The 72,089-nt window shown below is 38.0% G+C and overlaps 1 protein-coding gene across 12 annotated transcripts; it reads left to right on the forward strand.

Annotated features, from left to right (window-relative positions):
- Positions 1-7,520: 7,520 nt before the first annotated feature.
- LOC143681252 (uncharacterized) lies at positions 7,521-53,505 on the forward strand. 12 transcript variants are annotated; one of them, XM_077158106.1, is made up of 8 exons: positions 7,735-7,847; positions 11,167-11,258; positions 48,307-48,342; positions 48,960-49,099; positions 49,791-49,914; positions 50,727-50,843; positions 51,366-51,448; positions 51,874-53,505. In XM_077158106.1, the coding sequence occupies exons 4-8, from the start codon at positions 49,088-49,090 to the stop codon at positions 52,996-52,998; spliced, it is 1,461 nt and encodes a 486-aa protein (XP_077014221.1). In that variant the 5' UTR covers positions 7,735-7,847; positions 11,167-11,258; positions 48,307-48,342; positions 48,960-49,087; the 3' UTR covers positions 52,999-53,505. The 12 variants fall into 12 exon arrangements, with proteins under 12 accessions (XP_077014218.1, XP_077014219.1, XP_077014220.1 ...); XM_077158107.1 differs by lacking the exon at positions 48,307-48,342; XM_077158108.1 differs by lacking the exon at positions 11,167-11,258 and having other exon boundaries at positions 7,739-7,847.
- Positions 53,506-72,089: the final 18,584 nt, after the last annotated feature.

Genomic DNA, 72,089 nt, shown 5'->3' on the forward strand with positions numbered 1-72,089 from the left:
CAGAAGTATTGCATGCAGGGAAGGCAAACCCATATCCAGAGTATGTGTCTATTCCAGTTAGAACAAATTACTGCCCCTTCCATGATGGAAGTGGTCCAATGTAATCAACCTGCCAACCGGTAGCAGGTTGATCACCTTGGGGAATGGTTCTGTATTGGGTAATGAGTGTGAGTCTCTGCTGCTGGCAGATTGGGCACTCAGTAGTCCATGTTGCTGACACCATGTATAACTCCATCCCTATCACCACCCCCACTTTGCTCATGAGCCCATTGGGCAATGGCAGGAGTGGCTGAGAAAAAAAAGGATGACTTGTATCCACAGGACAGGCCATCTTATCCATTTGATTATTAAAACCTTCCTCTGCTGAAGTCATGATCTGGTGACTTCAAGTTCGTTGCCCATTCAAAAAGGTCTATCCACATACCTCTTCCCCAGACCTCCTTGTCACTAATTTTCCAACCATGCTCCTTCCAAGTTCCTTGACCATCCTGGCAAACCATTAGCAACAGCCCATGAGTCAGCATACAGATGCATTCTGGCCAGTTCTCCTTCCAAGCGAAGTGAAGAACCAGGTGCACTGCTCAAAGTTCTGCCCACTGGGAGGATTTCCCCTCACCATTGTCCTTTAAAGACATCCCAGAATGGGGTTGTAGTGCTGCAGCTGAGGTCTCTACATATTGTGCAGAACCATCTGTAAACCAGGCCTGAGTTTTCTCTTCCTCCATCAAATGACTGTAAGGAACTCCCTTAGAGGCCATAGCACTGGTCTGGGAAAGTGAAGGTAATGTAGCAGGAGTGGGGCCATGAGCATTTGGGCCACTTCCTCATGCAACTTACCTGTGCCTTCAGGACCTTCTCAAGCCCTATCTCTAATATACCATTTCCATTTTATGATGGAGTGCTGCTGTGCATGCAACCTTATGGCTTGGTGGGTCAGACAACACGAGCTTGTGGTAGGCAGCTCACATCTCATGGTAAATTGGTGGCGCATGGTTAAGTGTTTGGCCTCTACTAAGGCCCAGTAGCAGCCTCAAACTGTTTCTCAAAAGGAGAGTCATTATCTGCAGAAGACGGTAAAACTTCACTCCAAAATCCTAAGTTTCTGCATTGTGTTTCTCCTATAGGGGCCTGACAAAGGCCAGACCGAATCCCTATTTGACACTGATACTTCCAGTACCATTGGATCCACTGGATCATATGGCCCAAGTGGCAGTGCAGCTTGCACAGCAGCCTGGAAATGTCACAGAGCCTATTCTTGTTCAGGCCAAAACAAGCAGCTTTTCTGGTAACTTGGTAAATGGACTGGAGTAGCAAACCCAAATGAGGAATATGTTGTCTCCAAAATCCGAAGAGGGCAACTAGACATTCTGCCTCTTTTTTTTGGTCTTAGGAGGGTCCATATGCGACAGCTTGTCCTTCACCTTTGAAGGGATATCTCGACATGGCCCACACCATTGGATACCTAGAAATTTCACTGAGGCAGAAGGCTCCTGAATTTTTGTTGGATTTATCTCCCATTCTCTGATATGCAAATGCCTTACCAATAAGTCTAGAATAGTTACTACTTCTTGCCCACTAGGTCCAATCAGCATGATATCATCAATATAATGTAACAGTGTGATGTCTTTGTGGTGGGGGGAATCGATCAAGGTCTCTATGGACAGGATGTGACATAGGGCTGGAGAGCTGATATACCCCTGAAGAGAACAGTGAAGGTATACTGCTGGCCTTGCCAGCTGAATGAAACTATTTCGTGCTGGTCCTTACTAACACCTATTGAGAAGAAAGCATTTCCCAGATCAATAGCTGCAGAACAGGTAACAGATGGTGTGCTGGTTTGCTCAAGCAATGATACCACATCAGGGACAGCAGCTGCAATTGCAGTTGCCACCTGGTTAAGTTTATGATAATCCATTGTTATCCCTTAAGACCCATCTGTTTCCTGCACAGGCCAAATAGGAGAGTTGAATGGGGATATGGTGGGAATCATCAACCCGGCACCCTTCAAGTCCTTAACAGTGGCACTTATGTCTGTAATCCCTCCAGGAATATAATATTGCTTCTGATTCCTATTTTGCTAGGTAGGGGTAGTTCTAGTGGCTTCTGCTTGCCTTTCCTACCATAATAGCCCACTCTAAGAGTTCAATGTGGGTATTCTTCCCTTTGCTGAGAATGTAAATTCCAATTGTGCATTCTGAAACTGGGGAAATGACTACGGAATTGGTCCAGGGACCCACTGGACCCACTGTGAGATGGACCTGAGCTAAAACTCCATCGCTCACCTGACCTCCATAAGCCCCTGCTCTGACTGGTGACGGACGTAATGTTTTTGGTCGCATGGATTATTAGAGCCAGCGTCTAATAATCCCTGAAATATATGATTATTTCCTTTTCTCCAGTGCACAGTCACCCTGGTAAAAGGCTGTAGGTCTCTGGGAAGACTGGGAGGAAGATTAACAGTTCAAATTTTGGACAATGTATAAAGGTTCTTCCCCAAAGATATCTGGCCCTCACTTCATTCAAGGGGCTCTGGGTCTGTAAACTGTCTCAAGTCTGGGAATTAATTAAGGGGCTGTAATTCTCTGTTTTTGTAATTCAATATAGACTTCTGTTCACTTGAGAATTCTTCTGCTTATACAGCTCAAACAAGAATTTAATAGACTCCCCATCTGTTTTACTTCTAGGTACCCCATGATCTACTAGCCAATGCTACAAGTCTCTGTGAGTCAGAATATCTTGACTGCTGCTCTGAGTCTCCTGTCCATTATGGTGGCCACACCCACCTTGTCTATGGTGATTAACTGTCACCACATGGCTTCTGCCAACTTGGGATCTGATCTTCCCCACTGTGTTTAAGAATTCCAGCTCAATGACAGCATTTCCCATAATAATAACTGACCCACAGAGAAGGGTGACTATGGAGCTCTTCAGGGATTATGGAGCTAGTCTCATGAATTTCTTTCTCAAGGTTCTGGTTAAAGATGTGTCCTCTGGACATTCCTGGGACATTCCTGGGTTGTGTGAGCTGGTCTTCCATTTTAAGTCCACTCTAACGTCCCCATCTCTTTAAGCCTCTGGATCCTGTCATCTACATTATACTAGAGCAGTTATGGCATTTTGACCTTGGGTAATGTTAGCCACCTTTTGATCCATGTTTCAGGCAACCATCCAAACAAACAGCTAATGCTCTTTCTAACTCTTTGAGCTACAATATTGAATGCAAAATCTCTGCTTAGTGGGCCCATATCAATAAATTCAGCTTGATCTAACTTCATATTCCTCCCCCCATCATCCCACACCCTTAATATCCATTCCCACACATTCTCCCCTATATAGATGTTTCCTATATAGATCAAGAAGGTTTTCTTAGTCCCTTGATGCTGGGTGCTGGCTCATCCAGGATTTCTTCCCATGTTGCCAGGGATATTTACACCCTTGGGAGTCATGTCCCATGCAGGTTGAGGGGAAGGGCAGTGAGTTCACTTGCTGTGTCGGTTTAGAGAGAAAGGCCACATCTGAGCAACAAAAGAGGTTCTCTGGGGGTGACTCTTAGGCCTAATTTTAAGTAGGTTTAGCCTATCCCTTGTAGGATAAGTTTCATAGCAATGAACTCCAAGATCAAGGGCTTGGGCTATTGATCTGTTGTCCACACTGCTTGCGAGAATAACAGAAATTCTTCAAATAGGGAAGTTGAATATTTTCCCCTTTCTCCCCATTCCCCCAAGGGGACTTTGCTGATACTTCTTTATTTACTGCCCAGATCATTCTGGGATTTATTGGGCATCACATAACCTGGACAAACCAACAAAATCTCATGCCTATTCAAGATTCCATGTACTTACAGTTTTCAACTAAACTATTTTAGTTTGCTAGCTGCTGGAATGTAATATAGCAGAAATAGAATGGCTTTTAAAAAGGGGAATTTAGGGTGGGCCACGGTGGCTCAGTAGGCAGAGTTCTCACCTGCCATGCTGGAGACACGGGTTCAATTCCCAGTGCCTGCCCATGTTAAAAAAAAAAGGGGGGGTGGTGGTGGAATTTAATAAGTTGCTAATTTACAGGTCTCAGGCAGAGAAAATGTCCTAATTAAAGCAAGTTTATAAAAATGTCCAAATTAAGGCACCAATAAGAGGTTACTTTCAGTCAAGAAATGCCAGTGAAGTTCAGGGTCTGTCTCTTAACTGGAAAGTTACATGGTGAACATGGTGATGTTTTCTAAGCTTCTCCTCCAGGCCTCTTGCTTCATGAAGCTCTCCCAGGGGCATGCTCCTTCGTCTCCAAAGGTCGCTTGCTGGTGGACTCTGTAGTTCTTGTATCTCTGCTGCTCTCATCATTCTTAAGCTTTCTCCAAAATGTTTCCTCTTTTAAAGGATTCCAGTAAAGTAATCAAGACCCATGTGGAATGAGTGGAGTCACATCTCCCTCTGTTCAAAAGTTAATACCCACAATTAGGTAAGTCACATCTTCATGGAAATAACCTAATCAAGTTTCCAACCTATAGTATTGAACAGAGATGCTCCCACAAGATTGGATCTGGATTGAAACATGCTTTTCTAGATTACATATATCCCTTCAAAACGGCACACTGACCATACAAGTGAAATTAGGAAATGCACCACCCAAAATATAAATTTTGCACCAAATAAACATCTCTCCCTTTAGTTTCACACGGTTGAAGGTTTAAGATATGGACGATATCATCCTTTACCCAGTCTTCTGATATACCTTAATCCAATCCAGATCAGCTTCATTCATATCTCTATTCGATGTCTGATCACTTTTTCAAACAGTTCTGGTATGGGGTACTACTGACTTTCATAGCTTCAGAGCTCCAACTCTGTGTTATCGGGTGTCATCTATACACCTGAAGTTTCTAGCCTTGATCTTTGATAATGATTGTATAACTATACATCTTTTTATCTTGTGACTGTGTGATTGTAAAAACCTTGTGACTAATACCCCCTTTATCAAGTGTATGGGTCGAACAGTAATAAAATAAAGACATGCATGAAAAAAGAATAGGTTGGTAATATGGGGAAAAATACCCCTACATTAACTATTGAAAATACTTAATAGTATTACCTCGATAATCTTTCATTAATTGTAACAAATATAACTACTGCGATAAAAAATTATAGAATTACAAAAGAGTGCTATCATCAACTGTAACAAATTTTCCACACCAATGCAAGTGTTAGTGTTGGGGTGGTATACGGGGACCCTGTATTTTATGCATGATTGTTCTGGAAACCCACAATTTGTCTAATAAAAATATTTCCAATTAAAAAAATACATACTATATTGATATTTCAGCTATGAAATCTGAAGAATGGCTAAATTAACCCCATTTAACCGAGTCAAAGAATCCAGACTGAGATATTTAGATTGCTGTTTCAAGTCACTTTCTGGTTTGGGTTTATACCCTGGGATCATATATAGCATCCTTTGATTTATTTGCAGCCTAGATTTATTGGCATAAGCAAGTCACCCCACACTTCATTGTCATTACAAGAATCAATCAAATCATTGGGTTACTTATGGGAAAGATGCTATGAGGTATGAGATGTCCTGATCAAATCCTAGGACTAATAACACAAAGCATAGGAGTCAGTTATTAAATAAATTACATGTTCAAATTAATATAAAAGTTTCACAACAATGCACAGGCAGATCTGGACTCTGTATTATCCCTAAAGCAATAATTGTTCAATATTTGTACTGGCATGAAGATATGTTTCATATTTCTGAAAGAATATGTCATTTAGATAGCAGCCGATTTATCAGTGAATAAAATCTCTCCCTGTATATAGATCTTGAAGACACTACCTGTTTCAGGTTGCTATCAAAGTCATTCCTATTTGAGACTAATAATCTGAGAAACAAAGCCTAAAGGAATCCATTAATCCATTGTTAAGAGACTCGTCTTACAAGAATTACTAAAGGAAATCCTTCACTTCAAAGGAAATGACAGGAGACAGTAATTTAAATCCAGTGGCAGCCAGCATTATCCTGACAACAAAGCCAGGAAAAGGCATCACAAGAAAAATTATTACAAACCAGTAACTCTCACGAACACAAAGAAGTCTTTCCAAATTCAAAAACATATAAAAAGGGTAACAAAACACGACTAACAGATTTATCCCAGGAATACAAGGTTGATTTAATTTTGGAAAATAAATTAAGGTAATACACCATGTTAATAAAGCACGGGAGAAAAACCATATAATCATCTCAATAGATGCAGAAAAGACATTTGACAAATTCAACATTCTCTCGTGACAATAAACAACAATGATGACACAGCAGCCAATATTTACTGAATCCCATGCCACTCTGCAAGACCTTTTTATTTAGGTAAATTGCCCGAAAATCTCACGAGTAAAAAAATGGCAATTATGACATGAACCTAGATCTGTCTGATACCACAGCCCATGATTTTAATTACTACATTCTGCTGAAACAGAATTCAGTGCTGCTGCAGTCAGATAAAATTTGTTAAGACTTTATCCATAGTTTCCAGGTCATTAGGTACCACCATTTTAAGAGTGTTGATAGGTACAGGGATGGGAAAGTAGGAATATACTGAAATAGTTCTAACAAAAAGGCTACATGGAAAATAATTCTCAAGAACTGGGCAGCCTTAGCATACATCCTTGATCAATATTACAGAATTCTGAAGTATTTAAATTACAATTAAATCATTTCTAATTCGGTAGTAACTGTGTCTACAGTACTTTTTACAGCCCCTGAACGACGTAAGGCTGTGTTAGAAATGACAATGGTCACTTTAATCTGAATCCATTCGTTAACTGGCTTTTCTTTCTCTAGTGAGGAGGCAGATTCCATAAACCTGGCACTTTTTGTCCTACTCACTTTCATCCTGGCTGACTCAATCCCCTTTTTAAGCTCTCATTTTAAGTTACCTCCAGAAATTACCCCTGTGAATTTATGTAGCCCTTGTAGTGTTTTCTCATAGCATTCATTTCATTGTACTGTAACTGCTAGGAATTGTTACCATCTCTCACTACGCCTCGTTCAGCTTTATATTTTCAGCATACATTCCACTGCCAAGCACAGAGCAGGTAGTATACAGTGAATGTAGGAATAAATAAATGCATTTGAGACTATAGTTTCATACTCTTTAAAAAAATCCCTACAAGAGTTTAATGACCCATATAATAGCCCTGGTATTTTCAATCTTTATTAAGCAAAACAATTCCATTATTCATAAGAAAACCGAAGCAAACGTCCAATATGTAAGAGATTGAAGTGAAGCTGCTCTGGGAGGAGAGACTAGCGGGGGAGGGGCACTGGAGGGGTACAGCTGGGATCCACGAAGAGCATCTTAAAATCGATGAAATGTGGCAGTTCTTTCGTCAGCTTTCTCGTGATAGTTTAGAGAGACGGGCTCCTGCAGCTGGGCAGGTTCCTTCGGCTCGGAAAGCGTTCGACCATACTTCTCCCGTACTCACTGAGGCGGGTAAACTGACGACACCGGAAGTGTGTTCCTTCCTCCGTCCACGTCGCCGGAAGGAAGGCCTATTATCGCGAGAGTTCCATACTCAGGAGCGCTTCTGCCAGCGTCTAGATTGCGTTTAGATCTTAAAGGGAACAGCGGTGGATGCGATATGCCCGTGGCGACCGCGGATCTCATGAGTCCTCGGTTCCTGTGAAACTCTCGTCAGCTGGCGGGAACAAGTCGCTGGTCCGGCCTGTGGCGCGGAGCGTTCCCCAGAGCCTCGGCGGCCGCCATCCGAACCCACGTCGGCCCCACTTGTCCTTTGGTTGCGAGCGACGGGGCCGGAGGCAGGAGGATTACGCTGTCAGCACACGCCGGCAGATACCAGGTAAAAGTTTTCAATTGTTATTTTATTTTGTCAGTAAAACCGAATTGTAGAATTGTTGCCGTTCTGATAAAAACGCCTTAAGATTTCAAAGAGATGGTGTGTATTAAGAAAGTTGTGAGCAATCTCATTCTGGGTGATTAAAGGTACTTGCGTTGGTCTGTTGGATTGCTAGTTCATTTCTTCCTTATAGTTCTTATCGATTTACGTACATTTTTCTAATTTGCTAAAAATTGCCCATACGGGAGTTAACCTTTAGTTTGAAAGCATGGGAGAGTTGTCATGTCATAATTAATCTTACTAAACTTAATGTACATCAGACAAAACTCTTTGTACTTAGAATATACTCACTCATCATTTCTCACAAAATATTACCGAGGAGGTAGTCGTTACTGTCGTTCACACTGATGAGAGATCTTAGACACAAAGAGGATAAGCAACATGGCAAATTCTGACAAGAAAAGTTGCCACTCGGAGTCATCGTCAGGGAGTCTCAAAGGATCACTGGTTATAAGCTTAAGTAATAGTAGGTCCTCGTATTGTTACTGCTTCACGAAGTGGAAAATGAGAGCCTAGAAAGGCTAAGTCATGCCACAACTCTCACCTGTGCTTTCACCTCTCAGCTTTTCAGATTTTCCTGCTTCAAATTTTGCAATGAAACTTTTAGAAAGTGAGTACACAAACCCTGTTTTCTTTTACTGTTTGAGACTGGCGTTTCATTTATCTCAGCTAATTTCCGTTTTGAACTGTACTGACATACAGTCTAGAGATATGGTCCTCTTCGTTTCTTTAAGATCAGGTACGATGTTGCCTGGGATTGGGAATTTCCCTTTACTGAGAATAGAAATAACTATGTAATTAAGAATAGACATGTGGATACTTTTTCTAGATACTGGTCATTTGGTAACCTTTTCTAATTTGTATGGGCCATAGATTTCACTCATAATTAAAATGAAAATATAAGTTATATTACTATTCACCTCATCCCCACTGTCTTTTTAAAAACAGTTCTATTCACACAATCCATCCTAAGCGTGCAATCAATGGCCCTTGGAATAATCACATACTTAGGCTTTCATCACCACAATCCATATTAGGACAGTCTCATTTTTTTTCCAAAAAATAATCCTGTACCCTTATATCCCCCTGTTACTAACATTTTCTTTGGTATAGTACCATTGTTAAAGTTAGTACAAGAATATTACAATTGGGCCGGCCACGGTGGCTCAGCAGGTAAGAATGCTTGCCTGCCATGCCTGAGGACCCGGGTTCGATTCCCCGTGCTTGCCCATGTTAAAAGAAAAAAAAAAGAATGTTACAGTTTTACTGTTAACTATAGACCTTAGTTTGCGTTAACTGTATTTTTCCCAATTACCACCCAATTAATGCTTTGTAATAGTGACATACATTTGTTGTGGTTCATGAAAGAACTTTCTTAGATTTATACAGTTAACCACTATCATCGTCCACTCTAGGTTTTTCTAAGTTTTACAGTCCCAGGTTTTCTCCTCTAGATTTCCCCCAGTAACTTACATGACCCTAGTCTTCCTCTTTCGACCATACTCATACTCTAAAGTATTTTCTATTCTAGGGGCTCTGGATAGAGGGTATCATGCTCCCAATTCCCTTTTTACCTTGATTCTGTCATACTACTAATAATATTATATAAAATCCTGTTAAATTGAGGCTAAAGCTGGAGACAGAATTGGTTTTTAAGAAACAACGCAGAACTTTCCTTTATTATGTGAAAGAAACCATTTAGTGCTGCTTTAGTTCAAAACTTAGACTAGTCTTAGCATAGGAGTTTGGGGTACTTCATTAGCTAGGTTTGCATCATTTGCCTAAGACAAGAACTCTGATTTTTGCTTACTAGGTGAATAATGTTTGTGATGTTCTAAATCCCAGGCTGCTTGATTCCTTTACCTGTAACAACGGGTACAGTAACAAATGATGGAGTAATGGTGTTCCCTGACTACTTTAATGTACTTGACCCTCTAGGTACTGTTCTGGAACCGTGTTCTGGCCTTGTCAGTAAGAGATCCAAAGATCTGTTTGAGATCTGGGTACAGTAAAAGCCAGACTTGGCAGGCAGTCCTTTTTCTATACTGCAATTGAACTTTTCTTTATAATAGTCCTAATCAGTTACTGTGTCCAGCTTCCAGTGCTTCATGGATTACTTGTTGGGCCCGCACTGTTGAAGGTTTGTTTGTTTTTTATATGTCACACAGAGCAAACACTAGTTTTTCATATCATTTCTTGCCCATGAAAGTGATATTGATTTCACTCCAGGCTTTTTTTGAAAACTTCATAAGGGAAAAAAATTCAGTGTACTGGTTCATATAGATAAAAGGATATTAAACTTTTTTGAAGTAAAGAAAATGGTTACCACAGTTAGACTATGGTCTTGAAGTGTCTGTGAAACTAGTGTCACAATATTTTTATGTCCTTGCACAGCCCAGGACCAGAAATTGTTTTTTCTGGGACATGGAGGAAATAAAGATTTTGTTATAAGAAAACATTCTTTCTCACCCCCCATGAGCCTCATACCTTTAAAAACATACATAGTTCACTCTGGAAAGGAAGGCTGTAAACTGCCTTTTTTACTTCTCTTCACTATGAACATTTTTATACATTGCCTTGAAACCTGTGTGAAATTTTGCTGTTTTATGTTTATCTTGTCCACGTAGGGTGCTGACCTTTCCATAGAGAGATCTGGGAGCCAAAATTATCAGAAGTTGTAATTAATATTTGTTTTCTCTGTGTCAGCAGACCAAAAATAAAATCCTCAAGAAATTGTTTGGATCTCAGAGCTTTTTTAAGCGATTCATAAATTGGGTACCATCCAATCCATAACATGGCAATGAGGTCTGAAGAGCAAGAACAAGACTTATGCAGGCAGAACAAGGAAATCTTAAAGAAAATAATCTTTATTGGCTGGCACAGGAAGGTTTCCTTGGCTTAACCTTGATTTAGAGGAAGAAAATGGGAGTTGGTGATTATGATTGGGTGTTCGCAGATTTCAGTTCCTGGAAGAACAGTCACTTAAAAAGAAATAGAAACTTAGTTAAGCTTCAGTTTGCTGATGTGGAACTTAGCTTTGGGGTCTCCATTAGGTTTACTTACTAAATTTAAACGGTTTTCCCCATTGTGATCTGACTGTCAGCCGTTGGCAGCTGTGATAAAAATTTTTGGTGTAGAGCATAACTTTCAATTACTGCCTAAGATCTTGGAGTAGTAGGTTCATTGCAGCATCTTTAATGTTGAGCTTGTAGGTAGTGATACCAATTTTTCCTTGTTCATCTCTTTTTTTTTGTCATTCCAGGCATAAAGAAAGCACTTGCTGGCTAAAAAGCAGCTGGGTACTACCATTTAATACACTGAAGAGAAAACGGTGTACCAGGGAGACTATAATTGGTATTATGAGTAATAAAATGCCCACATGCCAACAATTCAACCTAAGTAAAAAATCAGTGGTTCTTGACATAATAATCACAAAGTCATGCTTTCACCACTGCTATCCAAAAGAGGATATTTCCATTTCTCCCACAAAGAATCCCATAACTCTACCATATTCACTGCTTATTGACATTTAATTTTGGCATATTGCCTTTGTTACATCCAAAGGGAGCATATTACAGTATAAACATAAATTGTAGGCCCTAGTATGCATAGAGTGTATTTTTTCCTGGGTACCACCCCATTTTCAACACCTTCCAGTATTGACATTCATTTGGTCTCCCTCATGCAAAAACATTCTTATATTTGTACATTTAGCCACCATTTTTGTTCACTCTGGGTATCACTAAGTTACACCATCCCAGTCGTAATCTATTTTTCCTTCTGATATCATATATAACCCCAGCCCTACTCCCTCAACCATACTCACCCTCAGCTTTGTTCAGTGTACTTACAGTATTGTGCTACCATCAATATTGTGCTGTCCATTTCTGGATCTTTACAATCATTCCCATTGAGCATTCTGTACTCCTTCAGCATCAAATGCCAGATATCTACTCTCTCTATCTTGTTATAATCTATTTTCTCAGCTGTAACTCATTAATGTTAATGTTCACTCATTAATGTTAGTTCATATTAGTGAGACTGTATAGTATTTGCCCTTTTGTTTCTGGCTCATTTTCACTCAGCATTGTGTTCTCAAGGTTCATCCAAATTGCTACATGCTTCTTTACATTGTTCTCTCTTGTAGCTGTGTAATATTCCATCATATGTATACACCACAGTTTGTTTACCCACGCATCTGTTGATGGACATTTGGGCTGTTTCCATCCCTGAGTAGTGCTGAATAATGCTATAAACACTGGTGTGCACAAGTCTGTTTGTGTCCTTGTCTTCAGTTCCTTGGAATATATGCCTAGTAGTGGCACTGCTGAACCATATGGCAATTCTATACTTAGCTTCCTGAGCAACCACCAAATTGCTTTCCAGAGTGCTTGCACATTGTACATTCCCACCAGCAGTGGATAAGTGTGACTCTTTGTCCACATCCTCTCCATCTGCAGCACTTGATATATTTTTTTTGATAATGGCCATTCTCGCATGTGTGAGATGATATTTCATTGTGGTTTTGATTTGTATTTCACTAATATGTGGTGACACTGAGCAACTTTTCATATGTTGTTGAGCCATTTGTATTTCATCTTTGGAAAAGTGTGTGTGGTTTTGCCCATTTTTTAATTAGGCTGTTTGTCCTTTTGTTCTTGAGTTGTTGAATTCTTTATATATTCTGGATATTAAAACCTCATCTGATATGTGCTTTCCAAATACTGTCATCCATTGTGTAGGCTGCTTTTTTATTTTCCTGACAAAGTTCTTTGATGTACAAGAATGTTCAATTTTGAAGAAATCCCCTTTACCTAGTTCTCATGTTTTGGATGTGACATCAAGGAAATCACTTTCATATGATCCTCCATCTTCTTCTAAATGTTTTATTGTCTTAGCTCTAATAGGTCTTTGATCCATTTTGGGTTAATTTTATATAAGGTGTGTGATAGGAGTCCTTTTTCATTCTTTTTGATATGGATATTCGGTTCTCTAAGCACCATTTGTTGAAGAGGCTGCTCTGTCCCAATTGAGTTGACTTGATCACCTTATCAAAGATCAGTTGGCCATAGATCTGAGGGTTGACCTCTGAACACTCAATTCCATTCCACTATGTCAGTACACCTACTTTTTTGCCAGTACCATGCTATTTTGATTACAGTAGCTTTGTAATGTGCTTTAAAGTTATGGAGGGCAAGACCTCCCATATCCTTTCTTTCTCATGATATTTTTAGTTATTTGGGGCACCCTGCTCTTCCAAAGAAACTTTATTATTGGTTATTCTATTTCTGCAAAGTAAGTTGTTGGATTTTAATTGATATTGCATTAAATCTATTAATCAGTTTGGGCAGAATTGACTTTTTAACTATATTTAGTCTTCCAGTACATGAACATAGTGTGTCCTTCCATTTATTTAGATCCTCCTTGATTTCTGGTAGTGAAGTTCTGTAGTTTTCTGTGTATAGATCTTTTATGTCCTTGGTTAAATTTATTCTTAAATGTTTGATTCTTTCTGTTGCTAGTCTAAGTGGAAGTTTTTCTTGAGTTCCTTCTCAGATTGCTCACTCCTGGTGTATAGAACCAATACAGATGTTTGCATATTGATCTTGTGTCCTGCCACTTTGCTGTTCTCATTTATTAGTTCTAGTACCTTTACTGTAGATGTTTCAGCATTTTTGACATATAGTATCATGTGATCTGAAACAGTGAAGAGTTTTACTTCTTCCTTTCCAATTTGGATGCCTTTTATTTTATTTTTTCTCTAATTGCTTTAGCTGGAACTTCCAGTACAATGTTGAATAACAGTGGTGACTGTTGGTATCCTTGTCTTGCTCCTGATCCTAGAGGGAAAGCTTTCAGTCTTTCCCCATTGAAGATGTTGTTAGCTGTGGGGTTTTCATATATTCCCTTTATCATGCTGAGGGAGTTCCCTTCTGTTCCTGTCCTTTGAAGTGTTTTCATCAAGAAAGGATGAAGTTTGTCTGATGCCTTTTCTGTATCAATCGAGATGATGATGTGGTTTTTCTGCTTTGATTTATTGATACAGTATATTATATTAATTGATTTCCTTGTGTGGAACCAGTCTTTCATACCTGAAATAAATCCCACTTGCTTGTGGTATATAAATCTGTTAATGTGCTTCTGGATTCAGTTTGCAAGTACCTTGTTGAGGATTGCATCCATATTCATTAAAGAGTTTAGTCTAATTTTCTTGTGGTATCTTTATCTGGCTTTGTTATTAGGGTAATGTTGGCTTCATTGAATGAGTTAGATATCTTTCCCTCCTCTTCAATTTTTTGGAAGAGTTGGAGCAGGATTGGTACTAATGCTTTCTTAAATGCTCAGTAGAATTCACATGTGACGCCATCTGGTCCTGGACTTTTCTTTTTTGGGAACTTCTTGGTGATTGATTCAATCTCCTTACTTGTGGTTGATTTCTTGACTGTGTCTCTTTCTTCTTCAGTCAGTCTTGGTTGTTCATGCCCTTCTAGGAAGTTGTCAATTTCTTCTACATAGTCTAGTTTTTTAGTGTATAGTTGCTCATATTATCCTCTTATTACCTCCTTTATTTCTGCAAAGTCAGTGACTATGCACAAAATCTCTCAATGATTGTTTATCTGAAAATGTTTTAATCTCCCCCACTTTTTTTTAACCAGTGTTTAAACTTTCATTTCACACCGTGCAATCTCAGTTATAACACATTAAAAAATGACACTCCCTCTCATTTTTGAAGGACAGTTTTGCTGGGTATAGAATTCTTGTGGCAGTTTTTCTCCCATTTAGAATCATACCACTGCCTATCACCTTCATGATTTCTGCTCAGAAATCCACACTCTTATTGGACTTCCCTTGTATGTGATGAATTGCTGCTTTCATAGTTATCTTTCTCTTTGACATTTAAGTGTCTTAGAGTATTGTCTGTTTAGATCTTTTCTATTTGGGGTACTCTGCACTTCTTGGATCTGTAATTTTATGGCTTTCGTAAGATTTGGGAAATTTTCAGTGAGTATTTCCTCCATTAGTTTTCCTCCTTTTTCCTTCTCTTCTCTTTATGGGACACCCACAATACATATATTCATGTGCTTCGTGTTGTCATTCAGTTCTCTGTGACCCTGCTCATATTTTTCCATTTTTTTCCCTGTATTGTGTGTGTTGGATTTCATAACTGTATCTCTAGTTCGCTAATCCTTTCTTCTGCCTCTTCAAATCTGCTGTTGTATGTCTCCATTTTTTTTCATCTCTTCTACTATGACTTTCATTCCATAATGTCTGCCATTGTTTTTTTCAAGCTTTCAAGTTCTGTATGACACCCTCTGTCTTCTTTATATCCTTCATATCTTTTTCCACATTTTCCTTCAATTCATTAAATTGATTTAGAACATCTGTTTGAATATCATTAATTAGTTGTTTCAATTCCTGCATCTCAGTTGAGCTTTTAGTTTGTTCTTTTGGTTAGGCCATTATCTTCATTCTTCCTGGTATGAGTTGTGATTTTCTACTGGTGCCAAGGCATCTTTTTTTCCTTGCTTAGTTTATTCTAGAGTTATTTTTATCTCTTTTGCCTGGGGTTTTCCTCTTAGCTGTATTTATGTTCTATCTGTTGGCTTCTCACTAGCCATTTGTAGAATTTGTTCTGACCCTCACTCACCCCCCAAAATCAGGCTCCTACGGTGGCTTGCCTCAGGGAAGGGCACAACAGCAGTGTCTCTGTGTGTAAAACAAGTCTGCTGTCTCTCAGTGGTGCTCAGTTTTTCACCGTCCTGTAAAACCTGGGTTTGTTTTAGGGCACTGTTTTAACAGTTGTGTCATCCATATTTCTCAGCCAAAACAGGGGCAGATTCCCATGTGGGTGATCTAGACCCGCTCTAGTTAGCCTGGAGTAATTTTCTGGGTAGTCTCTGAAAAAAGTCCTTCAGTTCTCTTGCACTTTCTCTTCTGCCCAGCAGATGATGCTGTTCAACAACTTAGTCATCATCAGAGCTGTGAGCACAGGCTCCCCCTCACCAGGTTAGACTAACTACAGAGTTCTTGTTTCCTATCTTTATCGGCCAAAATCTAGCTCAGTATAATTCTCTGTCCCCCACTTTATTTGTGGCAGTGTCCCACCCCCTGCTGTCCCAGTTTTTAGCCTTCACCCAGGCAAGGATCAGGTCTCTCACTGCTATTTCTCAAGGGGTAGGGAAGGACATTTCTATATCGTTATCTTAATTTGGACATTTTCATGGCCCTAGAACCGTAAAATTGCAACCTAATAAATTCCCTTTTTAGGAGCTGTTCTGTTCCTGGTATATTGTATTGCAGCAGCTTTTACAAACTAAAACAAGGGAAAGGGGTATTGGGTAGTCAAAAATATCCTGAAAAAGTAGAATGAAGTGAAAGAACTTACACTACCTGACTTTAAAGCTTATTATAAAGCCTCAGTGATCAAAACTGCATGGAACTCTGTGTCACTCTTTGTGCCTGAGAAAATAGTGCAGCCACCCAAGTCGGTGTTGTTTGCATATTTGGGAAACATTTGTTGTTCACCCATTGCAGAAGCAATTTTCAGAAAAATTGTAACTGATCAAAATATTATAGATAATTGGGAGATACGCCACGGCATCCACTTATGAGTTAAGAATCCTACAGATTATTGAGGGCAAAAATATGAAGAAGCATGATACTGGTATGAATCGTATTGCCCAGCAGGTTACCGAAAAAGGCTGCCACATTTGATTATGTATTGTGTATGGATGAAAATAGTCAGAGATTTGAGTAGGACGGGTAGTGAAGTTAAAAACTGCAAAGCAAAACTTGAACTACTTGGGAGCTATGGTCCTCAAAGACAGCTTATTATTGAAGATCCCTATTATAGGAATGACTGACTTTTAGACTGGACTAGCAGTGTGTTAGGTGCTGCAGAGCATTTTTTGAGAAGTCAAAGTAAAGCTGCATCCATCCATTGCTGAGCTGCACCCATTCATTGTTGGCTAAGAGCCAACAATGATTAACATTTTTACAGTGAAGTTCTAGGATTTCAGTCAATCCATTTGCAAAGTATCATGTTTCATAGCTCAAGACCACAACTTTTTTTTTTCGATTGACTTGTTTCTTAAAAAATAATTGTAGATGGAGGTCAGTGTTGTGTTTGCAGAAGAGCTAATAAAAATATTTTATTCACAGTTTATGGCGTACATCGAATGTTCTTAAACAAATTGGACCATTATCTTGCCCCAGTTACAAAAGTGGTGGAACAAACTGAATGGTAGAACCACAAAATATAATGTTTTGTGTGTGTTTTGTAAAAATCATTTCTTTCCAGTGTTTAACCTTAAGGTACTCTTCAGTGATGGCTAGCCTTTTAATATGCTTAAATGTGATCTAATAATTAAAATATCAGCTTCAGATACAAGTCAAGTTCTGAGCCCATTGAGACTTCTAAATAATCTGATTAAGTCAATATGTATGATTTGATAAACCATGTCCTTTATTTACCTATACTGCCTCTCTTTGTACCCCAGAGCCTTTTGTTGAATAACATGCCCCTAGTCATAGGATTCACAATCTTCATTGAAAGTATTTTAATTCACACATACCCAGAGTACACACTTATGTGTTAAAAGGATAGGAAAGGGAATGATTTATGGTAATAAATCATTAACATTATTCTTAATTTTTGTCCACTTGATTTCATGAGAAAGTCAGCTTTTTGCTCCCATTTGGACCACTTTGCCGCTGAAAAGTTGATTATATCCAGAAAGGATATTGTGTGCTGTTTCATCTTATGCTCACTTTGACAAATGTCAAATATTATCTATTTGATCAGATGGGAAAAAAAATAGTTTAAAAAGCTGGGAAGAGAGAATTCTGTTATGTTGAAGTCCTTAAATAATATGTTGTGTTTTTTATCAGTGTTTCATTTATAGGAAAATATAGGTAATTTCTGTGTCCTTTGAGATAATTGTAATTCCAAGTTCATTTGGCTGTATAACTGAAAAGGTTGTTTACAGAATAAACTGGGTTGTATAAAAATACAGTTGATATTAGAAAATAACATGGTATTGGCACCAAGATAGACATACATTGATCAGTGGAATCAAATTGACTAAAATAAGCATGAAAAGATCTTCATTTTCATTAGCTATTAGAGAAATGCAAATCAAAACCATGATGAGATACCATCTCACACCTCTAAGAATGGCCACTATTAAGCGAATAGGAAACTACAAGTGTTGGAGATAACATGAAAAAATAGGAATGCTTATTCACTGTTGGTGGAAGAGTAAAGTGATACAGCCACTGTGGAAGACAGTTTAGCATTTCCTTAGATAAAATTACTCTGTGACTTGGCAATTCTGCTACTCAGTATGTACGCAGAATATCTGAAAGCAGGAACATGAGCAGATATTTGTACACTGATTTTTCAGTGGCATTGTTCAGTTGTAGAAAGATGGAAACATTCTGAATGCCCATGAAGAGATGAGTAGGTAAACAAAAGGACATAATGCTGATTGAAATAAGTCAGATGCAAAAGGACATATCTGTTTTAGATTTCACTAATATCAACTTAATGGGATATGTAAACTCTTGAAGTCTTAAAATGTGGACTATAGGATACCTAGAAACAGAAGTTAGGGGAGGGGAAGCAGTAACCTAATATGTTCAGAATGTATAACAAGGTTCGACTTAGAATGTTTGGAAATAAATATATGGTGAGGGTAGCTCATTATTGGAACAGAAATAATAGTGCTGTACTGTAGGTGAATTGGTTGAAAGAGGTTTAGAGTCATGTATTCACTGATTAACGCTACAAATTTACATTTTTGCATGGACTAGTAAAAATGTATGACATTTGTTCAAAGAGTTAATAATAAAGTGTGTATGGGGAAGATACCTATTACCAGCCATGGAATACAGCTAACTATAATACCTTAAAATGATTTAATCAACAGCAACTGTTGTACCTCACCAATATCAGGGGTCTGTAATAGGGGGAGACAGGGATATGGGGTGTTTTGGGTTTTCTTTTTTGGTGTGTCTCTTTTTTTTTCGAGCAATGAAAAATTGATTGTATACTTTGGATGGATTATATGATATATGAAACTATCTAAAAATCTGCAAAAAAAGAAGAGTGAAGCTCAGCTCTGAACCTTGGAAATGGTGGGGAGGACAGAGAACTCAAAGGTTTCAGTGGTCACCTTCTGTCTTGCCTCCAGAATCCTTAGCAGTTAGTTACCTTCAGATCTTGTTAACAAAACTGTCGGGGAAAAAAAAAAAGTTAAAAAAATCCACAGGAAATTTGGATCTCATGCATTTATTAATGAATACATTTGTGAATTAGGCAATATCCAATCCATAAAATGGAGGGAAGCTTGGAAGAGCAAGGCTTGTATAGGCAGAACAAGGTAGTAATAATCTTACTGATTGGTGTAGGAGCATTTTCCTTGGCTTAGGCTTGCCTTGGAGGAGCCTAAGCTACAGAAGAAAAAGGGAGCTGGCAAGTTATGAGTGGTTGTTCTCAGGTTTCAGGTACTGGGAGAAGGAGCACTTACAAGAAACTGAAACTTAGTTAAGCTTTGGTTTGTTGAAATGGGTTTAGCACATGGGACTCCTTCTTAAGCCTAATTAACTTATTTTTTATCTGTTATGTTTGTGATTCATACTTGTTTTGACAATCAAAATCCCTACTGTCTCAAAAGAAAAGAATGAATTCCACAGTTTTTCAATAAATATATGAAAATACCACTTCCAAAAGAATCTATTTTTAAAGAGCTCATGGACCCAACAAACAGTGGTTCATAAAATAAAGAGGAAAATCTAAAAAATATGAAAGGGGTTACCAATATTCCCTATTAAAAAGGAAATAAAAATGGAAAATAGTGACACACAGGAAATATAATCTAGGCCTCTAAGTGTATATGGCACAAATCTTTAAAATGTATATTATGGAAATATATAATGGTTGAATATTTTATATAGAATTGCCAAATACACAAAGCAAACTCAATATTCCCAGAAAAATTATTGGCCTTATATTATGAGAAATACTTATATTAATTAAATAATTAAATGATATAAATCCTCTACCTTAAGTGAAGTACAATAAGACATTTGAGAAAAGATGGACAGGAATTAATAGAGCGAAGTAAAAAAACAAGTCATTTGTAAATAGAAAAAAATAGAAGAAATATCTGAGATCCAGGTCAGTATGCCTAATAGTACTTTCTGCAATGAAGATAAAGTCCTATATCTGTGCAGTCCATTACAGAAGCCACTAGCCACATGGACATTTCAGATTTTGGTAGTGGTACTGAAGAACTCAGTCTTTTAGTTTTAATTAATTTAAATTTAATAGCCATTTGTGACACTCAACTATTCATTGCTTACAGTTCTGAATAGCAAAGATCGGGGATCGTAGAGGAGGCAATTAAAAGTAATGAAATAGATTCAAGAGAATAATGGGGAGAGGACGCAAATAGTCAAAATAGGAAATGAGTGTAGTAATGCAAAAGTTAACACAATAAAATGTAAGATCTTGGCTTGTGTTCTAGTTTGCTAGCTGCCGGAATGCAAAATACCAGAAACAGAATAACTTAAAAATGGGAATTTAATAAGTTGCTAGTTTAAAGTTCTAAGGCCGAGAAAATGTCCCAATTAAAACAAGTCTGTAGAAATGTCCAATTTAAGGCATCCAGGGAAAGATACCTTGGTTCAAGAAGCCAATGACATTCAACATTTCTTTCTTAGCTGGAAGGTCACATGGTGAACATGGCAGCGTTGCTGGCTTTCTGGTGGCTCTGCCAAAAGGGACTCTCTCCAAAATGTTTCCTCTTTTAAAGGATTCCAGTAAGCAACTCCACCTTCAGTGGATGGAGAGACACCTCCATGGAAATCATCTAATCAAAAGTTACCACCCACAGTTGGGCAGGTCTCATCTTCATAAAAACAATCAGAATGTTCTCACCCAGCAATATTGAATGAGGATTAAAGGGCATGGCTTCTCTGGGGTCCACCACAGATTCAGACAGGCACATTCTACCCTTTGGACCCCCAAAAGACATGCTCTTTCCAAATGCAAAATATATTCATTCCATAACAATATCAGAAAACCTTAAACCTTTCAGTAGCAATACAAATGAAGTACAAAATTAGAGACAGTATAAAATCTCAAGTCAGTTACAGGCATGGTCTGTCCTAAGGCAAAATTTTCTCCATTTACTCTGGACCTTTGAAAACTCATGACAAGTTATTTAATGCCAACATAAAGAGGAGGAACATTCGTAGGATATACACATTTCTATAGGGAGGAAGGAACACAGGGGTCACTGGACCAATACAGTTTCAAAAACCTGCATTAGATTTCAAAGTCTGAGAGTCTTTTATCCTCGGGGCTTTAGAAAGCAGCAGTCCCACCCTTTCCAAGGGCCTACACAGAAGCCTGTCTTTCTCCGAATACAACCTTGGGGGACACTGGGGAGACCACCTTTTTGTTGGCTCCACCCTCTCCAAACATTGGGGCCACACCCGGGCTCTCAATCTTCTCGGGGGCACATGTTCAACCCCTCCATGTGGTGGCAGCCAGGCTCTCCCCAAACCCCAAGGAATGTGTGGCATGACTCTTTCACTGCAATGAGGTGAAAGGCCCATCCTCTGCCTTTGGGGCAAACTCACCCTCTCCACAGGCTTGAGTGGGTCCACTTTCCTGACTGGAGGCTTCTTGACTTCAGACCTCAGCCTTCCTAGTTTTACCTCTGAAGTTAATTTTCCTCCAATGTGTCCCTTCTCTGAATCCCCCAGTCCAGACTGGCACTGGCTCTGTTTATACAGGTCCCTCAGCACTCTCATTGGCATTCTGTTTAGTAGCCTTGGATCATGCCCATGAGACATAAAGAGTTTCCACAAATCCTTCCTGGATTAACTCCATATCCGATCCTGACTTCCTCTGAAATGGCTGACTGGTTCCACATTTGGTTAAATCCTCACACAGGGTGCTATTCTCTGGGGTCTCCCTTTCTGGAGGCCCAGAATTTTCCAGGACTTCAATTTCTGGTTTCTTTTTACTCAGGAGTTCAGTTTTTAGCTTCTCTCTCTCCTGTCACATTTTCTCCTGTCACACTTTCACTATAAGCTGTGAAGAGAAACTAGGCTGCCCTTTTGACATTTAATTTGGAGATCTCTTCGGCTAAATATCCAAGTTTATGGCTTTTAAAATCTGCCTTCCAGCCAAAGCCGCTAGTCAACTTTGCCAGATTATCTACCATTTTAAAACAAGGATCGCCTTCCTTCCAGTCTGTCATGACACATGTCTCATTTCTGCCTAAGACTTTATCAGATGTGTCTTTAGAGTCCACATTTCTACCAACAGTCTCTTCAAAGCATTCTAGGCCTTCTCTATCAAGCTTCTCACAACTCCTCCAGATTCTTCCCCTTATCCACTTAAAAAGCCGTTTCAACATGTTTGGTATTTGCAAGCTGCAGCAGCAGCACCCCACTCTCGGGTACCAAAATCTGTTCTAGTTTACTAGCTGCCAGAATGCAATATACCAGAAACAGAATGACTTAAAAATGAGAATTTAATAAGTTGCTATTTACAGTTCTAAGGCCAAGAAAATGTCCCAGTTAAAGCAAGTCTATAGAAATGTCCAATTTAAGGCATCCAGGAAAAGATACCTTGGTTCAAGAAGGCCGACAACATTCAGTGTTTCTCTCTCAGCTGGAAGGGTACATGGCGAACATGGCAGCGTTGCTAGCTCTCTCGTGGCTCTACCAAAAGGGACTCTCTCCAAAATGTTTCCTCTTTTAAAGGATTCCAGTAAGCAACTCCACCTTCAGTGGGTGGAGACACACCTTCATGGAAATCATCTAATCGAAAGTTACCACCCACAATTGGGTGGGTCACATCTTCATGGAAACAATCAAAATGCTCCTTCCCAGCAATATTGAATGAGGATTAAAGGGCATGGCTTTTTTGGGGTCCACCACAGATTCAGATCGGCACAGCTTGATCTAAAAAAAGGCTACATATAGTCAGGACTTATAAAAGTGTAAGTAAATAAGGCCTGCTCACATATATTGTTTGGAGAGCTCATCAAAACTAAAAAATTGGAAGACTCTGTCAGGTCAAGTTGGTTCTGAGACAGGTTCCAAAGCAAAGCAGCATATCTTCTGCCCTGTCTTCTCAATGTGAATATAGCCTCTGTTTTGTATTCCTTTGAAATATTCAATAAACCTAATAAGGACTATATTGTAGAGGTCACATCCTGATTACACAGATAATACATGTAGTCATTTCTTCATTCTGTGGGACATTCAGCTTTTTCATCTTGATTGGAATTAACATAATTACAAAATTAAACCCTTATGTGATGTTGGATAAGTAAAGCCATTTTGAAAGGAAGTTTTGAAAAATTCATTAATTCCTTTATTCAAAGTCCTTTTCACACCATTATATGTACCAGGAAATAGTCTGGTTTTGTAGGTTCAGCAGGGTACCTAAAACACTGGGTCTCCACAAAAAAATTGTGGGAATTCTCTGAAATAAAAATAAATGAAAGACGAAGAAACATGAGTTTTCCCACATGCCTAATGATGTGACAAAAATATAACAGATTACTTGGATGAAAACTGGAGGATGGGAATGGTAGGTTATAGGCCACATAACTCTGTAGAACAGCTTTAAAAAGTTATTAATTAGTATAAACAAAATTAGATGCTGATTTTTTCCCTGGGTTTTGATAAGAGGAAACTGTAAAATTATAGTGCATAGTAGTGCAGGACATATATTTTTGCTATTCACAGTTGAGTTGGACATTTGAGAGGTATTCGTGTTTCTTTTTAATTTGCTATTTTAATTTTTTTCTCTGAATATTGTATCATTTTTTCATGAAGAAATATAAGTAAATTTTAAAATTTAGAATTATTAGTATATATTCATATATAAGCATTAAAATGTGTGTTTTATATTCCAGAGAAAACTGGATTTCCTTGAATAAAATCTCATGCTATTACTGTGCTTCAGCTTCTTTGTACATCTTTTATTGAAGTGAAATTCTCATAACCTAAATTTAACCATTTCAAGCAGTATAATCCGTGGTGTTTAGTATATACACAGTGGAGTACATCAACTTTATCTAGTTCCAGAGCATTTTCCTCTCCTCCAAAAGAAACTTCATAATCACAAAATGAGCCACTCCCTGTTCCCCACTCCCTTCAGTCCCTGTCACCCATTTATCTTCTTTCTATCTCTGTTTATTTACCTGTTGTGTATATTCCATGTAAATGGAAACTTTAAAAAAGTTATCTTTTTTATTTGGCTTCTTTCACTTTTCATGTTTTCAAGATTTGGCCATGTTATATAGGTTGTACAGTTACTTCTTTCTTTTTTATGGCTGAACTGTATTCCAATGTATGGATATAACATATTTTTGTTGTTCATTCAGTAGATGATAGATATTTGGTTTGTTTCCATCTGTTGGATATTGTGAATCTTGCTACTATGAATATTTGTATAAATTATTTGAATATCTTTTTAAAATTTTGGGTATCTATCAAGAAATAGATTTGCTGGGTCATCTGCTAATTCCATATAACTAATTGAGGAATTGCCCAAATATTTTCCATGGTGGTTGCACCATAGTATATTCCACCAGCAGTGTAAAGAGGATTCAAATTCTCCATATCCTCACCACAGTTATTTTAGATTTTCAAAAAATTAAAATCATCATAGTGTGTCTGAAGTGATTTCTTATTGTAGTTTTGATTTGCAAATCTGTAATGACTAAAGATGTTGAGGATCTTTTCATGTGCTTGTTGACATTTGCAAATATACCTTGAAAGATGATCTTTTCAAGTCCTTTTTCTCATTTGTCACTGTATTATTTGTCTTTTTTTAAGTTGTAAAATTTTTTCTATAAAGCCTAGATATAAGATTTGTTAGTATTCCATTCAGTAGTTGCCTTTTCAATTTCTTGAGAGTGTTTTTTATTGAACACAAGTTTTAAATTTTTATGAAGTTCTATTTATTTTTTGGTTTTAGTGCTTTTATTGGCATATTTAAGCATTAAATCCAGTGATACAAAGATTTACTGTCACATTTTCTTAAGTGTTATAGTTTTTCTCGCAAGTTAGTTCTCTGTGACTTAGTTTTGTAAGGGGGATTACATTTCATGCTTTGTATGTGAGTGTCCAGTTGTCTCACCACCATTTGGTATAGTCACTGTTCTTTCTAGAGTGCAGACTCTTGGTGCCATGTCTAAAATTAATTGACCACAGGTGCTTAGGTTTATTTCTGGAGTATCAGTTCTATTTTATTGGTCTGTATGTCTGCCTTTTTGCCAGTTCCACACTATTTTGATTATGGTAGACTTATTCTATACGTTGAAATAGAGAATTGGGTGTCCTCCAGTTTTTGTTTTGTTTTTTTTTTTGAGCTTTGATTTTTTTTTTAATTGTGAAATATATATACCAAAAAACAGTAAATTTTTTAGTACATTTTAACAAGTAGGTATAGAACAGATTTTAAAGTTTGGTATGGATTGCAGTTCCATGATTTTTAATTTTTTCTTCTAGCTGCTCCAAGACACTAGAGACCAACAGAAATATCAGTATAATGATTCAGCAGTCATACTCATTTGTTAAATCCTACCTTCTCTGTTATACTCCTCCTTCTCTTCAAGTAACATATATTCAAAAAAACAATAAATTTCAAAGCATATCGCAACTCTTGGTTGTAGGACAGATTTCAGTGTTTGATATGGGTTACTAATTCCACAATTTCATTTCTAGCTGCTCTAAGGTATTGGAGGCTAAAAGAAATATCAGTATAATGATTCAGCATGTATACTTATTTGTTAAACCTGGCCTTCTCTGTATAATTCCATCTCTTTAGGGGTATTTATTTGGGCTATGTCCATTCTAACATTTTCATGTTGGAAGGGGCTGTCCATAATAGGGGTTAGGGGGATGGAACTAGATGATGTTCTGGAAAGGCTGGCCTTTCTGCATTTCAGGACTTACCTGGTCCAGCGATCCATCTGGAGGTTGTGAATTTGGGAAAGTTGCCCTGGTGCATGGAACCTTTGTAGAATATTTATGTAATGCCATAGGTATTCTTTTGGATTGGCTGGAATGCTCCTGGTTGAGGTTTGACAAGTTATGATAGGTAGCAATGTCTAACTGAGGCATGTGTGAAAGTGACCTCCAGTGTAGCTTCTCAGCTATTTGAACTCACTCAGCCACTGATACCTTATTTGTTACACTTCTTTTCCCCCTTTTGGTCAGGATGGCATTGTTGATCCTACGGTGCCAGGGCCCGGCTCATCCCTGGGAATCATCTCCCACACTGCCAGGGAGTCTTTCTTCCTTGAATGTCATTTCCTGTGTAGTGGCGGGAGTAGTGATTTCACTTGCAGAGTTGGGCTTAGAGATGGGGGGGGCACATCTGAGCAAGAAAAAGAGATCCTCTGGAGGTGACTTTTAGGCATACTGATACATGCATAAGCTTCACAAGAGTAAGCCTCAAGATCAAGGGCTTGACCTTTTGATTTGGGTGTCACTGATCTTTGGCACAGTATCCGGAGTTTCCCCGGTGTTAGAGTTTAATAGTTCCATAGTTTCTCTCCTATCCCTCAAGGGACTTTGCCAATACTTTTTGATTATCTGCTTAATATACTTTGGGATATATCCAGGCATTACATTAAGCTATACAGAATTAAAGACCTTCATTCTTATTCTGGGCTCCGTATGTTTGGATTGTTTAAATATTCTATGCAGACAGGTTGAGTTATGTGCTACAGAAAATTTGGGTTCTGGACATAATAAACCTTTCTTCCTTTGGTCTCAGAGTAGGTGAAATTCTAAAATATAGGCAATGTCTTCCTTATCCCTGTATTCTGAATTATATTAATTCATGGATATCCTCCACTTTTGTTCTTTTACAATATCATTTTAACTATTCTGGGTTTCTTAAAATTCCATATGATTTTTTTTAATTAATTAAAAAAAATTTTAAATATAACAAAAAAACAAACATTCTTACCATATGATCATTCCATTCTACATATATAATCAGTAATTCACAATATCATCACATAGTTGTATATTCATAATCATGATCATTTCTTAGACATTTGCATCAATTCAGAAAAAGGAATAAAAAGAAAACAAAAAAATTCATGCATACCGTGCCCCTCACCCTTCCCTTTCATTGATCATTAGCATTTCAATCTACTAAATTTATTTTAACATTTGCTCCCCCTATTATTTATTTTTAATCCATATGTTTTACTCATCTGTTGAAAAAGGTAGATAAAATGAGCATTAGACACAGGGTTTTCACAATCACACAGTCACATTGTGAAAGCTATATCATTATACAATCATCTTCAAGAAACATGGCTACTGGAACACAGCTCTGCATTTTCAGGCAGTTCCCTCCAGCCTCTCCATTACACCTTAACTAAAAAGGTGTTATCTGTTTAATGCGTAAGAATAATCTCCAGGATAACCTCTCAACTCTGTTGAGAATCTCTCAGTCATTGACACTTTATTTTGTCTCATTTTGCTCGTCCCCCTTTTGGTCGAGAACGTTTTCTCAATCCTTTGATGCTGAGCCCCAGCTCATTCTAGGATTTCTGTCCCACATTGTCAGGAAGGTCCACTCCCCTGGGAGGCATGTACCACGTAGAGAGAGGGAGGGCAGTGAATTTGCTTGTCATGTTGGCTGGGAGAGAGCAGCCACATGTGAGCAACAAAAGAGGTTCTCTTGGGGGCGACTCTTAGGCCTAATTTTAAGTAGGCTTAGCATATCCTTTGAGAGGTTAAGTTTCATATGAACAAACCCCAAGACTGGGGGCTCCGCCTGTTGCTTTGGTTGTCCCCATTGCTTGTGAGAATATCAGGAATTCTCCACTTGGTAAAGTTGAGTTTTCCCCCTTTCTCACCATTCCCCCAAGGGGACTTTGCAAATACTTTTTTATTCACTGTTTAAATCACTCTGGGATTTATCGGGGCATCACTCTGGACAAACCTACAAAATCTCATGCCGTACCCAAGGTTGCATGTGCTTATGGTGTTCAATTCAATTAAGCTGTCCACAGAAGTTATATTAGGAATTGCACTAGTCAAAATATAAATTTTGTACCAAATAAACATTTTTTGCTGTAATCTCCGACATAAGTTAAAATTTTAAAATACTAATTACCATCTATTTTCAACACCCTGCAGTATTGACCTTCCTTTGTTCTTCCTCATGCAAAAACATTTTTAAATTTGTACATTTCGTCACAATCATTACACACACTAGGCAGTTCTAGATGATACCATCTCAGTCTTTTTCGTATATCTTTCCTTCTGATTTCCTTTGAGTCCCCAGGATTCCTCCCTCTATCATTCTCACATTCAGCTTCATTTAGTGTTCTAACATTATTGCATTACCGTTAGATAGTATTGTGCTATCGACTTCTGAATTTTTACAATCAGTCCCGTTGCACAATCTGTATTCCTTCAGTTCCAGTTACCCAGTATCCACCCTATTTCTATCTCCTGTTTGTCTCTGTTCTTAACTGAAATTCTCCAAGTTCATTCATTAATGTTAGTTCATATCAGTGAGACCATACAGTGTTTGTCCTTTTTTTTCTGGCTAATTTCACTCAGCATAATGTCTTAAGGTCCAACCATGTTGTTACATACTTCATAACTTTATTCTGTCTTACAGCTGCATAATATTCCATCGTATATATATACTACAGCATGTTTAGGCACTCATCTGTTGATGGACATTTTGGCTCTTTCCATCTCTTCACAATTGTAAGTAATGCTGCTGTAAACATTTGTGTCCAAATGTCCATTTGTGTCCTTGCCCTCATATTCTCTGAGTAGATACCTGGCAATGGTGTTGCTGGGTCATATGGCATTTCTTTATTTAGCTTCCTGAGGACCCACCAAACTGCCTTCCACAGCAGTTGTACCTTTTGACATTCCCACCAAGTGTGGATAAGTGTGTCTCTTTCTCCACATCCTCTCCAGCACTTGTCGTTTTCTGTTTTATTGATAATGGCCATTCTGGTTGGTGTGAGATGATATCTCATTGTGGTTTTGATTTGCATTTCCCTAATAGCCAGGGAAGTTGAGCATGTTTTCATGTGCCTTTTGGCCATTTGTATTTCCTCTTCTGAGAAGTGTCTGTCCAAATCTTTTGCCTATTTTGTAATTGGGTTGTCTGTCTTTTTGTTGCTGAGTTGAACAATCTCTTTATATATTCTGGGTACTAGATCTTTATCTGATATATCATTTCCAAATATTGTCTCCTGTTGTATAGTCTGTCTTTTTACTTTCTTGACAAAGTTCTTTGATGCACAGAAGTGTTTAATTTTGAGAAATTCCCTTTTCTTTCTTTCTTTCTTCAGTGCTCATGCGTTGGGTCTAGGAAACGCCCTCCTATTATAAGATTTATAAAATATTTCCCTACATTTTCTTCTACCAGTTTTGTGGTCTTAGATCTAATGTTTAGGTCTTTGATCCATTTTGAGTTAATTTTTGTATAGGGTGTGAGATATGGATATCCATTTCTCTAGGCAGTATTTATTGAAGAGACTGTTCTGTCCCAGGTGAGTTGGTTTGACTGCCTTATCAAAGATCAATTGTCCATTGATGAGAAGGTCTATATCTGAACACTCTATTCTATTCCATTGGTCAGTATATCTATCTTTATGCCAACACCATGCTGTTTTGACCACTATAACTTCGTAATACGCCTTAAAGTCAGGTAGCATGAGACCTCTGATGTCATTTTTCCTTCTCAGGATACTTTTAGCTATTCGGGGCACCCTGCTTTTCCAGATAAATTTGGTTATTGATTTTTCTATTTCTGAAAAGTAAGCCTTTGGGATTTTAATTGGTATTTTAATTGGTATTGCATTGAATCTGTAAATCAATTTAGGTAGAATTGACATCTTAACTATGTTTAGTCATCCAATCCGTGAACACAGTATGTCCTTCCATTTATTTAGGTCTTCTGTGATTTCTTTCACAGAAGAAAACCTATACAGTTTTCTCTGTATAGGCCTTTTGTCTCTTTAAATTTATTCCTGAATATTTTATTCTTTTGGTTGCAGTTGTAAATGAATTTTTTTTCTTGATTTCTCCCTCAGATTGTTCATTACGCTAGTGTATAGAAACAGTACAGATTTTTGAATATTGATCTTGTAACCTGCCACTTTGCTGTACTCATTTATTAGCTCTAGTAGTTTTGCTGTGGATTTTTTGGGGTTTTCAACATATAGTATCTTATCTTCTGCAAACAGTGAGAGTTTTACTTTATCCTTTCCAATTTCGATGCCTTGTATTTCTTTTTCTTGTCTAATTGCTCTGGCTGGAACTTCCAACACAGTGTTGATGAATAACAGTAGTGATAGTGGACATCCTTGCTTTGTTCCTGATCTTAGGGGAAAGTTTTCAGTTTTTCCCCATTGAGGATGATGTTAGCTGTGGGTTTTTCATATAATCCCTTTATCATGTTGAGGAAGTTCCCTTCTGTTCCTATCCTTTGAAGTGTTTTCAACTGGAAAGGATGTTGAAGTTTCTCAAATGCCTTTTCTTCATCATTCGAGATGATCATGTGGTTTTTCTGCTTTGATTTGTTGATATGGTGTATTACATTAATTGATTTTCTTATGTTGAACCATCCTTGCATACCGGGGATGAATTCTACTTGGTCATGGTGTATAATTCTTTTAATGTGCTGCTGGATTCAATTTGCAAGAATTTTATTGGGGATTTTGCATCTATATTCATTAGAGAAATTGGTTCATAATTTTCTTTTTTTGTAATACCATTGTATGGCTTTGGTATGAGGGTGATATTGGCTTCGCAGAATGAGTTAGGTAGCTTTCCCTCCTCTTCAAATTTCTTTGAAGAGTTTGAGCAGGATGCATACTAGTTCTTTCTTAAAGTTTGCTAGAATTTACATTTGCAGCCATCTCAACCTGGACTTTTCTTACTGGGGAGCTTCTTAATGACTGATTCAATTTCTTTACTTGTAATTGGTTTGTTGAGGTCATCTGTTTCTTTTCGAGTCAAAGTTGGTTGTTCATACCTTTCTGGGAAGTTATCAATTTTGTCTGTATTGTCGAGCTTATTAGAATAAAGTTGTTTGTAGTATCTTCTCATTACTTCCTTTATTTCTATGGGATCAGTGGTTATGTCCTCTCTTCCATTCTGATTTTATTTATTTGCATCCTCTCTTTTCTTCTTTTTGTCAATCTTGCTAAGGTCCATCCATCTTATTTTCTGTAAGAACTGACTTCTGGTTTTGTTGATTTTCTTGATTGTTTTCATGTTCTCAGTTTCATTTATTTCTGCTCTAATCATCATTATTTCTTTCCTTTTGCTTGCTTTGGGGTTAGTTTGCTGTTCTTTCTCTAGTTCTTCCAAGTGGACAGTTAATTCCTCGACTTATGCTCTTTCTTCTTCTTCTTCTTTTTTTTTTTTTGCATGGGCAGGCACTGGGAATCAAACCCAGGTCTCTGGCATGGCAGGCAAGAACTCTGCCTGCTGAGCCACCATGGCCCACCCTCTTTCTTCTTTTTTTGACATAGGCATTTAGGGCAATAAATTTCCTTCTTAGCACTGCCTTTGCTGCATCCCATAAATTTTGATTTGTTGTGTTTTCATTTTCATTTGCCTCGAGATATTTACTGATTTCTTTTGTAATTTCTTCCTTGACCCACTGGTTTTTTACGAGTATGTTGCTGAGCCTCCATTTATTTGTGAATTTTCTGGCACTCTGCCTATTATTGATTTCCAACTTCATTTCTTTATGATCTGAGAAAGTGCTTTCTATGATTTCAGTCTTTTAAAATTTATTGAGACTTGCTTTGTGACCCAGCATATGATCTGTCCTTGAGAATGATCCATGAGCACTTGAGAAAAAGGTGTATCCTGCTGTTGTGGGGTGTAATGTTCTATATATGTCTGTTAAGTCTAGCTCATTTATTGTATTATTCAAATTCTGTTTCTTTATTAATCCTGTTGTCTAGATATTCTGTCCATTGATGAGAGTGGTGAATTGAAGTCTCCAACGTTTATGGTAGATGTGTCTGTTTCTCTTTTCAGTGTTTGCCTCATGTATTTTGGAGCATTCTGGCTTGGTGCATGAATATTTATGATTGCTGTGTCTTCATGTTGAATTGTTCCTTTTATTAATGCATAGTGTCCTTCTTTATCTCTTTTAACTGTTTTACATTTGAAGTCCAATTTGTTGGATATTAGTATAGCTACTCCTGCTCTTTTTGATTGTTATTTGTATGAAATATCTTTTCTTGTCCTTTCACTTTCAACTTATTTTTATCTTTGGGTCTAAGATGCATTTCCTGTAGACAGCATATAGATGGGTCCTGTTTTTTAATCCATTCTGCCAGTCTTTATGTCTTTTGACTGGGGAGTTTAATCCTTTAACATTTAGTGTTATTACTGTACAGGCAGTACTTTCTTCTACCATTTTGCCTTTTGGATTTTATAAGTCATACCTAATTTTTCTTCTTTTTACCTTTACTGATAGTCTTCATTTCTGCATTCTTCTCCACATTTCTCCCTCCTATCTTTTCATATCTGTCTCTAGTGCTCCCTTTAGTATTTCTTTCAGTATTTGTTTCTTGGTCACAAATTCTCTTAGTGATTTTTTTGTCTGAAAGTGTTTTAATTTCTCCCTCATTTTTTCAAGGACAGTTTTGCTGGATATAAAATTCTTGGTTGGCAGTTTTTCTATTTTAGTAATTTAAATATATCATTCCACTGTCTTCTCATCTCTGTGGTTTCTGCTGAGAAATCTACCCATAGTCTTATTGGGCTTCCCTTGTATGTGATGAATTGCTTTTCTCTTGCTGCTTTCAAGATTCTCTCTCTCTTTGACATTCTGACATTCTCATTAGTAAGCATCTTGGAGTATGTCTATTTGGATCTATTCTGTTTGGGGTGCGCTGCAGTTCTTGGATCTGTAATTATAAGTCTTTCATAAGAGTTGGGAAATTTTCAGTGATAATTTCCTCCATTAGTTTTTCTCCTCTTTTTCCCTTCTCTTCTCCTTCTGGGACACCCAAAACACGTATCTTCGTGCACTTCATGTTGTCACTCAGTTCCCTGAGTCCCTGCTTGTATTTTTACATTCTTTTCCCTACATTGTCTTTTGCTTGTCGGATTTCAGATGTTCCGTCCTCCCATTCACTAATCCTATCTTCTGCCTTTTGAAGTCTGACATTGTAGGTTTCCATTGTTTTTTTCATTTCTTCTGCTGTGCCTTCATTCCCATAAGTTCTGTGATTTGTTATTTCAGACTTTCGATTTCTTCTTTTTGTTAATTCCTTGCCTTCTTTGTATCCTCCCTCAATTCATTGATATGATTTTTGATGAGGTTTTCCATGTCTGTTTGAACATTCTGAATTGTTTCAACTCCTGTATCTCATTTGAATTGTTGGTTTGTTCTTTGACTGAGCCATATCTTCAGTTTTCCTAGTATGATTCATTATTTTTTCGCTGGTGTCTAGGCATTTATTTACCTTAATTAGTTTATTCTGAAAGTTGTTTTCACTTTTTTTACCTAGGATTTTCTTGCTGGATGACTTTGTTGTCTATCTGTTCTTTGACATTTGATTCAGCTTATTCTGGACCTCTAGCTTAGGTTTAGTTTAACAGATCAGAATTTTTCAGTTCTTGTTTGCTGGTTTCTTACTCTGCTGTATGGTGCCTTTCCCCTCCCCCCCCCCACCACCTTAGGAGGGTCTACTTAGGTATTATAGACCCCAGCCAGATATTCCTAAACCAAACTGGCTTCCTCTTAGGAGGAAAGAGTCACCTGCATCAGTTTTCCCTGAGGATGAGGCCCAGCAGGTTGAAACACTTTCCTATGAAGCCACTCGACTCTGTGTTTTTCCTTTCTTGCCCAGTATGTGGTGCTTTTCTGCCTGCGGGTCCCACCAGCATAAGGTGGTGCTATACCTTTAACATCAGTTGACTTTCCCCTCTGAAGGCATGGTTGAGATAGAGGAGAGATTGTAGGATGGCTTTAGTCACTTCACTTTTCTAGACCCTGGGGTCTGCCTTCCTTGAGGGAGGGATTCCCCCTGAGCTGGGCCCCACTTCTCTCCTAGGAAAGGCACAGACTCCAGACAAACACTCAGACAAGCTCAATTCTGCCTGTGCCTGGGGCAATTGGAACCTGAGAAGACTTGCAGAGTTCTAGGTGGGCTCGCATCTGGTCTAGCTGGTCCACATTGGGGTACGCTATGTGGCCAGTCACTGATGTGGCCCCAGCAGTTGTTCTGCACTGTTCCTTGCTATTTACTAGCTGCTCTGGTGGACGAACTAAATCCCACACCTTGCTAAGCCGCCATCTTGGCCCCTTTTCCCATATGATTTTAAGGGTCAACTTTTACATAATTTAAAAATGGCCATTGTTATTTTCATAGGTATTGCAATGTATCTCTGAATCATTTGGGAAAGTATTGCTACCTGAATGTTATTAGATCTTGCAGTCTATGAAATGGGATGTCTTTTCATTTATTTAGGTGCTCTTAAATTTTTTTTAGCCAGATTATGTAGATATCAGTATATACTATGATTAAGTTTATTGCTCGGAATTTTAATATTTTTTATGTCACTGAAGATTGCTCTTCTTAATTTCCTTTTTGGATGCTTCCAAATTTATATACATAAATGCAACTGATTTATGCATGTCAAACTTCTACTCAGCAACTTTATTGCTTTCCTTTATTACCTCTAATACTTAGGGTGCTTGTGTATAAATGAGTGTATAAGTCCAAATGTGAGTAGGTAGTCTATAGGATTGTTTCTATATAATACCATGTCACCTCACAATGGGTAATTTTATTTTTTCCTTTCCAATTTGCATGCCTTTTATTGTTTTCATTATAGAAAAATTGCTTTGACAAGAATGTTCTAGTATGGTGTTTAATAGCAGAAAATGAAAGCAATCATTCTTGTTCATGATCTTAGAGGAACGCTTTCAGGCTTTCTCCATTATGTATGATGCTAGGTATGGATTTTTCATGAAGTCCTTTTATCAGATTAAGGTAGTTTGTTCCCAGTCCTTGTGTATTGATTGTTTTTATCATGAAAAGTGTTGCGTTTTATCAAATGTTTTTTTCCTGCATCAAAATAGATCTTATTTTTTAAAATCTATTAATGTGGATTATTACATTGGTTAATTTCTATATGGTGACAAATTCCTTGCATTTTTAAGGTAACTCTCACTTAGTCATGATATGTAGCCTTATTAACATTCTCTAGATTTGGTTTGATAGTATTTTGTTGAGCATTTTGGCATCTGTATACATGAGGAATAATTGTAGTTTTTATGCCTTTGTCATTCATAAAGGACAAGGGTGGACCTGTAGAATTAGTTAGAAAGTATTCCCTTCTGTTTTCTAGAAGGGTTTAGAAAGATTGGTGGTAATCCTATACGTATTTCATAGATATCAACAGCAAAGTCATCTTGTCCTCTACTATTCAGACGTTTATGTCTGATTTCATTCTTTTTGCTTTGTATATTTCTGTTACAATATTCTGTTTCTTCTTGAGTCAGTTTTGTATTTTGTGTTTCTAGGAATGTTTCCATTTCATCTATGTTATCAAATTTGTTAGTGTTCAGTTGTTCATAATATCATCCTACAATATTAAAAATTCTATAGTTAGTAGTAATGTCCACAATTTCATTTTTTACTTTATTCATGTTTTCTCTCTTTTTTTCCTTGCCAGTCTAGCCTAATGGTTTGGATTTTGAATTATTCTTTTTAAAATACCAACTTTTGTTAATTGTGATTTTTCTCTGTTGTCTCTCTTACCTAGTCCATCTATGTCCACTTTATTATTTCCTTCTCATTCTTTTGAGTTTATTTTGCTCTTGTTAGAGTTCCTTAACATATGTAGAGTTAGATTTTAAGTTATTGGATTTAAGGTTTTTCTTCTTTATAAAAGTATGTATTTCCACCAGTAAATTTCACCCTGTTGGTTTTGTTATGTTCTGTTATGGTTTTTAATCTTCTCAGAGTATTTTCTCATTTCTCTTGTGATTTATTTTTTGACCTACTGGTTACTTTAAAATATATTCATTTCCACACATTTGTGAATTTTCCACCTTTCTTTCTGTTACTGAGTTTTAGTTTAACTGCATTATGTTTGGAGAAATTATTTTGTATGACTTTAATATTTTAAAAACATTTTGGACTTGTTTAATGATCAGACATGTTGTCTACCCTGGAGAATCATTCATGTTTACATAAGAAGAAAGTGTATTCTGCTGCTGTATATGTTGTGTCTTGTATGTCTGCCTCATCTAAATGGTTTATCGTGTTTTTTTAATCCCATTGCTTCAGGCTATGTGATGCAAATGGGAGATTCCTACCTCTAAAATTGCATTAGTTACTTGTGCACACAGTCTCCTGTTCTTGGCATTCCTTGCAGGAACATCAAGCATGGCCTTTTTCAGGTACTGACCTAAGTATCAATAATTTGGTAGCCTTCATTGAATATTCAAGAAGATACCATGTACATGGCCATATGACAGAAACTCCAAAGTTTGCTAGCCAACTAGAGGATGACAACCCCAAGAGGAAGCAAGTCTTCAGTCTTAAACAATGAGCCAGTAACTGTCCATTGTTTAATCGATCCCATTGTATGGTATTTGTTTTAGAAGCTAGGAATGCATAGAACATTTGTAAGTGGTGCTTGAATTTATCCTGGAATGCATAAATCATTTGTAAGTGCTGCTTGAATTTATCCTGGGACTCTACATATATCAGGAGTATTTGGCATCAGTGATCGTTATATACAATCCCAGCCCCCAATCACAATGAACCTTAAAATTATTTGGTGTTTGGAAGTATGGCTATTTCTGGGACATCTAAGAGTTAAATGTCTTCCTTGTCCAGCTTCGTAATACTGTGGGTTCCAAAATGGCATATTGAAGGTTTCGAAGCTAGAGCAGCAACAGTTGTTACTGCTGAGATAGATTCTACTGGGTTAAAATATCTGTTTCCCAGGAGGAAACTGTTCTGTCATAGTACGTGACACAGTACGTATGCCTTGGGTGGACCTCCTATTAGGAGGGCTGAAGCTCAAGAAAATCTCTGCCTTATCATCAGCTTCTTACAAAATCTAGAAAAATACATCTCAGGGTATAAATCCAGAGTTAACATTTTAAAATCTTAAAAGTGTACAGTGTCCAACAAGAGTTCAAGACAAAGAAACAGCAGTGATGGCCTGTCTACAGGAAGAGTACAAAAATCCAGAAAACATCAATGAATAAAACCAGACTGTAGGAATACCAAAAAAGCAGTTGAAGGAAATTATCATAAAAATGTTCATTGAGATGAAGGGAAATTCAGAGAAATAACTAAAGGATATCAGGGAAAACAATTAAAAAAAAAAGTTGTAGGGAGAAACTATTAAAGGAAAAGTAAATGAGTGTGTTATTGAGGTCAAGTTGGTATCAGACCAGAGGCACTTAATATGGAATGGCACAAAAAATTAAATAAATATGAACGTAGGCATTAATGGAAAGATTGAGGGGCAAAAAAAAAAAAGATCAGAGGCAGTACTGAAGGCATATCTATAGCTCTAAATGCTTACAATGAAGTGGAAGAAAGATTTCAGGATAAAGACCCAACTTCAAAACTGGAAGAACTAGAAAAAGAAGCACATACTAAATGCAAAGGCAGTGGAAGAATGAAATAATAATGACCACCGATGAGATAAATGAAATAGGGAGCAAAAAAACAATACAGGGAATTGACCAATCTCAAGTTGGTTCTTTAAAAAGATCAATAAAATGGACAAACCTTTAGCTAGAATGAGGAAAAGAGGATACAGATAACAAATATCATAAATGAAAGGGAGACTTTACTACTAGATTCTACTGAAATGAAAAGTACTCTAATAGGAATACTGTGAAGAACCATATGCCAATAAGATAACCTAGGTGAAATCAACACATTTGTAGAAACACACGCAAACTACCTATACTGATCCAAGAATAAATAGATCTCAACAAACCAGTTAGTAGTAAAGAGTTTGGATCTGTGTTTTGGTTTGCTAAACCAAGTATATCAGAATGCTATATACCAGAAATGGATTGGCTTTTACAAAGGGGATTTATTAAGTTATACAAGGTACAATTCTGAGGCCATGAAAATGTCCAAATTAAGGCATCAACAAGAGGATTCCCTCTCAGGGGAAGAGCTTTGGCATCCAGGTTTCCTCACACATGGGAAGGCACATGACAATGTTTCCTAGACCATCTCTTCAAAATGTCTCTGGGCATTTTCTTTTTCTTTTATCTTCTTTCACTTCTGAACTCTCTCCAAAATATCTCTCCCTTGAAGGATGCCAGCAAGTAGATTAAGAGCCATCTTAACTGCTTCATGGAAACAACTTAATCAGAAGTCCCTACCAATAGGTCTGTCCCCACAAGATTGAATTGAAGGAATATAGGCTCAAGAAGTTCTGGGAAGATGGCAGAGTAGGATAGGTCTGGTTCACCCGTTCTCCATGTAACAGAGAACGGACAGGAGGGTGACTAAGGCAGCAATTCCAGGGTGTAAGTGACCTGGGAGGGTCTTCTGTACCACTTAGGGAGGCCCTGGTTGCAAAACTTGAGGAACTGAGAAGCAGAGAACCAGAGACTGTATGGCAGGTGCAAACAGCCTAACATGGAAGTCCAGAGCCCTCAAGAGGGCGTGGATGGGGAGATGGGCACTAGGAATACTCCAAGCCGCATTTCTTGAATGTGCTACCCTCACCGGTGCAGCCCTTCAACCTGCAACTCAGCTCATATCACATGCATCTGAACCCTGTCACTGCCCACTGTTCTCCAAGCACCCCTGCCCCGCCAATTTCCTGTTGGTGTACCTGCCCTACACACCCCTATGCCAAGAGTGAGCATGTCTGCCATAGCCCAACCCACCTCTCCTACAAAAATGCAGACTCACCCTATCCCTCCAAGCCCTATCTCCCCCCTCCCTGCTCTCTGTAGGCAGTCAACAGCCCATAAAGGCTGTAGGTGCTTACCTCCATACCCAGGCTACATCAGCTCCCCCCTACCCCAGCCATACAGTCTTGTAACCATGCCCTGCCCCCACTGAGCTCTGCACTGGTGTACATCAGTTTACGGCGCTCCCAGATCTGTACATGCACTGGACCCCCAATCATGCCCCCAGCTCTGGGCAAGTGCTGACGTGCACTGCGTGGCCACATCTGCCCCAACCAATGTGCATGCAGCACTGACCCACTGTCCAGAGCTTTGTGCATGTGCACAGGGGGTCTAAGCCCTAGACCAGCACACATCAGGGCCCCGCTCCCAGACCCAGGCACCAGTGTAGCATCCCCATCCTGCGCCTATGCCTGCACTGCAATGCATCACCACACTGTTGGGCCCTGCCCCACATCCTGCATCCTGCTCCACATCCATCCCACAAATGCAAGGCTTTAGTCTACTAAAGGAAATCAACTTCCAGAATAATCCAGTTAAGGCATTTACATGCTGCAAAGGCAAGAGAAGATCACTAAGCATATCATGATGGAGACAGTTACAGTCCAGCCTGATGACCAAATTAAAACAGCAGAGGAGACACAGATGTTGGAACAACTAATCAAAGATGTTCGTATAACTCTACTAAATAAAATAAATGGGATGGCTAATGACATAAAGGAGATCAAGAAGACACTAGAAGAGCATAAAGAGGAATTTGAAAAATAAATAGAAAAATAACAGATACCACAAAGATTAAAGATGCTGTAGACCAAATAAAAATCATACTAGAGATACAACAGCAGATTTGAAAAGGCAGAAGAAAGAATATGTGCTGGAGGATTGGACAATTTGTTTTGAACACTCAAAACAGCAAATGACAAAACAGATGGAAAAATTTGAATTGGCTCTCAGGGAAATGATAAAATAGAGCACACAAATATAACAATCATTGGTATCCCAGAAGGAGAAGAGAAGAGTAAAGGGCTGGGAAGATTAGTTAAGGATATATAAAATATATAAAACTTCCCAACCCTTATAAGAGACATAAATATGGAAGTCAAAGAAGCTTAGTGAACTCCAAATAGAAGAAATCCAGATAAGCCTTCCCCAAGACACATACTAATCAGTCTTTAAAATGTTGAAGAGAAGCAGAAAATCCTGAAAGCAGTGGCAAGAGAAAAACAAGCTACTACATACATACAAGGGAAACCACATAAAACCGAGTTCAGACTACTCAACTGACACCACGAAGGTGAGAAGGCAGTGATGTGAAAGACTTCCAGCCAAGAATTCTGTACCCAGCCAAATTGTCCTTGAAAATTGAGTGAGAGATTAAAAATTTCACAGACATATCCTGAAAGAATTTGTCAAGAAGAGATCAGCCCTATAAGAAATACTAAAGAGAGTTCTGCCAGTTGAAAAAAAAATAAAGACAGGAGAGGGAGGTCTGGAGGAGGGTACAGAATTGAGGAGTACCAGTAAGGGTAATTTAAAAGATAAAAAAAGAGAAAGATGGTAAAGCATATCTAGATCTGAAAAATAAAATCCCAAAGATAAGATGTTGGATTCAAGAAATACCTTTCAGTAATAAGTTTGAATATTAACAGACTAAACATACCAATTTAAAGATACAGATTGGCGGAATGTGTTAAGAAATATAATGCAGAGATATACTACTTACAAGAGACTCATTTTAGGCACAAGGATACAAATAGATTGAAAGTAAAAGGATGGAAAAAGATGTCCCTCACAAGTTGTAGCCAAGAGAAAGCAGGAGTAGCTATACTGATATCGGAAAAAATAGACTTTAAATGTGAAGACATCACAAGAGACAAAGAAGGACACAATATATTAATAAAAGGGACCAAGAAGAAATAACAGTCAAACGTTTATGCTACCAATCAAGGAACTCCAGAGTATGAGACAGACATTGGCAAAACTGAAAAAAGCGATAGATGTTTCAACAACAACAGTAGGAGACTTTAATATACCACTCTCCTATATAGATGGAACAACCAGACAAAAGATCAACAAGTAAATAGAAAAGTTAAACAACTTGATAAATGAATTATGCCTAACATATGTATGTCTTTACACCCCAAAAACACCAGGATGTACATTATTCTCTAAGTCCTCTTGGAACATTCTTCAGGATAGATCATATGCTGTGGCACAGAAGAGGTCTTCATAAATTTAAAATCATTGAAATTACTCAAAGCACTTTCCCTGATCACAACAGAATGAAGATGAATATCAATAACCTCCAAAGAACGAGAACATTCACAAATATGTGGAGATTAAGTAACACATGATTAAACAAACCAGTGGGTCAAAGAAGAAATTGTTAGAGAAATCAGTAGCTATCTGGAGATGAATGAAAATAAGAATACAGCATATCAGAACTTATGAGATGCGGCAAAGGCTGTGCTGAGAAGGAAATTTATTTCCCCAAATGCCTATATTAAAAAGAAGGAGCAAAAGTTGAAGACTTAACTGGTCACCTGAAGGAACTTGAGAAAGAACAGCAAACTAGCTCAGAGCAATTAGAAGAAGAGAAATAACAAGGATTAAGGAGAGTTATGTGAATGGGAAAACAAAAGTACAATAGAATCAATAAAACCAAAAGTTAGTTCTTTGAGAAAATCAGTAAATTGATGTGCCATTAGCAAGACTGAAGAAGGAAAAAAGAGAGAGGATTCAAATTAACAAAATCAGAAATGAGAAGGGTTGTGTTACTGTTCTAGTTTGCAAGCTGCCGGAATGCAATACACCAGAAATGGAATGGCTTTTAACAAGGGGAATTTCATGAGTTGCTAGTTTACAGTTCTGAGGCCGAGAAAATGTCCCAATTAAAACAAGTCTATAGAAATGTCCAATTTAAGGCACCGAGGGAAAGATACCTTGGTTCAAGAAGGCTGGCGATGTTCAACGTTTCTCTCTCAGCTGGAAGGGCACATGGCGAACATAGCAGCATCTGCTGGCTTTCACATGGCTCTACCAAAAAGGGACTCTCTCCCCAAAGTTTCCTCTTTTAAATGATTCCAGCCAGCAACTCCACCTTCAGTGGGTGGAGACACACCTCCATGGAAATCATCTAATCAAAAGTTATCACCCACAATTGGGTGGGTCACATCTTCATGGAAACAGTCAAAATGCTCCCACCCAGCAGTATTGAATGAGGATCAAAGGGCATGGCTTTTCTGGGGTTCATCACAGATTCAGACCAGCACAGTTACCACAGACCCTTAAGAAATAAATAAGATCCTACTATGAACAACTATATCCCAACAAACTAGACAACTTAGATGAAATGCACAAATTCCAGGAAACACACAAACAAGGTACATTGACTCAGGAAGAAATAGAAGACTCAAGAAACTAATCACAAGTTAAGAGATTCAATCAGTCATCAAAAGTCTTGCAACAAAGAAAAGCCCAGGGCTAGATGTCTTCACAGGGGAATTTTATCAAGCATTCCAGAAAGAACTAATACCAGTCCTGTTCAAACTTTTCCAAAAAATTGAGGAAAAAGGAGCAATACCTAACTCATTTTATGAAGCTAACATCATTTTAATATCAGAACTTGGTAAAGATGCTATAAGAAAGGAAACCTACAGACCAGTCTCCCTAATGAACATAGATGGAAAAATTCTCAACAAAATAACTATCAAATCCAATCCATTAATACATTAAAAGAATTACACACCACAACCAAATGGTGTTTATACCAGGAATGCAAAGATGGTTCAACACAAAACCAATTAATGTAATACAGCACATTAATAAATCGAAAGAGAAAAATCACATCATCATCTTGATTGATGCTGAAAGAGCACTTGACAAAATTCAACATCTTTTTCTGATAAAAACACTTAAAAAGATAGGAATCAAAGATATCTTATTCAATATGATAAAGGGCATATATGAAAAACCGATAGCAAACATTGTACTCAATGGAGAGTGACTGAAAGCTTTCCCCCTAAGATCGAGAATGAGACAAGGATGCCCCCTGTCACCACTATTATTCAACATTGTACTTAATGTTCTAGCTTGAGTAATTAGGCAGGAAAAAGAAATAAGTAAAAGGCATCCAGATTGGAAAGGAAGAAGTAAAACTTTGATTATTTGCAGATGACATGATACTATATATGGAAAATTCTGAGAAATCTACAAGAAAGTTACTTGAGCTAATAAATGAATTCAGCAAGGTGGCGGGATGTAAAATTAATGTGCAGAAATCCGTAATGGTTCTATACACAAGCGGTGACATAACTGAGGAATTAGGTAAGGAAAAAATTCCAATAAAAATAGCAACTAAAAGAATCAGGTACCTAGGAATAAACTTAACTAGGAATGTAAAGGACTTGTACACAGGAAACTACATAACATTGCTAAAATAAATCAAAGAAAATCTGAATAGGTGGAAAGACCTTCCCGGCTCATGAATAGGAAGGTTAAATACAGTTAAGATGTCAATTCTACCCAAATTGATTTAACAGATTTAATGCAGTAACAATGAAAATTTCAGCAACCTCTTTTGAAAACTTGGAAAAACTGGTTACCAATTTCATTTGGAAGGGAAAGAGACCCCAGAAAGCATCCTAAGAAAGAAGAATGAAGTGTGGGAGGGTTAGCACTTCTTTACTTTAAAACTTATTATAAAGCCACAGTGGTCAAAACAGCATGGTACTGGCAAAAATAAAAATACTGACCAATGGAATCAAATCGAGAGTGCAGGAATAGACTACCAAATCTATGGTCAACTGATTCTTAACAAGCCCCCCAAATCCACTGAACTGGGACAAAATAGTCTTTTCAGTAAATGGGCTTGCAAGAGCTGGATTATCAATAGCAAAAAGAATGAAAGAAGACCCTTACACCCAATACAAAATTTAACTCAGAGTGGATCAAATACCTAAATATAAGAATTAGCACCATAGAACTTCCAAAAGAAAATATAGGGAAGCATCTTCTGAAGACCTAATATTAGGAGGTAGCTTTGTAAACTTAACACCCAAAGCACAGACAACAAAAGAAAAAATTAAATGGGAGCTTCTAAAAATCAAATGTTCCTGCATCTCAAAAGATTTGGGGAAAAAAGTGAAGAGACCGCCAGCTCAGTGGTATAAAATATTTGGAAATCACTCATGAGACAAAGTTTTGATATCCTCTATCATAAAGAAATCATGCAACTCAACAACAGAAGAACAACCCCATTATAAAATGGGCTAAAAGTATGAATAGTAGTTTTTCTGAAGAGCAAATACGGATGGCTAAAATATCCTTTTTGAATATAGATTCAAAACTCAACACAATTCTAGCAAGCTGTATCCAATAGGATAACAAAGGAATTGTACATTGTGAAGTGGGATTTATCCTGTGTGTGCAAGGTTGATTCGATATAAGGAAATCAATGTCAGAGACCACTTTAACATCATGAAGAGCGGAAAACATATGATAATCCCAATGAATGTATAAAAGGTATTTGAAAAAACCCAGCACCTCTTCATGATTAAAACACTTAGGACACTAGTAAGGAGGTATTTCGTCGAGGTGATACAGGGCATATATGATACAGGGCATACAGTCCACAGCTAACAACCTGTTTAATGGTGCAAGACTGAATGCTTTCCCTCCAAGATCATGGAAAAGACAAGGATACCCATTGTCTCCACTCTTATTCAACACTGAACGTGAAGTTCATGCTGGAGCAATTAGGCAAGAAAAGAATTAAAAGACATCCAAATCAGAAAGGAAGAACAGGACTTCCCCTATTTTGATTTGATATGGTTCAAAAAAGAGAAATTCCTGATATTTCTGTAATAATGCTCCTAAATGTAATAAATGGGTTCAGCACAGTGGTGCATTATTAATGAACATCCCACAATCACTGATGTTTTTATACTCTAGTGATGAACAACTGGACAAAGAAATCAAGAAAAATATGATTCACTATAAGCACTAAAGAATCAAATATATAGATATAAATCTAACCAAAGATTAGGTTACTGCTCTAGTTTGCTAGCTGCCAGAATGCAACACACCAAGAGACAGATTGGCTTTTAGTAAAAGGGGGAGTACTTTGTTAGTTCTTCAGAGGAAAAGCAGCTAACTTTCATCTGAGGTTCTTTCTTACATGGAAGGCTCAGGGTAATCTGCTGGCCTTCTCTCCAGGCCTCTGGGTTCCAACAACTTTCCCCAGGATGATTATTTCTGCATCTCCAAAGGCCTGGGCTGAGCTGCAAGTGCTGAAATGAGGTATTCTGAGCTGCTTGGCCTGTGCTACATTGTGCTGTTTCATTTAAGCACCAGCCAGTTAAGTCAAACGTATTCATTGCAGCAGGCACGCCTTCTAGCCTACTGCAGATGTAGTTACCAACAGATGAGGTTCATGTACCATTGGCTTATGTCTGCAGCAACAAAACTAGGTGCCTTCACCTGGCCAAGTTGACAACTGAATCTAACTACCGCAGTTACCATGGAAAGGGGTAGTGATAGGTAATGGAAAGTTAGGCTTAAAATTCCCATTTGGAATGTTGGAAATGTTTTCATAATGAATGATGGCAGTGTTAGCACATTGTGAATGTAGTTAGCAGTACTGAAATATAGATGAATATAATTGAAGGGGGAGATGTTAGATTGTATATATGGTAAAAGTAAAAAGTTTTTTAACATCCCAGGAACTATACTACACAAACAGTGAACCCAAAGTTAAGTCATGGACCATAGTTACGAAAATGTGCTACTATCAGTTTAGCAAGTGTTCCACACCAATGCAAGGTTTTACTATTAGGTCAGTGTATTGTAGTCCTGTATTTAATATATGATTGTTCTGAAAACCCACAAGTTCCTAATAAGAAAAATAAATCATGATACCAGAGAGAAATCCTGCCTCATATGGTTTCACCAGTGAATTTACCTAAGTATTGTAAGATTGATAAACACCTATAATTCTCAGGCCTCCCAAATTTGAGGAATAGGTGACTTTACATAATTCATTTATGAGGCAACATCAATCTAATACCAAAGTTAGTAGAAGCCATCTCAGGGAAAATAGTAGAGTCCATATCTCTGGTGTATATTAAAAGCAAAAATCGACAGAATACTTGCAAACAAAACCCAACTGCACGTTAAAATTATACACCATCACCAATTTGACTTCATCCTAGAACCGGAGTGGTGTCTCAACATAAGACAATCAATAAACCACATTAGGGGAATGAAGAGAATAAACACCATGGTCCTGTCGTTTGATGCAGAAAATATATTTGAAAAATCTAGCCCCTTTTGTAGATTAAAATACACAGAAAATTAGAAAAAGCATGGTTAACCTGAACATGATAAAAGGCATGTGTGAAAAACCTACAGGTAACGTCTTGAACAGTAAAAGATAGCAAGACTTTTCCCTAGAACAGGAGCCACAAAAGGATGTCCTTTTTCACCACTACCTTTCTGCACTAGAACAGTTAGGAAAGAAAATTAAGTAAAATACACACAGATTGAAAAAAATAGCTCTCCCTATTCACAGATGACATGGTTCTAAGTATAGACATAGAAAAGAATCAAGAAGGAAGCTACTTGGACTAATAAATGGGTTAAAGTTCAACGCAGATAAAGTAAGGTGTTTTCCATCTATGAACAATCTAAGAAGGATGTGAAAACAAATGCATTTGCAATAGCAACTAAAACAATGAAATACTGAGGATTAAATTTAAGCAAGGGATGTAAAGGGCTTGTGCAACTCACCTACAAAACGTTACTGAAAGAATTCAAGAAGAACTTAATAGACTCATCCCATCTCCTTGGATTGCAGAAACTAATATTGTTAAGATGCCAATACACCACCAAGCAAATTCCATATTTGTTGCAATCACAGTAAAATTCCAGCAGGCTTCTTTGCCTAAATGGAAAAGTCAGTTATCAAATTTATATGAAATGGCAGATGGTCCTGAGTAGCAAAAACTGTCCTGTCATCTGCCAAGTGATATTTTTTTAAAATACTTTTTATTTTGAAATACTTTCAAACTTATAGCACAGTGGCAAAAATAACACAAACCAAGTAAAGAGAACATCAGTACAACTGTTTTACCCTAGATCTGCTAATTTAATAGTTTTCCAATTTTGCCATATTCTGTATGTCTCCATCTATCAACCCATCTACCTGTCTATCCCAATTGTCTATGTATCTGTCTATCAGTACATTTTCATATTGATTGATATTGATAAATATATTAATACATTTTCGGAACAGTCGAGATAGGCTATATACATTATGCGCATTGAAGTCTTAGTGCTACCATGTACATTTCCTCAGAAATAGGATATTCACTTAGGTAACCTTCTTAAGTGTAGTTATCAAATACAAGGAATTTAAAACTTATAGTAAAGCTTAGTCTATATTATTATATTGCCTAATAATTCCCTTTTTAGTCTTTCCTCCTCCCTTCTTAGATCACATCCAAGATTACATTGCTTTTCTCATATATTTAGTTGCTATTTTTTTAAATTTTTATTTGTAGGAACATATATACAACATAAAGTTTCCCTTGTCAGCCATTTCCAAGCATAGGATTGGGTTGGATGACTCACATTTACAATATTGTGGTACCCTTACTACTTTCCACTACTTGAACTGCCCCATCTTCCCATTCTTAGTACCCTAGGGAACATAAACTTTTCTTTCTTTTTTTATCAGCTTGCATTTTGTCTTTTTTTTTTTTTTTTTTTTTAGTTACCATGGGTCTTTCTCAAATTTAACAACCTTAATCGATAGCAATCTCATTTTTTTTGGTACTAAATTAACTTAAATATTATTTCAAACTGTGTTCTCTATACCCCTGCAACTCTCTTTTAAGTGGTTATTGTCAGAAATTGCATGTTTTTACACTATGTGTCCAACACCTCTGATTTATCATTACATTTTATGCAGTTGTCTTTTAGATCAGATAGGAAGTCAAAGCGGATTTGCAAACCAAAACTACAGTGTACTGTCATTTGTATTTATCCATGTTATTGCCTTGACAGGAGATCTTTATTTCTTCATGTGGCTGCAATCTATTGTCTGTTCTTTAGCATCTCATATCCTGCTAGTCTGGGGTTTCAGACTCCCTCAGCTTTTGCTTATCTGTGAATTTACAACAGTTTTGCCAGACATAGGTTATTTAGTTGGTGTGTTAAATACAGAGCTAGAAGATTTAGAGAAAAATGTTTCCATATACCTCCCATACATTATTACTGTATTATTAACAAAGGTATTGTTTTTCTTTTATTACAATTAATTAAATGTTATAATGTACTATATCTCTAGTCTGTAGTTTACATTAGGGCTCACTGTATTTTGCAGTTTTATGTTTTTCTTTCTTTCTTTTTTTTTTGCATGGGCAGGCACCAGGAATTGAACCCAGGACTCCAACATGGCAGGCGAGAACTCTGCCTGCTGAGCCACCATGGCCCACCTTTTCTTTTTCTTTCTTTCTTTTATTTTTAATGTTTTGCTTACAACATTCTCTTTATCTTTGCATCCAACAGTTTGACTATAACATATCACAGTGTGGTTCTATTCGGTATTTTGTTAGGCATTCATTGAGCATCACAGATGTGTGTGTTTGCAGCCCTTACTTTTTGTTAGCGTTCTGTCTGCTTCTTCTCTCTTCTCCTTCTCGTCAGTGTGTCTGTTGGTATGTTTGATATCTGTTTTACTTTCCTAAGCTCTCAAAGCAAATACCAGGAAATGCTTCAGCTTAAATAATGGGAATAGCTTATATGCTTACAGTATTGAGGCTGTGAAAATATAAAAAAATACAATAAAATACTTGTATTTTTAATTACCTATATATTACCTTTATCACTGCTTTATACCTCTTTGATCCACTGTCTAGTGGCCTTTCTTTTCCACCTGAAGAACTCCTTTTAATAGGGTGGATCTAGTGGTAATTAATTCCCTCAGCCTTTATCTGGGAATGTTTTACTCTCCCTAATTTTTGAAAGGGAAGTCTTGCTAGGTGTAAAATCCTTTGTTGGAAATTGTTTTCTTTCAGCACTGTGAATTATGATCAAGACTTAAGTCTGAAGGCTTCTACCTCCTTTCTCCACTTTGCTCACTTACTGCTTTTCTGGCTGTGAGCGAAAATCCAAAGGAAGACACTTGTCAGCTCAACTATTGACAATGCAACCACGGGTGAGTAGGGAATTCTTCTTTTAGGAGGCATTACACCACAATTGGAGTCTATTAATGAGCTGTTCAAGGGTCTGAGCTTCAGGTTAGTGTATCCAGACGTAGAATAACTATGGTAAGTTGGGGGGTCAGCAATAAGTAATCTCATTCCCAGCATTACAGTAGTTTCTTCTAGCCGCCCTTAGGATTGTATGTGTATTCTCTGAAGAGATGATAGATATTTTCTTTTTCTCAGCCAAGCCATTGGGGAAATAATGTACCAGGATCATGTCATTGCCTAAAGTTGGCTTTAGTATTGTGGTGAACGTGATAGAGATGAGTAAGAGCACAAGTCAGTGGGGACACTGTAGGTGCATTCAGTCAATCCTTCTTAACTTATGCTGGGATATAAAATTGCATTGTTGACTGGCGCACAAGAGAAATTTGGGAAATCAAAGGAAATGGAGTCATTTCTTTCTTTTCCCCAATTTTAATTTTTAGAAGATCTGTGTATCTATGAGTGTATTTGAAAGACATGTTAGAATTGAACACTGAGAGTGATCTTACTGGTGCCCCAAACACATTTTCAGCTTTATACACACACACACACACACACTCTCTGTCTCTGCTTCCTCAGTGCTGTCATTTTAAGCATTACACTCAGGTCTTTAGTAAGACTGCCTTTGTGTGAACCAGCATTTCTTTCATATTTTAGGAGTTGACCTTCAAAGATATAGCTGTAGAGTTCACCCAGGAAGAGTGGGCATTGCTAGACACATCCCAGATAAAGCTGTTCAGAGAAGTAATGCTGGAGAATATCAGTCATCTGGTCTCAGTCAGTGAGTCTCTGAAACGTTATCATTGATATGTATCTATCAATCATCTATCTAATCTGTCTAATCTTCTCTCTACCTGTGTATCTATCATATGTGCCATATATCATCTGTTTAAGTATCTAGGTCAATTTCTCTATATTGTTGTATAACCTTTTTATATTCTATTTTTATATTTGATATTAATACATTTAAATTAATTTATATCATTTTATAACACAACCACCCAAGTGAAGTATGCTTTCTAACTTCTTACGTACATCTAGCTCACCCCCATAGATTTTAAGCTTCTTGACCACAATTTAATGTCTTTCTTGAATCTCACTCTCCAACACTCAGAGCAGTGCTGGGAAGTCAGTGAATAATTTTTGAACAAATAAATAAGGGAGTTTGCATTCAGACATAATTATTCTATAAGGGCTGTGCTGGGGCTTCAGAACACAATAGGAAAAACACCACATATGTCATTTTCCTCATAGAATTTAGATTGTTTTGGTATTGTTTATGTTTATTGGATTATTTTTTAAAATGATAATAACTTTGGAAACATTGAATTTCTCCCCATTTAGAACATGGAGGATTCTGCAGTCTCTCTTTGACCTTGTGTATGGGCAGCAGCAACCAGAGATCCCCATTGTAATGAGTTCAATGTCAAGAGCTACTGTTTGCTGTTGAAATATTTGTCAATGTTCTGTAATCAAAGTACTTTTGCCTTGCTGAACTTCGATACTTATCTTTCTCTGGTAGCCTACTGTGGACTTGATAAGGCACTATTAACACTTAACTCAAACTCCAGGTATCATTTTTCCTACCAACAGGATGTCAGGTGTGCAAATCAGATGTGCTTTCCCAAGGAGAAAAAGTGTGGCAAGAAGTAGCACAAGGAGAGGAAGTGTGGAAGGAAGGAATGGGGTTTCCTCAAAATCACAGTCCAGGTGAGCTCTAGGAAACTGTGCATCAGTATTTGAAAGGTCTTGTCAGTGAGGATGTCTTTGGAAATATCAACTTCATTTTCCCTGAAGTAAGTTTTGATTTCTGATATGTGCTTAAGTGTATTGAGGAAATTTACTTCATTGAGTGGTTATTGTTCTATAAACTTATAAAACTGTATTCAAGTGTCTTTGACTTTTGAAAAGGGATATTCATGTACTATTAGAATTAAACTTTCATATAATGAGCCTTGTCCTGAGCTTACTCTTGGAAGATTTTCCCTCTTTTTAATTCTCTGACATCCCAACTTCTTTTTAATTTTGCTCATATTTCAATCCTGAAAATCTTCTCTGATTTTTTTAATTCGTTTAATTTCTTCTGCTAGAGTGTTCCTTAATTTGATACTCTTTCTCTGCCAGGTTATCAGTGTTTGAAACATACTGACAGTACTATTTCGGACTTTCCAATGTTTTTATTCCTATAATGCTACTCTAACAATTTATTATTTTATCCCCAAATAATTATAGGCAGGAAAATTTCCTGTAAAAAGCAAGAAATGATATTCATGCAACTTACCTACATGAAAGACAATTCTGACATCAAGTCATTGGTAAGCTTCATTGGTGTTAACCCTAGTTTTAAATTAGGAATTCAGTATAAACACCTAGCTATAGTTAATGATGGAATTAAATACTAAGACAGCAAAAATCTATGATAGCTTGAATTTAGGGAAACAAACTGAATAATAAACTCTTGAGTTCTTATAAAAAGGTGATTATGTAAACATGGTTCACATATGTAAACTTTTGAAACATCATGAAATTCAAAATTGATGAAATAGCTCTGAAATTGAGATGTTATAATAGAGAAAATCTCCATGCATGGAGTGAATAATGTGAATATGAAACTAAATGTGGGAAAGATTTTAACACGAGACGTTCACTGAAGGATTAGTCAAGAATTCATTTCTAGGGAAATGAAGAAATGTGTGTATATGGACAAATGTTTGATAGTCTCTCATCTAATTCCCCACAGCAGATATCTCACACTCAAAAGAATTCCTTTCAATGTAATTATTTGCAAGAAGATTCCACTCTCAGATCCACAGTGACTCAACATACGTTAACTCCCATAAGAAAGAAACCATATTTAAGCAGACCACTTGGAAAAGTCCTCAGTGACCTGTCATCTTTTAATCAGCCTGAGGAGATTGACACAGGAAGTAAATCACATGAATGCCATCAAAGTGCTAAAGCCTTATTAATTAAAAGCTTTGGCCATAGACATTACAATGGAACTCAAACTGGAGATAAACCATATGAGTGCCTTCTCTGTGGTAAAACTTTCATTAAATATTTTGACCTTAAACAACATGAGGGAATTCACAATGGAGGGAAGCCCTATGAATGTAATCTGTGTGGAAAAGCCTTCAGTCAATTTTCTACTCTTAGACGACATGAGAGAACTCACATTGGCATGAAACCCCATGAATGTCATGTATTTGGGAAAACCTGCAGTCAATATTCTTATCTTAGACAACATGAGCGAACACGCCCTGGAGATAAAACCTACCAGTGCCGTACATGTAGAAAAGCCTTCACTTTTTGTTCTGCCCTCAGACGACATGAGAGAATACACACTGGAGAGAAACCCCATGAATGCCAGATATGTGGAAAAGCCTTCATTGATTGTTCTGCACTTAGACGTCATGAAAAAACTCACACTGGAGAGAAACCTCACGAATGTCATCTATGTGGAAAAGCCTTCAGTCAGTATTCTTCTGTTAGAATTCATGAGAGAACCCACACTGGAGAGAAACCCTATGAATGTCATCTATGTGGAAAAACCTTCAGTCAGTATTCTTCTCTTAGAAATCATGAGAGAACTCACACTGGAGAAAAACCCCATGAATGTCAGCTATGTGGGAAAACCTTCAGTCAGTATTCTTCTGTTAGAAGACATGAAAGAATTCACACTGGAGAGAAACCCTATGAATGCCTTGTTTGTAGGAAGACTTTCAGCCAATGTTCTCATCTTAGACAACATGAGAGAACACACACTGGAGAGAAACCCTATGAATGCCATCTGTGTGGAAAGGCTTTTGCTCATAGTTCTACGCTTAGGCTACATGAGAGAATGCATATTGAACAGAAGCTGTAAACGACGTCTGTATGGGAAAACTTTAATTGTTCTATCCTTAGACAACTTGAAATTATTCCAGTTTGAGGAAACCTATGAATGTCATCAATGTGGAAAACTCTTCAGTCAATATTCTAACTTTAGGTGGAATGAGTACTCACACTACACATTTTGAACAGAGAGATTTTAGCCACAGCTTTAACCTTTACACATACCAGGGAAGACACATCCTGAAGAATTACTATGTTTGTATTCAGTATGTAGTGCCTTTAGTCATCAGTACTATTTTAATTTATACAGAAGAAAATCCATATGCATTGCATCTTCACACCAAAGCCCTTAGTAGTAGGGCTGATGTTATAATATTTGAGAGAACTCACTATATAAATATAATAGGAGTGGAGAGTCCTCATCTACCACTCTAATACGCAAGTCAGAGAAATTACATGTGAGGAATTCTATGTCTGTACTAATGATGTCAGTGCCTTAATTTGTAATTTATATTTCAAATAAAATGAGTGGATTCAATAGGAATGACTCACTAGATCTGTACTTAACTGTGAACTCTCATTCAGTAAAATACAAGCTTTTGTGTAAAGAATATTCAACTTAAGAATAACCACAAAAATGTGAAATTGGAGGGAAAAATCATGAAAACATGAAGACAGAAAAGTCCTTATTAAAGCAACATGAGGGCTGGCCATGGTGGCTCAGCAGGCAGAGTTCTTGCCTGTAATGCCAGAGACCCTGGTTCAATTCCTGGTGCCTGCTCATGCAAAAACAAACAAAGAAAAACAAAAAAGCAACATGAACCCCCTTAGGGTAGATCCAGAAATTTCATAATGGAGAATGTATTTAATGTATAATCAGTGGTAATTATTTTTCAGAAATTGGAGAGGTTGTATGCACATTGTTGTTTGTGTGTGACAAATAGGGTTTGAAGGGATTGGGCAATTGTTGGCTATTTGGTTGGCTGAGGTATAAAGATCAGTGGTGGAAATTATATAGGTATGGGGATAGGAGATTTGGGAGATATGGATATGTTTTTGTGCTTGCCTGTAATGAATCAGTTCAGTTTTGGGTCAGTGACTAAAGATCTGAAGGGTAGGATCAGATACGTTTGCTTTGTTTCTAATCTGAGAGGGTTTGTCTCACTAACTAAACTATTTATCCATGGATGAGAGGGTCCTGCACACAGTAGCTTACTGAGTCAAGCAGAGGTCCAGATCCTATTTCCCCTCATTAGTGGCTCCTTAGGGAGTATGAGAACTTACTGAAGTAATCATCTTCATCAACGAGGTAATAGATTCCAAAATCTACAGTGCCAATAGGCAATGCCATAATGATGGTCCAGATGTGGGAATCCAGTTGTTGACATTAAAATTGAAAAAAGTCATTCAGAGCATGCATATATAAAAGTTTTCAACTAATTTCATAATCTTAAGAGTGGTAACTGCTTTCTTACTAAAATTGGGGACATTGCAAGTATATCTGTCTCATCACTATGCCTTATATATTATAAACATTGAAAGACTGATTGCTTTACCCTAAATAGAGACCAAGTAAAGTTTGTCTTACAACTTCAATTACATATACACATAAGAGTGAACTTGTATAATTTGTCAGAGTGGAAAGAAAAAGCAGAAAACTGGGGGGTGGGGGGGGGGGGGTGGCTGCTTTTGTTCGCAGATGACATGTTTGGGTATGTAAAAAACACTTACGTTTGCAAAAGAAAATTAGAGGCCATTGTCAATTGTGGTAATGTCACAGGGTTTGAAGTAATGAATTTATATATAGTAGAAATTTATTTAGAGAGAGAACCATTGTTTCTCAGCCCATAATTTCATGCTGTCATGATTTGCATGTCCAGTTCAGTTTTGGATCCACCCAGCAGTGGAAACAGCCATGGGAAATTCCACTATTTCATGGAGTCACTAAGGTTCAATCCATTATCCTCATCCTATTTGAAGGGATCATCCTTAGCTTCTCTCCCACCATAATCTCAAGCCTCATTGACTGTGAGGAAAAGCAGTTTGGTGTATCCCTATTGGCTGTGTCATTCCAGAGACATCCATTGTAATAGAACCCTTACCATATGCATATAAATATGAGAAACATAAATGATTGCAACACCATCAGTTGTTTCCAACAGTCCCTTTGCTGCAGTAGGGAATGTTTGATTCTCCAGTTGGATTCTGTCCACTAACATGACTAGACTGCTAAGCCATTGAGTGATGGCTTCTACCATGAGGCGGGAAACAGGTACATAGGAGATTTAGATCCAAGTGTTCCAGAATTATGAGGATGACTTGTAGTTCAGTACATTGAGCACTTTTTACAGTGCCTTTGGTATATCTGTCTGAGGAAAGAAAACAGTGGCTGCTGCACAGTGAATATCAGACAACTTCACCTTATTGAACCCATCAGTGAACTAGCACTAAGCGTCTCCTGGGTTGCCCCTGACTTGGGGTCCTGTAGATGCCAGTGCGTGGAGGGAATAACCTTTTTCCTGTATTGAAACAGGCTCATGTTTGATGGATTCCTTTGCCAACCCTTTATGCAATCATGTCACTTCCTGGAGATACAGGCAGGCACAATCCTAAATTTACCATTTCTTTTCTTTTTTTTTTTTTTGGTCAGGCACCAGGAATCGAACCTGGGTCTCCAGCATATCAGGCGAGAACTCTGCCTATTAGCCACCATGTCCCACCTACCATTTCCTTTTTTTCTTTCTTTTTTTATTAATTTTTAATTTTTTTAAAAAATATAATAATGAACTAACACAAACATTCTTAACTTATGATCATTCTTTTCTACATATATAATCAGTAATTCACAATATCATCACATAGTTGCATATCATCATCGTGGCCATTTCTTAGAACGTTTGCATCAATTCAGAAAAAGAAATAAGACAACAGAAAAAATTCATACATACCATACCCCTCTCCCCTCCCTTTCATTGATCACTAGCATTTCAATCTAAATTTATTTTAACATTTGTTCCCCCATTATTTATTTTTATTCCATATGTTCTACTTGTCTGTTGATAAGGTAGATAAAAGGAGCATCAGACACATGGTTTTCACAATCAAGCAGTCACATTGCAAAAGCTATATCATTATCCAATCATATTTAAGAAACGTGGCTACTGGAACACAGCTCTACATTTTCAGGCAGTTCCCTCCAGCCTCTTGACTAACAAGGTGATATCTATTTAATGCGTAAGAATAACCTCCAGGATAACCTCTCGACTCTGTTTGGAATCTCTCAGCCATTGACACTTTCTTTTGTCTCATTTCACCCTTCCCCCTTTTTGTTCAAGAAGATTTTCTCAATCCCTTGATGCTGAGTCTCAGCTCATTCAAGGATTTCAGTCCCACATTGCCAGGAAGGTCCACACTCCTGGGAGTCATGTCCCACATAGAGAGGGGGAGGGCAGTGACTTTGCTTGTTAAGTTGGCTGGAGAGAGAGACCACATTTGAGCAACAAAAGAGGTTCTCTTGGGGATGACTCTTAGGCCTAATTTTAACCTACCATTTCCTTTTGATGTTACTCTGTCTTTTGGCACCACAGGGATAAGGGGACTGCTTACCCAGAACCTTATATTTCTAACCTCAGGAGGGCCTGAGCTCTCTTGGTAATCCTTTCCCTTTCCACCACAGTTCAATAGTACACCAGAAATTTGCTTTTCATAGGAGTTGTGCTGGGCATTAGGGCATTTTGTGTTCTAAGATCCCATGGCTCTTCATTCCATGTGACCTGTTGTCATGTTTTCATTCTACTGGTATACAGTTTTGAATGTCCCAGTAGCTTTAATTACACAGGAGTACTACTTAGTTCTTTTCCTTATGGCCATTGTGTAGTTGTTACTTGATCCATTCATTCCGATGTTCTCTTGCCCCATTTGCTTCCATTTTATAGGGAGCATGAAAGTCCATTATCATACAGTGGGAGTATACCCATTGCTGGGCCACTTGAATTGTAAATGAGGTGCCTTGATCTGACTTGAGTCTTGTATATCAGTTTACATAGCCTTTGTGTTTCTCTAGTGCTGCAATGGGGGTACCAACATCCACATGCAGAATGTGAATTGCTGTCCCATATTTAGGATATGTTTCTAAAGTTGTGAGATACCATCAGAACCCATGACTAGGGATAAACAGTCTAATGTGGTTGAGTTGCCACACATACAAGTCCTAATCTCCAGCTTGTATGGGCCATCACACCGTAATGCGTCATTTGAGCCCATTGTCAGGAGTCACATGATTGTGCTTTCTTTGGCCTCTGCCTCTCCTAAAGTGAGTACTCATGACTTGCCCCATTTTTACATCTGAGTTGGTCTTTTTTGTGCTGGTCTGTGGTTTGATCGAGCAGGTATTCATGGTAATTTGTTGTACATGGTCAGCATGGAAATTGCGTTTGTGTTCTGCTTCAAATGGGCTTTTGCAGTGGGTGTCAACAAGAGTGATATTCTCATCTCTATACCTCAGAAAGCTGTTGCTCTAGGCCCTGTGTCCACATAGAGTAACTTCTTATCCAGTCATTGATTTGCCAGTCATTGGACAATATGGATAGTCAGTTATGGAGTCAGTGACTCCATAAGTGTGTAGCAGAATATTGTTGTGGTGTGGACAGCCATTACCACCACATGGAGTTCAACCTATTGGCTAGAATACCTTCCTCCAGTCTCAATCAAAAGGTGCTCATTCTATGAACAGATGGTCACAGTGGCCCAATGAACTCCATCAGCTATGAATTTTGCAGTTTGATCTGAACAAAACCATATCATCAGGTGAACTACTGCCCTTAGCCAAAGGAGGGGCAGGACCACCCTCTCTGAGCTGTTTGGCTGCAAATGTTCATGGCAATGTTCATGCGTCTCATTATGCTCACAGTTGTAATTGACTTCCTCACTGTCCTGGTAGGGGCACAGGGAAGATTTAGGAATCCATGCATCCCTCTCAGTATGCAGCACTAAAAGCGTAGCTATGCAATATTCTAAATATTTCTAGTCCTACCAACCTTCTCCTTCCTACTTTTTATTGGTTCTTATGATCACCTCAGCCTCTTAATTTAGAGGGCCCCCTTCTTCCTGATAGTGTTGGTATTAGTGGTGATTTTCTGGAGGTATCTCATGAGTTTTTGCATTGTCTATTCTACTTTGGTAACCAACACCACAGTGCCCTGAGGTGGGCCTTTTTACCCCTTCTTTTGTCTTCCCCCAGTTTTTTTCTTCCCTGTATGGCCCGGCCCTTCAATGCATATTTTTAAATATTTTTTATTGAGAAATATCCACACATACATAGCCCAATCATGTTACACAATTGATGGCTCACAATATCATCACATAGTTGTGTATGCTTCACCATGATCATTTTGAAAACATTTGCATCACCCCAGAAAAAGAAATAAAACAAAACTCATACATCCCATACTCCTTAATCCTTCCTCTCATTGACCCACAGTATTTCTTTTTTCCTTGTTAATTATTTTAATATTATTTGTGTTACATTCTCTTTTTTTTGAAGTTTTAAAATATGAATAGCCATCTATTTTCAACACCCTGCAATGTTGACATTCCTTTGTTCTTCCTCATACAAACACATTTTTTATTTTATTTGTTTACTAGGTGCATGGTCCGGGAATCAACCCCAGGTCTCCCACATGGAAGCAAAAGCATTTTTTAATTTGTACATTTAGTCACTATCATTGTACACTTTAGACATTCCTAGATTATACCATCTCAATCTTTATCATCTATCTTTCCTTTTGGTTTCATATATGTCCCCAGCCTTCTTCCCTCTATCATTCTCATGTTCCGCATCATTCAGTGTACTTACATTATTGTGCTACAATCAGGTAGGATTGTGCTATACATATGTGAATTTTACAGTCAGTCCTGTTGTGCATCTGTATCCCTTCAGCTCCAATTACCCAGTCTCTCTCCTATTTCTATCTCCTGGTAACCTGTGTTCACTGATACGAACTAACATTAATGAGTGAACTTGGAGAATTTCAGTTAAGAACAGGTTATCAGGAGATAGAAATAGGGGGGAGATTGTAATTGGACCTTCAGTTCATATTCTTGTTGCCTGGCTACTATCCATCTAGGCCTGCCTCTGTGCTGCTGCTGCTCCCACCCCACGATGGGATGTGGTGGTGCTGATTTTCTATAGTTTTACCTATTGTCATCCGCAGGAAGAAGAAAAGGGGCAAGGGTAGTGCCTCTAGTGCTGTTTGAGGCAGAACTGTCTCCACATCCTGCCCAGAATCATATAGCCATGATATATGCCTTAAACTAAGAAGCAATTACGGCCTCGTGAACAGTTTTCCATGGTTTTGTTATTGTTGTTTGAGAAGTTTTCCCCCACTGGGGACAATGCTATCATGCTCCAAGGAACTCAGACTAAATGTGGCATGTATTTGTCTCTGACCTGTTTGTTGGCCTGCTCAATGTGGACACGAATGTGTTTAGCAGGGGACTAGTAATTAATTTCTAGAGGATTTGCCATTTAGTTCACATCTGATTCTGCAGTGTCCCCTTGTTGAATAGATGCACCAACTGAGCCGTAAGATCCTCCCCTGGCTTTTCTCCATATTTGTCTTTTAACTTCTGTATTTCACTTGTGGAAAAATATCTTGTTTTAATAGTTTCATTTTCAGTAACATCAGTGGTTCTGCATTGAGTGAAAGCTGATCTAACATGGTTCTTACAAGCAACCTGGACTGGATGGAGCTCCCTGGATGAGAGCCTCACATTCCTCTTGGGAGTTGACATCCTTGAGACACTATGGTGGTTGGTGGGTGGTGTAGGAGTATGCAGCCAGAAGCCAGGGTATATTTTCCTTACACTTCCTAGGTCCCACTTTTCATATATCAATCCTCAGTAATAATTTTTATTTTTCTCCTCAGTAGGAGGAACAGAGGATTAAATAAGTTATTCCAAGGTTATTCAGTTAATAGATGACTGAGCTGCAGTTTTGGCAAGTATTGCTCCAGTGATCAAACTGTTAAACACAATGCCCCACTGCCAGCTCATGCATGGCACATAGCTCTGGGTAGGTGGATATATCTGGCCCAAACTCTGTCCACCTGTGTTTCTTCTGAAGGTAGCCTCCACACACATTTTAGATTCATCAATTCTAGAATGCTGAAAAATGTCACTGAAGTTTGAAAGTTTTATAAAGGTAATAAAAATTGTACAGTTGTAAACTGTTGTATAATTTGTTAATAAAAATAGTAATACAGTAAAGCTAATCTAAGTGTTCTAGTTTGCTAGCTGCCGGAATGCAATATATGAGAAACAGAATGGCTTTTAAAAAGGGGAATTTAGTAAGTTGCTAGTTTACAGTTCTAAGGCCGAGAAAATGTCCCAGTTAAAACAAGTCTATAGAAATGTCCAATCAAAGGCATCCAGGGAAAGATACCTTGGTTCAAGAAGGCAATGAAGTTCAGGGTTTCTCTTTCAAGTGAGAAGGCACATGGTGGACACACTCAGGGTTTCTCTTAGCTGGAAGGGCATGTGGCGAACATGGCCTCATCTGCTAGCTTTCTCTCCTGGCTTCCATTTTCATGAACGTCCCTGGGAGGTGTTTTCCTTCTTCTTCTCCATAGCGCTGGCTAGTGGATTCTCTGCTTCGTGGTGCTGCAGCATTCTCTGCCCTCTCTGAATCTCCTTCATTCTCCGAAATGTTCCCTCTTTTATAGGACTCCAGAAACTAATCAAGACCCACCCAAGTGGGTGGAGACATGTCATCACCAAATCCAGCTTAACAACTACTGTTGATTGAATCAAATCTCCAGGGAGATTATCTATTTATAGATTCAGATGTACAGTACTGAATAGGGTTTATTCTGCCTTTACGAAATGGGATTTAGATTAAAACATGGCTTTTCTAGGGGACATACATCCTTTCAAACCAGCACACTAAGAAATAAAAAATTAGAGTTCATCTTCTGGAATACAGGTCCAATTTGCTTGTGCATTGGAGCCCAGAGGGAAACAGGAAAACCTGTGGCACCATATTGAGGCTTCCTTTTGTTTGGTAGCACTTTTTTGGGAGCTTGTGGGGGGTATTGGCTATTTTATTGAAATTATCACATTTAAAGTGAATTGTAGTCATATGAAATACTGTTATTTCTACTTTACAGTGGAGGAAAATGAGGCTCAGATCGGTAAAGTCATGTATCTTCCCTTTATAGAAGTATGTTTGGATTCTGCTCTTAACCATCAAACTAGAATCTCTTTAACAAATCTCAGTTTTCCTACCAGAAAATAAACTTGAGTCAAAGAAGTATTTGCTGCTAATTTTAGTACTTGTTCTTTTTTCCCCTACACATGTACAGTCTAACCATATTATATAATCAGTAGCTTACAATATCATCACATAAGTTGTATATTATGTTGGTATACCATGATCATTCTTAGAACATTTGTATCACTCCAGAAAAAGAAATAAGAAATAAAAAAACTCATAAATCCCAAACCCCTTAAACCTCCCTTTCATGAACCACAGTATTTCAGTCTACCTAATTTTTACTCTATCTACCCTATTTATTTATTTCTCATCCTTTAAAAAAAAAAAAAAAAGAAACTCATCTGTCCATACTGTGGATAACAGGCGCATTGTAAAAGCTATATAGTTACACGGTCTTCTTCAAGAATCAAGGCTGCTGGAACACAGTTCAGCAGTTTCAGTACTTCCCTCTAACCGCTCCCATACTCCATAATCTAAAAAGGGATTATCTATATAATGTGTAAGAATAACCTCCAGAATAACCTCTTGACTCTGAGATCTCAGCCACTGAAACTTGATTTTGTCTTATTCCTCTGTTCCACCTTTTGGTCAAGAAGCTTTCACATTCCCATGATGTGGGTCCTGGCTAATGCCCGGGGTCACATCTCATGTTGCCAGGGGATTTGCACTCCTGGGAGTCATGTCCCACATAGTGGCGGAGGGCTGTGGTTCACCTGCCAAGTTGGTTTAGAGAGAGAGGCCACATCTGAGCAACAAAAGAAGCTCTCTGGGGGTGACTCAGGCGTAATTATCAGTAGGTTTAGCTTCCCCTGTGGATGGATAAACTTCATAGAGGCAAGCCCCAAGGTTGAGGGGTCAGCCTATTGAACTGGTTGTCCTCACTGCTTGTGAGAATGTCAGGTATTCCCCAGATGGGAAAGTTGAATATTTCCTCTCTCCCCAGTACCCCAAGGGGATCTGGCAAATACTTTATTCTCTGCCCCAATTACTCTGGGATATATCGGGGCATCATATTAACCTGTAAAAACCAACAAGATCTCATGCTGTGTTTGAGATTGCATGTATTTGTGTTCAAGTAAACTGACCATACAAGTTAAACAGGATGTACTATCCAAAATATAAGTTTTGCAACAAATAAAGATCTCTCCCTTTAGTCTTGCACAGAGGTTGAAGTTTGAAAATATGGACCATATCATTCTTTACCCAGTATGCCGATTTATCTTAGTCATATTCAGATCAACTTCATTCGTATCTCTAGATGAAGTCTAATCACTTTTTCAGCATTTTCAACAGTTGCTGAATGGGGTAATGCTGACATTCATAGCTACAGTGCTCCAACCCTGAGTCTTAGGTGTCATAAATATCTGGAACTTCATGGAACAACCAGGTTATATACGAATAGCTCAGTATCTCAGAATTTAGGAATATCAGTTACATCTCCTAAATATATGTGACTGCTATAAGAAATTACTATCTAGGACCCTTTACAATAGGCCCCAACCTGATAACCCATGCTCTCAACTTTAATTCATGGAGTCTTTTATTGTACTTAGCCCATGTGAGTGAAGCATGATAATATTTGTCTTTTTGTTTTCTGACATTTTATTCAACATATTGTCAAGTTCTTTCACCTTGTTGCATACCTCGCAACTTCATTCCTTCTTACAGCTGCTCAGTTGCCATAGTATGTAAGTGTCACAGTTCCCCCCTTCCATTCTTCAGTCCTTGTACCCTTATGCCACCTCCATCCGTTGTGAATCATGAATACTGCCACCATAAACACCAGTGGGAAAATGTCCATTTGTGTCCCCACTCTCAGTTCCTCCAGGTATACACCTAGCAACAGGGTTGGAAGATCATATAACCCCACCCATAGCCTCCTGTGGAACCACCACACTGTCCTCAGGAAAGGCTGCGCTTCTCAGCTTCCCTACCAGGTAGCACTATCTTATTTTCTTTTTTCTTTTTTTTTTTAGCACTATCTTTTAAAGTCATAGGCTGGGAAAGTGTGTCTAGATGTCCTGACTACACAATCTCCACGCCAATGAAGGATTTTCTTCTATATATGTATGTTCCATCTGGCAATTCTTTCCCTTTTTCCATTTAGGAATTTAAACTATTTATCAGGAACTAAACCTGTTATAATTATTGCATCTTTAATATTTACATCCTTGAGAAGTTTGTACTATTGTCCCATTTTATTAATGACTACAAGACCAAAAGTAAATAATCAACTTGTCTTGATTCCAAAAGGGAGAAAATAAGGAAGAATAAGAGAGTTTTGGGGATAATTTCAGGAAAAACCCTAGCAATATATTAGATGGCTGGAATACCTGATCCAATTACTCATGTTAAATGCATTATACATGTGTGATTTACTATGTCAAATGAATCATTGGTTTCCTTTTCTGAGCAAGATGGAAGTAAAAAGACTGGGTTTAATTTCATGCTAGAAACAGTCGAGACAAAATATATGAGAATAGTGTTCTCATAGTGGATTTTTGGCTGTGTATTACAGTGGTCCCTAAACAGAAGAAATGATGTGAAGACAAGTCACCTTCCTTACAGCCTAAAGAAAGTTTTCAGGATGCAGTGCAGTATGGATAAAGCGAGGAATTTCCCAGTGGTCTCCCCAGATGGAATTGGGTGTCTGAGGATGTCAAGCCAACCAGAGTTCAGGGAAAAGAATCAGAGAGAGAGAGAGGGGGGACAATGCACAAAGATAAAGCTGTAAAGATGTGAAGCAGGGCCACCCTGTTATCTTCAGTACAGTATTGAAGAGCCCAGTCAATGAAAAAATTATCTGAAGCTGAGGAAACAACCACTGAAGAGGAGCAGAAACAACAGGGGGCTGAAGAGTGACTCTTCCCCCCACCCCCAAAGATAAGAGGAGCAGAAAGGCCCAGCATAGGTAGTGAGTTATTTAGAGAATTCAGACCACAGCAACAGGGGAAAAAGAAATAATTTAAGCCAGCCTTCCCTTCAGCTTATGTCTAAGACACACCCTTCGCAGTGGCAGGTGAATTAAAGGGACATAAGAGTTACTTCTGGAGGACCTCTTTTGTTACTCAGATGTGGCATCAGTTTCTCTAAGCCCAACTCTACAAGTGGAAACATTGCCCTCGCCCCCTACATGGAACGTGACATTCAAGGGTGAAAGTCTCCCTGGCAATGAGAGAGATGACTCCCAGGGATGAATCCAGACCCGGCACCATGGAATCAACAATTCCATCCTGACCAAAAGGGGGAAAAGAAGTGTAATTAATAAATTATTAGTGGCAGAGAGAGTTCAAATAGAGTTGAGAGGCTACTCTGGAGGTGGCTCTTATGCAAGCTTCAGGTAGACTTTGCTACCTATCATAACCTGCCAACCCCCAACCAGGACCACTCAAGCCAATCCTAAAAGGACCTAGGGCAATATATAAGATTCCACAAGGGTTCCATACACTAGAGTAACTTTCCAGAAAGCTACAACCTCCAGATCTGTCCTTGGTCCACATAAGTCCTGAAACCTAGCCCAGCCTCTCCAGAAAATCAGATAGTTCCATCTCCCTACCCTATATTAGTGACAGACCCTTCCAATATAAAAAATTTAGAATTGCCATAGCCCAAACAACTCCAAAGAGAGGTATGATGGTGGAATTATACATAGAAGATAGGACAACAAATGAATATGAATGTTGAATCATTAAATTATTTCTTTTAGTCTCCAGTATTTTAGAGCAGCTAGAAGTAAAAACCTAAAATTGTGGAATTGTAACCCATGTCAGACTCTGAAATATGTTCTACAACTAATTGTGGTGCTGTGCTTTGAAATTTATTGCTTTTTTGTATACATGTTATTTTTTACAAAAAAAGAAAGGAAAAAGTCAATTCTGATGATAAAAAAAATATTTAAGCCCTCTGGCCTCCTATATTCTGGAGCAACTAGAAGGAAAAATGAGAGGATTGTATGGTAGCCCATGACAAACTCTGGGATCAGTCTGTAACCACTTGTTAAAGAGTGCTTTGAAAACTATTGCTTTTTTATTTCTGCTTTGTATATATGTTATACTATACAATAAGAAAGTTAAAAATCAAAGAAAAATAAGTGGAGGTTAAAAAAAAAAGGTACAGTATCAGTTTAGGCCCCACAGTACCACTCACTGTAGGGTGCAGTGGCTGAAAAATGCCACCTGCTGAGTGGGATAGAAAAGCACAGATTCAGGATGCTTTACATGAAAGACTAGTACCTTGCTGGAATCCATCCCCAGGAAACCTTTATACTGATCTATACCCCGTACCTGATTACTGGAACTGTCTTACATGGCAAAAACTGATTGGGGTACATACTCTCTACAGAGGGACTCTTCTCCCAGTATCAGCCCATCAAGCAAAACTTGCTAGAGGTAATGAAAGGAGTGTTAAAGATGTATAGGCAAATAAATAAAAATTTTTAAAAAGCACATTAATGTTCCCTGAGGAGGGAGAGAAAGCTTTTCTTGGGGGAGGAAAAAAAACTGCACAAAAGAGCAATTTCAAAAAACATTCCATATATGCAGTGCAGAAATCACTAACATAAGAGCTGAAAAAAGTTGACTCAGTTAAGCTATACTGGAGGTCTACGATAAGTTGAAAAAACAGAGAACAGTGTCAACCAATAGGAAAACGATCTCCAGAATAAACTAATCAAGAAAATCAGATGCCTATAACCCAGCAAAAAGTGTAAAGTTATTCTAGGAAGCACAAAGATAGGGCCCATTCAAAAGAACAAAATTTCAGATGGGGTACAGGAGTAAAAACAATTAAGGGTGTTTAAATAAATTAATTCAACAAGCTGAAGGAAAATGTGGAAAAGAAATAAAAAAAGAAGGCAGTAACCATAAAGACAAATGAGGAAACTTAGTAAAAATTAAAAATAAAATAACATCGGGACTTCTGGGAAGATGACCAACTAGAGTGGCTCAAGATTAGTCCTGCTCCACAGGAAAGTTAGAGAAGGGACAGGAGGGCAAATGAGGTGGCAATTTGGGAGCGCAGCTGACCCAACCTTCTACACCGCATGGAGCAGGCCTGGTTGCAGAGGCTGAGGAACTGAGAGGCAGAAAGCCGGAGTCTGCCATGGAGGCGCAGAACCACGGAGCCCATGGGAATACACAGATGAGACCACAGGACTAGGAAATAAGCCAGGCCGCATTCCTTGGGTGCGCTGCCCTCACCAGCGCAGCCCCATGACCGGTGACTCACCCCACACCCCACGTGCCTGAACCCCATCACCTGCTCCCATTCCCCGTGCTCCAGGCACCCCACCCCACCAACCCCTAGTGCATGTACCTGCTCCACACCCCCACCCCAAGTGCAACCCAACCCACCTCTCCTGCACCCCTCCCGAGCACTTCCTCCCCCTCCCTGTTCCCTCCAGGCTGTTGCCAGCACAAAAATGTTGCAGGCACTGCCCTCCATACCTAGGCTACCCCCGTTCCCTGCCCTATAGTGTCACACAGCCTCACCCAACGCTCCCTGCGCTCAGCGCATCCATTTATGGCATGTGTTCTAGTTTGCTAGCTGCTGGAATGCAACACACCAGAAATGGTTTGGCTTTTAATAAAAGGGGATTTATTTTGTTAGTTCTTCAGAGGAAAGGCAGCTAACTTTCCACTGAGATTCTTTCTTATGTGGGAAGGCACGGGATGGTCTCTGCCGGCCTTCTCTCCAGGCCCCTGGGTTCCAACAACTTTCCCTGGGGTGACTTCTTTCTGCATCTCCAAAGGCCTGGGCTGAGTTGTGAGTGCTGAGATGAGGAATGCTGAGCTGCTTGGGCTTTGCTATGCTGCACTCTTTCATTTAAGCACAAGCCAATTAAGTCAAACGTATTGATTGCAGCAGGCATGCCTCCTAGCCGAATGCAGATGTAATTAACAACAGATGAGGTTCACGTACCATTGACTCATGTCCGCAGCAACAAAACTAGGTGCCTTCACCTGGCCAAGTTGACAACTGAATCTAACTACCACAGCATGCACGGGTCCCCAATCACATCATTCAACTTTGGGAACTGCATTTTACAGCAGTCCTAGAACCACACATGTGCACAGCCTTCACCTCACTTCCCAGCTCTGAGAAAGTGCTGACCTCCGCAGCCTGGTCACATCTGCCACTAGTCCAAGAAGACGTAAAGGCGACCTGCTGCCACAGCTCTACACATGCACACAAAGGGCCTTGTGCCTTAGACCAGCACACACCAGGGTTAAACTCCCCAGACCGGTGCACCCACAGAGCTACATCCTCCCTGGCTGAGGGGTGCCCACGTTCATAAGCATTAGTGTAACATCCGTAACCTGTGCCCATATCTGCACTGAAGCAAATCACATATTGAGTGTTCCGCCCTGTACCCTGCTCCCTGCTGTACAACCATCATGCACACAAAAGGCCTTAGACTACTGAAAGAAATCAACTCCCAAAGTAAATCAATCAAGATATTTACATGCCACGAAGACAGTAGATCACTAAGCATATCACAATGCAGACAGATATAGCCTTCTCTAATGACCAAATTAAAACACCAGAAGGAGACACAGATGTTGAAACAACTAATCAAAGATGTTCATACAACTCTACTCAATAAAATAAGTGGGATAGCAAATGACATAAACGAGATCAAGAATACAGTAGAAGAACACAAAAAGGAATTTGAAAGTACAGATAGAAATAAAGCAGAAATCACAGATATTAAAGAATCTGTTCCCCAAATAGAAAACATACTAGAGGTACATAGCCCCAGATTTGAAGAGGCAAAAGAAACAGTAAGTGATATACAGGACAGAATAATTAATTTCAAAGACTCAAAACAGAAAATGGCAAAAAAGATGGAAAAAACTGAATGGGAACTCAGAGAAATGATAGACAAAACAAAGCACACAAATATAAAAATCAATGGTGTCCCAGAAGGAGAAGAGAGGAATGCAGGGCTAGGAAGAGTAGTTGGGGATATAATGGCGGAAAACTTCCCAACCCTCATAAAGGGCATGAATATACAAGTCAAAGAAGCCCAAAGAACTCCAAACAGAATAAATCCAAACAGGCCTTCCCCAAGGCACATACTAATCAGTCTGTCAAATGTTGAAAAGAAGCAGAAAATCTTGAAAGTGGCAAGAGAAAAGCAATCTACTACATACAAGGGAAATCAAATAAGACTGAGTTCAGACTACCCAACTAGCACCCTGGAGGCAAGATGGCAATGGTATGATATATTCAGGATCCTGAAAGAGAAAGACTTCCAGCTGAGAATTCTGTACCCAGCAAATTGTCCTTCAAAATTGAGGGCGAGATTAAAGTTTTTACAGACAAAGAAGTACTGAAAGAATTTGTTAACAAGAGACTGGCACTACAAGATATACTAAAAGTAGCTCTGTTGGCTGAGAAAAAAAAAGACAGGAGAGGGAGGTCTGGAGGAGAGCACAGAATTGAAGAGAACCACTAAGGGGGAATTTAAAGAACACAAAAGAAAGAGGGGAAAGAATACATAGATCTGAAAAATAAAATAGAAAAGATGAGATGGTAGAACCAAGAAACACCTTTTCTTTGAATGTTAATGGACTAAACTTACCAATTAAAAGATACAGATTGGCAGAATGGATTGAAAAACAATCCAGCTATATGCAGCATACAGGAAACTCAGCTTAGACACAAGGATACATATCGATTGAAAGTTAAAGGATGGAAAAAGATTTTCCACATAAGTTGTAACCAAAAAAAAGCAGGAGTAGCTATACTAATATCAGACAAAATAGACTTTAAATGTAAAGACATCATAAGAGACAAAGAAGGACACTATATACTAATTAAAGGGTCAATTCACCAAAAAGATAGAGCAATCATAAATGTTTATGCTCCCAATCAAGGAGTTCCAAAGTACATGAGACAGACATTGGCAAAATGAAGGGAGCAATAGATGTTTCAACAATAATAGTAGGAGACTTCAATATACCACTCTCCTCTATAGCTAGAACAACCAGACAGAAGATCAACAATGAAATAGAGAAGTTAAATAACTTGGTAAATGAATTAGACCTAACAGAAAAATGTAGGTCTTTGCACCCCAAAGCACAAGGTTATACATTCTTCTCTAGTGCTCATGGAACATTCTCCAGGATAGATCATATGCTGTGGCACAAAACAGATCTTTATAAATTTAAAAACATTGAAATTATTCAAAGCAATTTCTTTGATCACAATGGATAAAACTGGATTTCAATAAGAACCAAAGAATGAGAACATTCACAAATATATGGAGATCAAATAACATACTATTAAATAACCAGTGGGTCAAAGAAGAAATTCCTAGAGAAATCAGTAGCTATCTGGAGATGAATGAAAATGAGAATACAACTTATCAGAACTCTTGTGTTGCAGCAAAGGCTGTACTGAGAGGGAAATTTATTGCTTTAAATGCCTATATTAAAAAACAAGACAGAGCAAAAATTGAGGACTTAACAGTAAACCTGGAGGAACACGAGAAAGAACAGTAAATTAACCCCAAAGCAAATAGAAGAGAAATAACAAAGATTAAAGCAGAGATAAATGAATGGGAGAACAAAAGAAAGAATCAATAAAACCAAAAGTTGGTTATTTGAAAAAAAAATCAATAAAATTGTTGGGCCACTAGCAAGACTGACAAAGAAAAAAAGAGAGGATGCAAATAAACAAAATCAGAAATGAGAAGGGGTGCATTACCACAGACCCTGAAGGAATAAAAGAAATCATAAGAGGATACTATGAACAACTATATGCCAACAATCTAGACAACTTATATGAAATGGGCTAATTCCTGGAGATACACAAACAAGCTACACTGACTCAGAAAGAACTAGAAGATCTCAACAAACCAATCACAAGTAAAGAGATTCAGTCATCAAAAATCTTCCTACAAAGAAGAGCCCAGGGCCAGATGGCTTCACAGGGGAATTTTATCAAACATTCCAGAAAGAACTAACACCAATCCTGGTTAAATTTTTCCAAAAAATTGAGGAAAAAGGAACTCTACCAAACTCATTTTATAAAGCTAATATGATTTTAATATCAGAACGTGGTAAAGATGCTATAAGAAAGGAAAACTACAGGCCAATCTCCCTAATGAACATAGGTGCAAAAATTCTCAATAAAATGTTAGCAAATCGAATCCAACAGCACATTAAAAGAATTATACACCATGACCAAGTAGGATTTATACCAGAAATGCAACGATGGTTCAACACAAGAAAATCAATTAATGTAATATAGCACATTAACAAACCGAAAGGGGAAAATCACATGATCATCTTGAGGGATGCTGAAAAAGCATTTGACGAAATCCAGCGTCCTTTTCTGGTAAGAACACTCCAAAATATAGGACTCAAAGGTAACTACCTCAATATGATAAAGGGAATATATGAAAAGCCAATAGCCAGCATTGTACTCAATGGAGAGAGACTGAAAGCCTTCCCCCTAAGATCAGGTACAAGACAAGGATGCCCACTGACACCACTATTATTCAGCATTGTGCTAGAAGTTCTAACTAGAGCAATCAGGCAGGACAAAGAAATAAAAGGCATCCAAATTGGAAAGGAAGAAGTAAAGCTCTTATTATTTGTATGATATGATACTAGGAAGATCCTGAGAAATCTACAGCAAAGTTACTTGAGGTAATAAATCAGCAAGGTGGCAGGATATAAAATTTGTGCAAAAATCGGTAACATTTCTATACATAAACAATGACCTAGCTGAGGAGTCAGTTAAGGAAAAAATTCCATTCGAAAAAGCAACTAAAAGAATCAAATACTTAGGAATGAACTTAACTAGGGATGTACACAGAAAAGTACATTGCTAAAAGAAACCAAAGGAGAATAGGTGGAAAGGCATTCCCTGCTCATGGATAGGAAGGCTAAATATAGTTAAGATGTCAGTTCTCCCCAAATTGATCTACAGATTCAACACAGTACTTATCAAAATCCAACAACCTGCTTTGAAGATTTTGAAAAGCTAACTACCAAGTTCATCTGGAAGGCAAAAAGACCCTGAATAGCTAAAAGCATCCTAAAAAAGAACAATGTGGGAGAATTAATACTCCCTGACTTTAAAACCTATTATAAAGCCACAGTGGTCAAAACAGCATGGTACTGACACAAAGATAGAAGCACTGAACAATGGAATCAAGTCAGGAGTGTAGAAATAGACCACCAAATCTATGGTCAACTATCATGGTCAGGTTCATTGTCAACTTGGCCAAGTGGTGGTTGGGCAAGTGCTGGCTTGTCTGTTGCAATGAGGATATTTCATAGAATTAAATCATGATTATGTCAGCTGCATCCACAGCTGATTCCATTTGTAATCAGCCAAAGGGGCGTGTCTTCTGCAATGAGTGATGCTTAATTTAATCACTGAAAGCCTTATAAGGAGGCTTCAGAAGAGACAGGCTCTTCCTGTTTCGGCTGGTGAGCCTCTCCTATGGAGTTCATCCAGACCCTCCATCGAAATCGTCGGCTTCACAGCCTACTCTGCGGATTTTGGACTCTGTGTTCCTGTGGTCACATGAGACACTTTTATAAATTTTATATTTGCAAGTGTTCCCTGTTGATTCTGTTTTTTTTTTACATAAACATATTTTTTTGTGGGATTTGGTCTCCTCTTTTTCAAAATGAATACTAATCTAGTTTTGGCCTATTTTGTTTTTTAATGAAATAATTGTGCTTTTATTATCAACAGCCTCATAGCCACTAAGCTAATTTAAGCAAACCAAAGCTTCTGTCCTCTGCTTACTTTTTTTTTTAATTAAAAAAATTTTTTTAAACATAACAATGTACAAACACGAACATTCTTACCATATGATCATTCCA

The sequence above is a fragment of the Tamandua tetradactyla genome, chromosome 4, assembly GCF_023851605.1.
Source record: "Tamandua tetradactyla isolate mTamTet1 chromosome 4, mTamTet1.pri, whole genome shotgun sequence".
In the NCBI taxonomy this organism is placed as follows: domain Eukaryota; kingdom Metazoa; phylum Chordata; class Mammalia; order Pilosa; family Myrmecophagidae; genus Tamandua; species Tamandua tetradactyla.

Bases quoted from the DNA above. Each gene is read 5' to 3' on its own strand.
- LOC143681252 (XM_077158103.1), top strand. From the start codon at position 7,622: ATGCGATATGCCCGTGGCGACCGCGGATCTCATGAGTCCTCGGTTCCT. The intron at 50,844-51,365 runs GTGAGCTCTAGG...AAATAATTATAG, and splicing joins TCCTCAAAATCACAGTCCAG to GCAGGAAAATTTCCTGTAAA. The intron at 51,449-51,873 runs GTAAGCTTCATT...AATTCCCCACAG, and splicing joins ATTCTGACATCAAGTCATTG to CAGATATCTCACACTCAAAA.